The sequence below is a fragment of the Mus musculus genome, chromosome Y (assembly GCF_000001635.26).
Source record: "Mus musculus strain C57BL/6J chromosome Y, GRCm38.p6 C57BL/6J".
NCBI lineage: Eukaryota > Metazoa > Chordata > Mammalia > Rodentia > Muridae > Mus > Mus musculus.
In genome coordinates, this window is record NC_000087.7 from 79,636,761 (window position 1) to 79,708,849 (window position 72,089).

Here is a 72,089-nt window from a genome sequence, read left to right on the forward strand (position 1 = left end):
CTTAGTTCATATTGTTGTTACACCTATAGGGTTGCAGTTCCCTTAGTTCGTGGGATGCTTTCTCTAGTTCCTCCATTGGGGGCCCTGTGATCCATTCAATAGCTGACTGTGAGCATCCAGTTCTGTGATTGCTAGGCGCTGACATAGTCTCACAAGACACAGCTATATCTGGGTCCTTTCAGCAAAATCTTGCTAGTGTATGCCATAGCGTCAGCATTTGGAAGCTGATCAGGGGATGGTTCTCTGGATATGGCAGTCTCTACATGGTCCATCCTTTCATCTCAGCTCCAAACTTTGTCTCTGTAACTCCTTCCATGGGTGTTTTGTTTCCTATTCTGAGAAGGGGCAAAGTGTCCACACTTTGGTCTTCGTTCTCTTGAGTTTAATGTTTTTAGCAAATTATATCTTGTATCGGGTATCCTAAGGTTCTGGGCTAATATCCAATTATCACTGAGTACATATTGTGAGAGATTCTTTGTGTTTGGGTTACCTCACTCAGGATGATGCCCTCAAGGTCCATCCATTTGGTTAGGAATTTCATAAATTCATGCTTTTTAATAGCTGAGTAGTACTCCATTGTGTAAATGTACCACATTTCCTGTATCCGTTCCTCTGTTGAGGGGCATCTGGGTTCTTTCCAGCTTCTGGCTATTATAAATAAGGCTGCTATGAACATAGTGGAGCATGTGTCCTTCTTACCGGTTGGGACATCTTCTGGATATATGCCCAGAAGAGTTATTGCTGAATCTTCTGGTAGTACTATGTCCAATTTTCTAAGGAACCGCCAGACTGATTTCCAGAGTGGTTGTACAAGCTTACAATCCCACCAACAACGGAGGAGTGTTCCTCTTTCTCAACATCTGCGCCAGCATCTGCTGTCACCTGAATTTTTGATCTTAGCTATTCTGACTTGTGTGAGGTGGAAGCTCAGGGATGTTTTGATTTGCATTTCCCTGATGATTAAGATGTTAAACATTTTTTCAGGTGCTTCTCTGCCATTCGGTATTCCTCGGGTGAGAAATCATTGTTCTGTTCTGAGCCCCATTTTTAAATGGGGTTATTTGATTTTATAGGGTGTAATTTATTTGAGTAGTGGCTCTGAGTCACCTAATTTGTGGAAGACTAGCAGATTTCATACTTTGGTTATGAGGCACCTCTTTTAAGTACATTCAACTCAAACTTCCTTTAAACTGATAGATAAAGCAAAGTACTTTTCCCTATTATTTAAATGTGTGTGTGTGTGTGTGTGTGTGTGTGTGTGTGTGTGTGTGTGTGTGTGTGTGTGTGTGTATGTGTTCGTACGTACATATGTATGTAAGGAAATGCACATGCCCACAGTTGCCAGAGGCCTCCTGAACCTCAAGGTAAAGGTGACTGTGAGCTAACCAATGTGAGTCCTGTGTAAGAGCAATACTCACTCCTCATTACTGACCACTCTAAACTCAAAGTGCTTTTATTCCCTGGCAACATAATCATGCCCCTAAAAATAACTCTTAAATTATTTTTGTTTGGGGAAATTCTTTTTATACTTTCTGGTACTGATAGACCTTGTACTTCTGATATTGCTCATGATTCAGTATCCAAAGTAGAGGATTCATAAAGATAAACTACTGGTTCCAGTAATTTCATATTTTCAGACAGGATGTCATATAGCCTAGGCTGGCCCCAACTTAGAATGTAACCAAGGATAGCTTCGAACTTCTAATCCTTCCAATACTAACTTGTTCCATGCAAACCATTCTATATTTGAAAGCACCCATAGAGTAAATATTATTTTTTGTCAAATTTCTATTTATAAAAGGTCAATTCAACTAAAGACTATGTCATTTATATTCGACCTCTTTTGTAATCTTGTAAAGAATTCTTTGACAAACTATATAAATCTGTTCCTGTGACAGTTAGGACCTCTATTCTATATCATGAAAGAAATATCTGTGCAGAGGGGTTTTACTTCACCAAAGTGGACAAATATAAATTTTATTAACTATCTTTTCAGAGTTATTTATTATCAGCTATCTTTGTCTGGGCATCTCTAAGGGATAAAGTTTGATGTCTTGCTTTATCTATATATTATTCAGTAATTATGTTAGGGATATTATATACTTATTATAACTGACATACATTGTTCTGATAAATTAGAATAGAGCCTGGATAGCTATCTCAATATATTTCAAAAGCCCAAGTACACATATTTCAGGGATTCATATCTAGGGGCTAAACAAATTAAGTACAGGACTGAAAAATATTATTTCTGATAATTAAATCAATGGAAAACATATTCTCACAAAAATATACTTACATATTTTTACTATATTTGTTTGTAATCATTGATAGCTAAAAGCAGGTGTTTTATCTGGGAAATGACCAAAGCACTGGTGTGTCTAGTGCATAGATTATTTCTCAGCAAATAAAAAACAATGAGAACTCCCACCTTATCCTCTCTTTCTCCATTTATTGTTCTCCCTCTGATACACAGACGCAAAATTTTCAATTAATAGGAACTCCTCTGTAAGTATCAGGAAAGTGCTACACACTACAAAACAAGCATTGGGAAATTTCCAGGACAATACTCTCATTTTAATTTTGTAGGAAAAAAAAAAAACTCCCTTAGATACCTTAAAGAGGCAGAGACTCACCCCTTCTAAACATAGGTAGAATAATAGGTGACTGTTGATAAATATTCTGGAGCAAAGCAGCAAGTGAGAAATAGGAAGAGAAGGAAGAGGAGAAAGGAGAGAGAAAGAGAGAGAGAGAGAGAGAGAGAGAGAGAGAGAGAGAGAGAGAGAGAGAGAGAGAGAGAGAGAGAGAGAGAGAGAATGTACTCAAAAGAAAGAAACCTTTAAAAGCCAGTGTTCATTAAGAATTTATTTATTTATTTATTTATTTATTTATTTATTTATTTATTTATCTTTTTTGATTTATTTAATCTTTTCTTCATACTCCAGGTGTTATACCCCTCTAGGTCCCCCCTCTGATTGTTCCACATTCCATACCACCGCCCACCAATTCCACAAAATTGTCTTCAACCCCCACCTCACCAGAACTACCCAAGAGACTGTCTGTGGCCTCCAGTCTCTTGAGGGTTTGGTGCATCTTCTCTGACTAAACCTAGACCTGGCAGTCCTCTGCTGTATGTGTGTTTGGGGCATCATGTCAGCTTGTATATTTTGCCTGATTGGTGGCTCAGTGTCAGAGAGGTCTTGGAGATCCAGGTTAAATGAGACTGCTTGTCCTCATACAGGGTTGCCCTCCTCCTCAGCTTCTTCCAGCTTTTCCCTCATTGAACCAGAGGGATCAGCAGCTTCTGTCCATTGGTTGGGTGTAAATATCTGCACCTGACTCTTCCAGTTGCTTTTTGGGTCATTCGGGTACAGTCATAATAGGCCCCCTTTTGTGAGCACTTCATAGCCTCAGTAGTAGTGTAAGGCCTTGGGGCCTTTCCCCAAGCTGGGCCCCACCTTGATCCATTCACTGGACCTCATTTCCATCAGGCTCTTCTCTGTTTTTGTTCTTGAAGTTCTTTTTGACAGGAATAGTTCTGGGTCAGAGCTTTTGATGTGGGATGGCAACCCCATCACTCACTTCATGCCTTCCTTATCTTTCTACTGGATGTGGATTCTACAAGTTCCTGCTTCCCATCTACAAGTTCCTACTCCCCACTGTAGGGCATTTCATCTATTTGAGTCCTGAGAGTCTCTCACCTCCCAGGGCTCTGGTACATTCTGGGAGGTCCCCAACGCCATACTTCCATAGGTTGCCTGTTTTCATTCTTTCTGCTGTACCTCAGGGCTTCAGTTTTTTTTTTTTCTAACCAATACCTGATCATGTTCTTCTCTAGTACTCCTGGTCCCCATCCCCACTTGAGACCCTCCCACCACCCCCACTCGCTCTGTGATTTCTTTTTCTCCCTTCCAAGTGGGATTGAGGTGTCCTCACTTGGGACTTGTGGCTTGATAACTTTTTTAAGTTCTGCGGAATGAATACAGGGTGTTCTGCACTTTTTTGGTTAATATCCACTTATTAATGAGGATATACCATGCATGTCCTTTTGGTTCTGAGTTGCCTTACTCAGAATGATATTTCTGAGTTACATCCATTTGCCTGAAAAACTCAGGATGTCTTCGTTTCTTAATAGCTGAGTAGTATTTCATTGTGTAAATGAGCCACATTTTCTGTATCCATTCTTCTGTTTTGGGACATCTGGGTTATTTGCAGCTTCTAGCTATAATAAACAAGGCTGTTATGAACATAGAAAAACATGTGCCTTGGGGCATGGTGGGACATCTTTTTGGTATATGCCCAAGAGTGGTACATCTGGGTCTTCAGGTAGACCTATTTCCAATGTTCTGAGGAATCTCCACACTGAATTCCAGAGAAGTTGTACCTGCTTCCGTCCCACCAGCAGTGGAGGAGTGTTCCTTTTTCTCCACATTTTCACGAACATGTGCTGTCATCTGAGGTTTTGATCTTAGCCAATTTGATTGGTGTAAAGTACAATCTCAGGGTTGTTTTGATTTGAATTAACCTGAGCACTAAGGACTTTAAACATATCTTTAAGTGTTCCTTAGCCATTTTAGACTCTTCTGTCTTGACATCTCTATTTAGATATATACCCCATATTTGATTGGTTTATTTCGTTTCTTGAGTTCTTTATATATTTTGGATATTAGCCCTTTATCAGATGTGAGGTTAGTTGAGATTTTTTTCTCCAGTCTGTAGGTTGATGATTAGTACCATTGCCTATATGGTTTGCTTACAGAAGCTTTCCAGTTTCATGAGGTCACATTTATGAATTGATGATCTTAGAGCATGAGCCATGGGAGTAGTTTTTAGGACATTTCCCTCTCTGTGTCAATGAGTTTATCTTCTATTAGATTCAGTGGATCTTATTTTATGTTGATAATCTTGATCAACTTGAAACTGAGCTTTGTGCAAGGTGATAAGTATGGATTTATTTTTATTTTTCAACATACAGACTGCAAATTAGAACAGCACCATTTATTGAAAATCCTTTCTTTTTTCCATCATATATATATATATATATATATATATAGCTTCTTTCCAAATATCAAGTGTCTATAAATGTGTGGTTTTCTTTCTGGTTCTTCAGTTCTAGTCCACTGATCCATCTGTCAGTCTCTGTATCAATACCATGTAGGTTTTTTTTTTATCACTACTGCTCTATACTAGAGTTTGAGGTCCAGGATTGCTCTGAGCCAGGATAGCAGTGGAGTCACAGAGTAGGACCCTGGCAATGGCTTTAAAATCGAAATGTCTCAGGGCTTTCTAGCTCTCAAATTGTACTGAAATGTTGATGATAACTTCTAAAAAGTACTTGGTTTTTCTGAGGGTAGGCTGGCTTAGGTGATTAACACCTGTAGCCTAACAGAGGAGGATTAAGCAATGCAGCCTTTTTTCTAGCTCAGCAGGAATTGCTGGGCTCTAACTTTGAGCCAACAAGCCAGGTGTCACTGGAAAAGAAGGAATTTAGAGAAGTGATTATAGAAGTTATTACTAAGTTATAAAAATATTTTTATGAAAGTTATATAAGGGCAAAGCAGAAAGATCCTAAGTGCGGAAAGGGAAAAATTCTTCTAAGTGAGTAAAAGGAAAAAAAAAATAGTCTAAGTGGAGAAAGGCAAAAAAAAAAAAAATTTTCTCTCTCGATTTTCCTTGTCTCTTTGTCCTCAGCACTTATAAATATTTCAGAATACATGACCTCATGTTACAAAGTTCATCAACTGTCTCAGATCAACAGGTTCACTGAAGTTATCAAAACATAACTATGATATTAGTGAAGTTTTGTATAGGTAAACCCAATCAATATTTTATCTTTTACCCTAGAACCTATAATAAATCATTAGTTCCCTTCTGATGACCTTTGGTTAATTGTTATACAACCTCTTGGAATGTGCTCTGAATAGGAGAAAGCCTAGTTACTATCTAATAGCAATTAGCCAGTGACACTAGGAAAACTGGCAGTTCTCATTGCAGTTTTGACTATCAGAAAATGACCTAATAGCCCTTTTAGTTTGGGGAGAATTTTATTGAGTATTTTGCATTGATATGCATAAAAGAAGTTGGTCTGAAGTTGCCTTAATCTGGAATCAATTCACCAATAAAAACAAATAGACTAACAGACTGGCTATATAAACAATACACAACATTTTGCTGCATAAAAGAAACCCACCTCGCCCTTCCCCTCGACTCGAGACTCGAGCCCCGGGATACCTTGCCAGCAGAGTCTTGCCCAACACCCACAAGGGCCCACACGGGACTCCCCACGGGACCCTAAGACCTCTGGTGAGTGGAACACAGCGCCTGCTCCAATCCAATCGCGTGGAACTTGAGACTGCGGTACGTAGGGAAGTAGGCTACCCGGGCTTGATCTGAGGCACAAACCCCTTCCACTCCACTCGAGCCCCGGGCTACCTTGCCAGCTGAGTCGCCTGACACCCGCAAGGGCCCACACAGGATTCCACACGTGATCCTAAGACCTCTAGTGAGTGGAACACAACTTCTGCCAGGAGTCTGGTTCGAACACCAGATATCTGGGTACCTGCCTTGCAAGAAGAGAGCTTGCCTGCAGAGAATACTCTGTCCACTGAAACTAAGGAGAGTGCTACCCTCTAGGTCTGCTCATAGAGGCTAACAGAGTCACCTGAAGAAGAAGCTCTTAACAGTGACAACTAAAACAGCTAGCTTCAGAGATTACCAGATGGCGAAAGGCAAACGTAAGAATCCTACTAACAGAAATCAAGACCACTCACCATCATCAGAACGCAGCACTCCCACCCCACCTAGTCCTGGGCACCCCAACACAACCGAAAATCTAGACCCAGATTTAAAAACATTTCTCATGATGATGATAGAGGACATCAAGAAGGACTTTCATAAGTCACTTAAAGAATTACAGGAGAGCACTGCTAAAGAGTTACAGGCCCTTAAAGAAAAGCAGGAAAACACAGCCAAACAGGTAGAAATCATTAAAGAAAAACAGGAAAACACATCCAAACAGGTGATGGAAATGAACAAAACCATACTAGAACTAAAAGGGGAAGTAGACACAATAAAGAAAACCCAAAGCGAGGCAACGCTGGAGATAGAAACCCTAGGAAAAAGATCTGGAACCATAGAGGCGAGCATCAGCAACAGAATACAAGAAATGGAAGAGAGAATCTCAGGTGCAGAAGATTCCTTAGAGAACATCGACACAACAGTCAAAGAAAATACAAAATGCAAAAGGATCCTAACTCAAAACATCCAGGTAATCCAGGACACAATGAGAAGACCAAACCTACGGATAATAGGAATTGATGAGAATGAAGATTTTCAACGTAAAGGGCCAGCTAATATCTTCAACAAAATAATAGAAGAAAACTTCCCAAACATAAAAAAAGAGATGCCCATGATCATACAAGAAGCCTACAGAACTCCAAATAGACTGGACCAGAAAAGAAATTCCTCCCGACACATAATAATCAGAACAACAAATGCACTAAATAAAGATAGAATATTAAAAGCAGTAAGGGAGAAAGGTCAAGTAACATATAAAGGAAGGCCTATCAGAATTACACCAGACTTTTCACCAGAGACTATGAAAGCCAGAAGAGCCTGGACAGATGTTATACAGACACTAAGAGAACACAAATGCCAGCCCAGGCTACTATACCCGGCCAAACTCTCAATTACCATAGATGGAGAAACCAAAGTATTCCACGACAAAACCAAATTCACACAATATCTTTCCACGAATCCAGCCCTTCAAAGGATAATAACAGAAAAGAAGCAATACAAGGACAGAAATCACGCCCTAGAACAACCAAGAAAGTAATCATTCAACAAACCAAAAAGAAGACAGCCACAAGAACAGAATGCCAACTCTAACAACAAAAATAAAAGGGAGAAACAATTACTTTTCCTTAATATCTCTTAATATCAATGGACTCAATTCCCCAATAAAAAGACATAGACTAACAGACTGGCTACACAAACAGGACCCAACATTCTGCTGCTTACAGGAAACCCATCTCAGGGAAAAAGACAGACACTACCTCAGAGTGAAAGGCTGGAAAACAATTTTCCAAGCAAATGGACTGAAGAAACAAGCTGGAGTAGCCATTTTAATATCGGATAAAATCGACTTCCAACCCAAAGTTATCAAAAAAGACAAGGAGGGACACTTCATACTCATCAAAGGTAAAATCCTCCAAGAGGAACTCTCAATTCTGAATATCTACGGACCAAATGCAAGGGCAGCCACATTCATTAGAGACACTTTAGTAAAGCTCAAAGCATACATTGCACCTCACACAATAATAGTGGGAGACTTCAACACACCACTTTCTTCAAAGGACAGATTGTGGAAACAGAAACTAAACAGGGACACAGTGAAACTAACAGAAGTTATGAAACAAATGGACCTGACAGATATCTACAGAACATTTTATCCTAAAACAAAAGGATATAACTTCTTCTCAGCACCTCACGGGACCTTCTCAAAAATTGACCATATAATTGGTCACAAAACAGGCCTCAATAGATACAAAAATATTGAAATTGTCCCATGTATCCTATCAGACCACCATGGCCTAAGACTGATCTTCAATAACAATATAAATAATGGAAAGCCAACATTCACGTGGAAACTGAATAACACTCTTCTCAATGATACCTTGGTCAAGGAAGGAATAAAGAAAGAAATTAAAGACTTTTTAGAGTTTAATGAAAATGAAGCCACAACGTACCCAAACCTATGGGACACAATGAAAGCATTTCTAAGAGGGAAACTCATAGCTCTGAGTGCCTCCAAGAAGAAACGGGAGAGAGCACATACTAGCAGCTTGACAACACATCTAAAAGCTCTAGAAAAAAAGGAAGCAAATTCACCCAAGAGGAGTAGACGGGAGGAAATAATCAAACTCAGGGGTGAAATCAACCAAGTGGAAACAAGAAGAACTATTCAAAGAATTAACCAAACGAGGAGTTGGTTCTTTGAGAAAATCAACAAGATAGATAAACCCTTAGCTAGACTTACTAAAGGGCACAGGGACAAAATCCTAATTAACAAAATCAGAACTGAAAAGGGAGACATAACAACAGATCCTGAAGAAATCCAAAACACCATCAGATCCTTCTACAAAAGGCTATACTCAACAAAACTGGAAAACCTGGACGAAATGGACAAATTTCTGGACAGATACCAGGTACCAAAGTTGAATCAGGATCAAGTTGACCATCTAAACAGTCCCATATCACCTAAAGAAATAGAAGCAGTTATTAATAGTCTCCCAACCAAAAAAAGCCCAGGACCAGATGGGTTTAGTGCAGAGTTCTATCAGACCTTCAAAGAAGATCTAATTCCAATTCTGCACAAACTATTTCACAAAATAGAAGTAGAAGGTACTCTACCCAACTCATTTTATGAAGCCACTATTACTCTGATACCTAAACCACAGAAAGGTCCAACAAAGATAGAGAACTTCAGACCAATTTCTCTTATGAATATCGATGCAAAAATCCTCAATAAAATTCTCGCTAACCGAATCCAAGAACACATTAAAGCAATCATCCATCCTGACCAAGTAGGTTTTATTCCAGGGATGCAGGGATGGTTTAATATACGAAAATCCATCAATGTAATACATTACATAAACAAACTCAAAGACAAAAACCACATGATCATCTCGTTAGATGCAGAAAAAGCATTTGACAAGATCCAACACCCATTCATGATAAAAGTTCTGGAAAGATCAGGAATTCAAGGCCCATACCTAAACATGATAAAAGCAATCTACAGCAAACCAGTAGCCAACATCAAAGTAAATGGAGAGAAGCTGGAAGCAATCCCACTAAAATCAGGGACTAGACAAGGCTGCCCACTTTCTCCCTACCTTTTCAACATAGTACTTGAAGTATTAGCCAGAGCAATTCGACAACAAAAGGAGATCAAGGGGATACAAATTGGAAAAGAGGAAGTCAAAATATCACTTTTTGCAGATGATATGATAGTATATATAAGTGACCCTAAAAATTCTACCAAAGAACACCTAAACCTGATAAACAGCTTCGGTGAAGTAGCTGGATATAAAATAAACTCAAACAAGTCAATGGCCTTTCTCTATACAAAGAATAAACAGGCTGAGAAAGAAATTAGGGAAACAACACCCTTCTCAATAGTCACAAATAATATAAAATATCTTGGCGTGACTCTAACTAAGGAAGTGAAAGATCTGTATGATAAAAACTTCAAATCTCTGAAGAAAGAAATTAAGGAAGATCTCAGAAGATGGAAAGATCTCCCATGCTCATGGATTGGCAGGATCAACATTGTAAAAATGGCTATCTTGCCAAAAGCAATCTACAGATTCAATGCAATCCCCATCAAAATTCCAACTCAATTCTTCAACGAATTGGAAGGAGCAATTTGCAAATTTGTCTGGAATAACAAAAAACCTAGGATAGCAAAAAGTCTTCTCAAGGATAAAAGAACTTCTGGCAGAATCACCATGCCAGACCTAAAGCTTTACTACAGAGCAATTGTGATAAAAACTGCATGGTACTGGTATAGAGACAGACAAGTAGACCAATGGAATAGAATTGAAGACCCAGAAATGAACCCACACACCTATGGTCACTTGATCTTCGACAAGAGAGCTAAAACCATCCAGTGGAAGAAAGACAGCATTTTCAACAATTGGTGCTGGCACAACTGGTTGTTATCGTGTAGAAGAATACGAATCAATCCATAATTATCTCCTTGTACTAAGGTCAAATCTAAGTGGATCAAGGAACTTCACATAAAACCAGAGACACTGAAACTTATAGAGGAGAAAGTGGGGAAAAGCCTTGAAGATATGGGCACAGGGGGAAAATTCCTGAACAGAACAGCAATGGCTTGTGCTGTAAGATCGAGAATTGACAAATGGGACCTAATGAAACTCCAAAGTTTCTGCAAGGCAAAAGACACCGTCAATAAGACAAAAAGACCACCAACAGATTGGGAAAGGATCTTTACCTATCCTAAATCAGATAGGGGACTAATATCCAACATATATAAAGAACTCAAGAAGGTGGACTTCAGAAAACCAAATAACCCCATTAAAAAATGGGGCTCAGAACTGAACAAAGAATTCTCACCTGAGGAATACCGAATGGCAGAGAAGCACTTGAAAAAATGTTCAACATCCTTAATCATCAGGGAAATGCAAATCAAAACAACCCTGAGATTCCACCTCACACCAGTCAGAATGGCTAAGATCAAAAATTCAGGTGACAGCAGATGCTGGCGTGGATGTGGAGAAAGAGGAACACTCCTCCATTGTTGGTGGGAGTGCAGGCTTGTACAACCACTCTGGAAATCAGTCTGGCGGTTCCTTAGAAAACTGGACATAGTACTACCGGAGGACCCAGCAATACCTCTCCTGGGCATATATCCAGAAGATGCCCCAACTGGTAAGAAGGACACATGCTCCACTATGTTTCATAGCAGCCTTATTTATAATAGCCAGAAGCTGGAAAGAACCTAGATGCCCCTCAACAGAGGAATGGATACAGAAAATGTTTTACATCTACACAATGGAGTATAACTCAGCTATTAAAAAGAATGAATTTATGAAATTCCTAGCCAAATGGATGGACCTGGAGGGCATCATCCTGAGTGAGGTAACACCTTCACAAAGAAACTCACACAATATGTATTCACTGATAAGTGGATATTAGCCCCAAACCTAGGATACCCAAGATATAAGATATAATTTGCTAAACACATGAAACTCAAGAAGAATGAAGACTGAAGTGTGGACACTATGCCCCTCCTTAGTTTTGGGAACAAAACACCCATGGAAGGAGTTACAGAGACAAAGTTTGGAGCTGAGATGAAAGGATGGACCATGTAGAGACTGCCATATCCAGGGATCCACCCCATAATCAGCATCCAAACGCTGACACCATTGCATACACTAGCAAGTTTTTATTGAAAGGACCCAGATGTAGCTGTCTCTTGTGAGACTATGCCGGGGCCTAGCAAACACAGAAGTGGATGCTCACAGTCAGCTAATGGATGGATCATAGGGATCCCAATGGAGGAGCTAGAGAAAGTAGCCAAGGAGCTAAAGGGATCTGCAACCCTATAGGTGGAACAACATTATGAACTAACCAGTACACCGGAGCTCTTGACTCTAGCTGCATATATATCAAAAGATGGCCTAGTCGGCCATCACTGGAAAGAGAGGCCCATTGGACTTGCAAACTTTATATGCCCCAGTACAGGGGAACACCAGGGCCAAAAAGGGGGAGTGGGTGGGCAAGTGAGTGGGGGTGGGTGGATATGGGGGACTTTTGGTATAGCCTTGGAAATGTAAATGAGTTAAATACCTAATAAAAAATGGAAAAAAAAAAGAAAAAAAAAAAAAAAAAAAAAAAAAAAAGAAACCCACCTCAGGGACAAAACCAGACACTACCTCAGAGTAAAAGGCTGGAAAACAATTTTCCTAGCAAATGGTCTGAAGAAATAAGCTGGAGTAGCCATTCTAATATAGAATAAAATCAATTTCCAACCCAAAGTTATCAAAAAAGACAAGAAGGGACAGTTAATGATCATGAAAGGCAAAATCTTCCAAGATGAACCCTCAATTCTGAATATCTATGCTCCAAATGCAATGGCATCCACATTCATTAAAGAAACTTTAGTAAACCTCAAATCATTCATTGCACTGCACACCATAATAGAGGGAGACTTCACAACCCACTCTTATCTATAGAAAGATCGGGGAAATAGAAACTAAACAGAGACACATTGAAGATAAAAGAATTTATGAAACAAATGAATTTAATAGATATCTACAGAACATTTTACCCTAAAACAAAAGCATATAACTTCTTCTCAGCACCTCATGGTACCGTCTCCACAATAGACCATATAATCAGTCACAAAACAGGACTCAACAAAAATATTGAAAGTATCCCATACACTCTATCACATCACCATGGAGGAAGGCTGATCTTCAATAACAACATAAATAATAGAAAGCCAACATTCATGTGAAAGCTGAACAACACTCTACTCAATGATAACTTGGTCAAGGAAGAAATAAAGAAGAAATTAAACACTTTTTAGAGTTTAATGAAAATGAAGGGACAATATACCCAAACTTATGGGACACAATGAATGTAGTCCCACAAAGAAAACCAACAGCTCTGAGTGCCACCAAAAAGAAACAAGAGAGAGCACACACTAAGAGCTTGACAGCACACCTAAAAGCTCTAGAACAAAAGGAGGCAAATTTACAAGGGGGAGTAGATAGCAGAAAATAATCAAACTCAGTGCTGGAATCAACCAAGTGGGCACAAAAAGAACTATTCAAAGTATCAACCAAACCAGGAGCCTGTTCTTTGAAAGTAGTATCAAGATAGATACACCCTTAGCAAGATGAACTTGAGGGCACAGGGATAGTATCCTAATTAACAAAATCATAAATGAAAAGGGAGACATAAGACCAGAACCTGAGGAAATCCTAGGCATCATCACATCCTACTACAAAAGGCTATACTAAAAAAACTGGAAACCTTGGACAAAATGGACAATTTTGTAGACAGAAATCAGGTACCAAAGTTAAATCCAGATAAGAATAAAGATCTAAACAGCCCCATATCCCCTAAAGAAATAGAAGCAGTCACTAATAGTCTCCTAACCAAATAATGCCCAGGACCACCCACACGGGTTTAGTGCAGAGTTCTATCAGACCTTCAAAAAAGAACTAATTCCAACTGTTCTCAAACTATTTCACAAAATAGAAACAGAACGTACCCTATTCAATTCATTCTATAGATACCACAATTACTCTGATAACTAAACCATATAAAGTCCCAACAAAATAGAAGACTTCAGACCAATTTCCCTTATGAATATTGATGCAAAAAATATTCAATAAAGTCCATGCAAACTGAATCTCAGAACATATCACAAAGATCATCAATAATGAACAAGTACGCTTCATCCCAGGGATGCAGGGATGGATTAATATAAGGAAACACATCAACTTAATCCACTATATAAGCAAACTGAAAAACAAAAACCACATGATCATCTCCTTACATGCTGAGAAATCATTTAACGAAATCCAACACCCATTCATGATAAAAGTCATGGAAAGATCAGGAATTCAAGGCCCATACTTGAACATAATAAAAGCAGTATATAGCAAAACAGTAGTCAACATCAAACTAAATGGAGAGAAACTAAACCCAATCCCACTAAAATCAGGGACTAGACAAGGCTGCCACTTTCTTCCTATCTATTCAATATATCACTTGAAATCCTAGCCAGAGCAATTGGACAACAGAAGTAGATCAAGGGAGCACCATGGTCCCTGGACCGGGGGATTCTGTGGACACCCACAAGGACCCACACAGGATCCTCCACGGGATCCTAAGACCTCTGGTGGGTGGAACACAGCGCCTGGTCCAATCAAATTGCCCAGGACCCTAGACTGCACATTATTATTATGCACATCCAATAGGCATTTGTGTGTGTGTGTGTGTGTGTGTGTGTGTGTGTGTGTGTGTGTGTTTGTGTGTGCATATAAGCGTGTAGGTATGTAGCACTTGTGACCAGAGGAATGCAATCATGCAGTGTCTTTATTTCTCTCTGCCATTTTCCTATGATGCAGTGTGTTGATTAGAATATCTTTTGCCCATGGGATGTGGCACTATTACAAGGTGTTGGCTTGTTTGAGGAAGTGTATCATTGTGTAGGCTTGCTTTTATGTAGTGCACAATCTCTGCCCAGTGACAAAAATTGATCCTCTTCCTTGCTAACTGTGGCCACAAGCTTCCACATTGTTGCCTTCAGACTAAGATATAGACCAATTACTTCCTTCCCCAGCACCTCCTCTTCCTGGATGCTGCCATGCTTCCTACCAAGATAATAATGTACTGACCCTCTGAATCTGTAAGACAACCTCAATTAAGTTTTCCCTATAAGAGTTTCCTGTGTCATGATGTCTCTTCACATCAATGAAACCCTGTTGAACATAGGCAGTATGTTAGCCTAATTTTTAATGCTTACAAGATAATTGCAACCAGCATGCAAGCACAAAGTAAAGATGATGAATGAGTTTCTGTATTTTTTGAACTTCTGAATTTTTGAATGAATGAGGGGATTGGGAAAATTAGAAAGTTTTGGGAAGGAGATAGAGAGAGGACCTTTTGGGCTCCTGCCACTTGCTTTTGCATTCAATATATCTATTTTAAAACAACACCAACAACTAAAACAACCAACGACAGGGCATCCATACAACAGATTCACAGAGAAGACACCAAAGGGCAATACATTCTTGTAAATCATTTTTCAGCTAATGTCTGGTGTATTGAGCCTAAGGATTTTACTGTCAAACCCTGATGATTAATCACTAGATTGTATCCCCTAATACAATGATGAATGACACTGTGGTCAATAGGACAGTTAACGTGTATAAATACATCGTTTTTCACACAGTCAGTTTGAATTGTTACTATATTTCCCAGTTTTTTTTTTTTTTTTTTGCATTTTATCTCCATTAGTGTGTTGTTTTCAGCCCTCACTTGCTACATAGAAAACGGAATCTTTTACAATATATTTCATTTAGGGTGCACAATGGAACCTAAAGACTATTTCAGTCCATTTCAAAGTAGAGCTCTCTGTTCTCTTTCCAAAATTGAATTTAAACTGCTTTCAAATATATTTTGCAGTTGTGTGGCTTAGTTTAATTAAGATTGGGGGGGGTTATTTCTCCCACAGTCCCAGTTGTCTAAAACTGGGAAAACTGTCTAGAAATGTTGTGGAACCTTTGTGACTGTGCCCTAGGAGAAGTAGATCCGTGGGGCAAGAAGGAGCGAGCTGGGTGGTTTTGAACTAAATCTTGGATTCTAAATCCAACCAAATGTGAGAAGGGCCCATTCAGGCTCTCAATGCCACAGATGAACTTGTTGTTTCCTCCTATGTTCTCTTTATCATGACAGTCTGTTCCTCGTGAGTGTTTGCCATATACATCTCTTCCTGAACATTGATTGTGTCAGGAGTTTTGACAACTTGACTTAAAAATAAGTATTGTAAGTGTACATCTGTCTCTCCACCTCTTCCTCTTCCCCGTCCCTCCCTCCCTCCCTCCCTCCCTCCCTCCCTCCCTCCCTCCCTCCCTCTCTCTCTTTCTCTCTCTCTCTCTTTCTCTCTCTCTCTCTCTCTCTGTGTGTGGGTGTGTGTAGGTGTGTGTGGGTGGGTGTTGTGTCAAATATATTGCTGTCAATTTTGCCTTCATGTATTTTTTTAATGTGTGTGTGTGGAATGATTTTTCACATTAAAAATTATTCTCACTTTTCATAAATTTCAGTGTAATCTTCAATTTTAGTGAGATAAGCTTCCAAATGGCTTTTTTTCTGGAACTCAAGAAATTGGAATGCTCCATAGTTTTATGACCTGAGTGAGAATTGTCAATAGGTTCCCAGTGATGCTGTGGGGCCATACTTAAGATCTGTGTAGCAGCTAGAGGAGCCTCTGTGTTCTTTGAGCCCTGCATTTGGAGAATAACTACAAATTGTTTGTACAGTTGGCTCTAGCATAGAGACTCTTCTTTAAAATTGTTTTCTCTTTCTCACTAGATGCCATGCATTGGAAAGTCCTTCCACATGGAAACTACGGACCATATTGAATGGTGGAGAAAGGAGATTCACAGTAAATTATAAATGAAGAAAACAAAAGTTACAGCCCTATAACTGATACTTCCACAGCTAAAGCTGTGTGGAAGCATGGAGAATGTTGGAGGACTTGCAAAATTTGTTTGGATCTCATTCCTCCTCATTGCTCACATAATTTAGTACTTAATATCCTCGTGATTTCATAGATATATTTTTCTAAATACTTCTTAAGTTGTGTGAATGTGTGTAACTCTGTGAATGTCTCTGTGCATATCTCTCTTTCTATGTATATTTTTCTCTGTCTCTGTGCCTACTTGTGTGTCTCTGTGTGAATGTTTATGTGCATGTCTCACTCTGTATGTCTAAGTTTCTCTGTCTTTCTGTCTCTGTCTGTCTATCTATGCCTCACATCTAAACTCATTTCTTCTCCTTGCTTACCTTCTTCTTCTATTGTTTTTCCTTCTTTGCCTTATCCTTCTCCTCCTTATTCTTTTCTCCTTCGCCTTCTCCTCCTACTCCTGTTTCTTTCTTTCTTTCTTTCTTCTTCTTCTTCTTCTTCTTCTTCTTCTTCTTCTTCTTCTTCTTCTTCTTCTTCTTCTTCTTCTTCTTCTTCTTCTTCTTCTTCTTCTTCTTCTTCTATGCCTTTGACTTTTCCTTCTCTCATTCTTCTTCTCTCCTTCTCTCCTCCTTATTTAACCTTCTCCTTTTCTACTTCTCCAAGTCCTCCTCCTTCCTTTTGCTCTTCCTCTTCCACTTCTCTTGTTCTTCTTCCTTCTCCTTCTCCTTGTCGTTCTGCTCCACCCATTCCTCTTCCCTTCCTTCTTCTCCTCTTCCTCTCCATATTCTTCTCCTTCTCTTTCTTTTTCTCCTTCTACTTTTTTCTCTATCTCACCCTCCCTCACTCCCTCCTACCCTTACCCTACCCTCCCTGATGCATTCACAGACTCTCCTCCAGTACTACTGGTAATTTGAATTTTGTCTTGCCAAGCTATGAAGACAAGGATGGTCTCCTGAGGCATCCCCTGTTACTGGTCTTTTCCATATGTCTTTTCAATTGTCCTTTCACTGTTTTACAGATTTCTTCTAAGATCATTTTACCCCACCCCACCTCCATGCCTTGATTTCTTCTGGTGGGAGTCTCCAGAGTTTCAAACTCACATCCTCTCTGATGGTGTTCTGCCTGAGAAACCACAAAATCTGGAGGCTAGAGTTAAATTTGATCATTGAGCTTGGGGCATTGTGCTATGTACCAAATGCCTGGTCTCCAGTCATGCTGAAGTCCTTAAACCTGATGAAACCTAATGGGTCATAATTTTCACCTACATGGGAAGGAAGGCATTTCCTCCGTATTTCTGGAACCCTGGCTCCTGGTGAATTTACCATACCCACAAGCACTCCCGCCCTGCAGTGGCTAATGGCTAGCAGTCACATACAAAATGACCAAAGGTTCTGATCTTCAGGTTAGATAACTTCTAGTTACCTAGCAACAGCAAGATAACGAGCCCAATATATGAGAGGCTACTTGGCCCTACATCAGTCTCTCATTCTCTCTCTCTCTCTCTCTCTCTCTCTCTCTCTCTCTCTCTCTCTCTCTCTCTCTCTCTCTCTCTCTCTCTCTCTCTCTCTCTCTAACTTTTACAATCCGTACTCTCTGTAAACTTTTACCTCTTTCTCTAAGCGTTCAACTTTCTTACTCTCTAACTTGCTTTCTGTCTTTCCTTCTATGTCTTTCCCCATCTCTCCTTTTGGCCATGGCAAGTCTAACAATCTTTTTACTCTTTTTTTTCTCCTTGCTGTCTAAAATAAAGCTCTAAAACATTAGACTGTCTATGTTTTTTAGGCCCAATATGGGATGCCAGAGACAAAGAACCTGGTACCATTGTCTTCCCCTCGTTCACCCCCATCCGTGTAGTTTCAGTGGATTTACACAGCCAGATGCACAATCAGGTATGCATGGTAATTATCCTTCACTCCTCCCATGTCAGCCTTCACAGAGCACTGCCGTCCATGTTCTCTCTCACTTCACCAACTTGCCCTACACCCACAGTTTCACACTGGACACTTAACATTACTACAAATTATTAAAATGTAACTGCATTTAAATTTAAAAATCATCTCCTCATTTGAGTTGGTAACAATCCAATGCTTAACAGATATTTGTTAGTAGTGCTTACCTGTTGACATTGATACCATGAACTTCTTATTACTTCTGGTGCTATGTGATTTTTTTTTCAAGCAAGATGAGGACTTGAACAATTTCTGAAATCATGTCTTTGGACTCACAGCACTTACGTGATGTAGATCTAGTTTCCCAGAGACTTCCAGTATCTGTGATGAGCCATGAACTTGGAACATCTGCAGCATGACCCAGAGTTTCATTGGGCTGAGCAGAGAGATCTCAAGATTTGATTGCTTTCTCTGTCCAAAGTATATATATACGATTAAATTACAACTGCATAGTGGTTTTTATTACTCTGTGTTATTATCATTTCAAATCCTCTTATTTCTTGGCTGAGTTGCTAAATGATACCTTGTTCTGTGAACCAGCTGCCATTTTTGTTCTAATGCGATTTGATGGATCTTTTCAGCTTTCCTAGTTCCATTTACTGAGAAAGGTAGCTTCTCTCTGAGGTTATGGTCTCAGAAGTTGTTGGATGTTTCAAACCCTTCCCTGGAATGTCTGGGACTCTGCAAAAAAGGAATTAAGAATTTTGAAACAAAAGTGAGGAACTACTTGGTGTCTTCTTCTTGTCCTGTGAAAATTCTGAGATCCATTCTTACAACTGGAAATATTCAAACACATTAAAATTATTCTACAATGAGAAAATCAACTGCATTATAATCCTGATACTTACTGACACATGAGTTATAAGGATGTTCTTTATTAAAAAATCTTACACTCTTTATTTCGTTCTAGAACACATTTTCCCCCTTTTAACAGCTGAAAAATCTATTTTACTTCAATTTCATTTTTAAAAATCCGTATTATTTTAAAAATTTTAGTGGTAATTGTAATAAGTATCTATAAAGTGTTGCAGATGGATCATGCCCCCTCTTTATGTGGCTAATGGAAGGTTATTTTAAAAAATTCTTCCTAATGAACATCTATTCTTGTTGTTGTTTTTGTTGTTGTTGTTATTGATGTTGTTAGATGTTATTACTTGACTTCAGGAATGTTTAATGCTAATGAGGGTCTTATTGTTCTCCAGATGTCTCCTTTCACCCTCCCAATATATATAATATATATATATATATATATATATATATATATATATATATATATATATATATATGTTTGTAAAAATGTGGTGAGTCTCTGTATGCACATTATCAAATGTTTCTGATTCAACTTGTGCACAAAGCAATCTACATTTTGTCTTTTTACATTTGTGTTCTTTTGCAGGGAAATGAAATACCAAAGCCTATCTGAAAGTAAGGATTTTTCAAAAGTCTCATTTCCTTGGGAATTCTAAATAAAAGTTTATATTCATTATGGAGAATGTATTATGAGCTTGTCAAGAGCATTTGAATATGAATTTCTTTCCTGTTATGTTTATTTTTCTTTGGTGATTTGAAGTGGAAGCTACTCACAGGAAAAAAAAGAGAGGTATCTAAAACTACTTCTCATTATCTCACTTTCTTTAAATTGAGATTTCTGATGTTGAAGAGGAATGAAGTGAGTGTGCAGATTTTGTCCACATAACTCCTAAAAGAAAGAGCAATAGTCATGTTCCACAAACACATGTATTCAACACCCCAATTAAATTGCATGGGTACTGGCTGAATCTAAAGTCCCTGTAAATGAATGTGTGTGTGTGTGTGTGTGTGTGTGTGTGTGTGTGAATGTTTCCATGTGTGTGTGTGTCTGTGACTCAGTATATCTAGGTGTATATGTACATGTGTGTGTTAGGATTATATTGCTGTAAACAGACACACTTATCAATGCATGTTTTATTAGAAAACAATTTAATTGGGGCTGGCTTACAGGTTCAGAAGTTCAGTCCATTATCATCAAGGTAAGAATATGTCAGGATCCAGGCAGGCATGGTTCATTTGGAGCTGAGAGTTCTATAACTTCATCTGATAGCTGCTTGGAAATGAATAGCTTCCAGGCAGTAGGCAGAGGGCCTGAAAAGTCTGTTCCCACAAAACACCAAATGTGTTTTTGAGTGTTTATGTGAGTATTAGTATGGGTTTTATTGCCATGAAGTGTCACCAGGATCATAGTAAATCTTGAACACTTTGTAACTTCTTTTCAGAGGTTTACTCCATTATTGTCATGGCTGGAAACATGGTAGCCTTCAGACAGACAAAGTGCTGGAGAAGGAGATGAGTTTTAGGTCTTGATATACAGGAAGCAGATGGAGACTGTGTCAAACTGGGGATTGCTTAAGGACAGCAGACCTCCAAGCCTACCACCACATTGTTACATTTCTCCCAACAAGATCACACCAACTCAACAAAGACACATCTCCATCAGTGTCCCAACTACTCCACCAATGTCACACCTCATGAAACTATTTCACACTTCCTGAGAGTGCCACACCTATTGGCACTATTTATTTGGGCCCATTAACATTATTCTTAAAACTGTTCAATGGACAAAAGGTAACTTTAATGAAAGAAATAAAGAATGTTTCAAAAAATAAACAGGAGTATGTATGTCTTGGTTACTGTTCTATGCTGTGAGAGACATCATGACCAAACAAACTTATAAGAGGAAACATTTAATTGTGGTCTTAGAGTTCCAGAGGGCAAGTCCAGGATATCATGGTAGACACCATGGCAACACAGAGGCAAAACATGTAGAGCAGTAGTTGAGAGCGAACAACTTATGATGGAGATGGCAGAGAGTAATGAAAGAGGGAGAGAGAGAGAGAGAGAGAGAGAGAGAGAGAGAGAGAGAGAGAGAGAGAGAGAGAGAGAGAGAGAGAGAGAGAAAGAGAGAAAGAGAGAGAGATAGAGAGAGTCTGATGGGTTTTTGATATTTCAAGGCTCTGTGACAAATCTCCTTTAATAATAAAACAACTCCTAATTCATTCTAGACAGCCCATCACCCGGAAAACTAACACATTTGAACGTGTGATCATCTGTGGCACACAATTATTCAAACGAATAAAGGAATGAAAAAGAAAATGATATCAACTAATAAGTGGCCATGACACTTGGTAGTATAGTTTATATCATTACTTTTCATTTCTCTCAGGTTAGGGTTATTTGCATAACATATTTCTGATCAGCAATCATTCTCAAATAATCCAAAGGCATCCTAACCCCACCACACACACACACACACACACACACACACACACACATTTCTACTTGATTAACGATATTGGCATTACTTATTTTTATGGAAACATATCCCTTATTCCTGATTTAGTTCAAATCGTGGGAAATGTTGATGTATAATTAATTCCTATTCATAATGGGATAATACAGAAGTCAACAATATTGAATCCATTGTTCCTTGGAGCTGAAGATTTTCCATCGATTTAGTAAAATATAAATATGATTTTAAAAGAAGGCAACACCCTGAAAAAGTCTTATTTTCATCTTTTCATTATTTACAGACCATTCTGTGGTATAAATAGGAATCTAGAGGAAGAAAGGTGTTTAAAGTCACTGACACACACACTTAACTTAGGTTTCCTTTGCACAGGAAGAAGATATATCAATCCTCTATATATGGAGAGTTTCTCCAGGACCATTAATATATAAAAGTCTTCAGGTCTCTAGGTTAAAACAACATTGCTTTTGCCTATAATTTATGCAAAGTAACCTCTTTTATACAGTTATCATATTGATGTGTGTATGCATACAGAATTATACAGGTAAGTCCAGAGGATAGGGAAGGGTATACTGTTTTCTGCTACTTCACTCCCTAATTTTCCCCTTATGACAGGGTTTCTTGCTGAGCTAGGAGTGAGGCTGACATTCAGGAAGCCACAGTCATTCTTCTGTCTCTGCCACTCCAATTCCTAAGCACTGGTGTTTAGGTGAATGTTTGACCAAACTCTTGGCTTTACCACTGGGCCATCTCCCTAGATTCTTCTTTATTTTAAATAACCTCTGGATGACTTTTGCCCTCAATGTAATGAAACTGCTCTATAAGAATTTGTTATTTAGAAGATGGCAATATAAGTGGTCTGTGTGTGTTCAGTACATGGTATATTAAGAACTACTTTCCTTAATACCTTGAGAATTGCATACAAATATTTTGATGGAATTTACTTTCCAATTATTTTAGTAACTCCTCCCAGAACAAAACCTGTCCCACTCCCACCTAACTCCTCCTGCCAACTTCATATCTCGTCTTCTCCCCTTTGTTACAACCCATTCAAATCATTTGTGTTTCCCATAAACTCTTAGACATCTGGCTTCCAGTAGAGCATGAACAATCTATAACCTTCAAAGTCAATACCTTTGATGAAAACTTACTATTCATCCTTCATCTACTCTCTATACCTTATCAGATAGCGATAAGGGATAGTGAGCCTTCCCATTCAGTGATGGAAGACAGAATGTCCTGATTTTGTGCAGAAAGACACAGTTTTTCTCTTACCTCTGTGCCTTACAAGATTTTCATTCTCTTCCTTGAGGATTTCTAAGTTTCAGCTCCTCTACTTCTTGCCTCTTTCTGTGAGTATTTGTGAATATGCATGTGTGTCTATATTACAGATGTCTCAGTATATATACAACTCAACTCATAGTGGGATTTTGCAATTAACTGCTGGCACTATCTCACACTAGACCATATTCCTTAATGCAGACTTGGTGTGGGTAAGTACCAGAAAGGAACTGGAGATTGCTAGATATCTTCAGAGTTAGTTGTAGTATAGGTGAAGTTTAGACTTCTGACCTTACATTCTGGCTAGCCCCTATGGGATTAAGATGCATGGATAAGGGATCAAGATCCTGAACTTGGATTGCATTTTTCTCCTTTTTGAACAAAACAGAGATATCCTTGAAGAGATAGATGGATCTTATCACTTTGTTTCAAATAAAGAATTCTGTGGTTAAATTGTTTTGAAATGTCAGTCATGGGTCTTAGATGAAGGCTTTGGTCCACAGTACAATGTTCATAGGTAGTACAATATGCACTCTGAAAAGTCATTGGAACATGAGGGCTTTAATCAATGAGTTAATCAATCAATGGATATACAAGGAATGGGTAAGAAACTTGTAAATGAACGCGGTCATTTGGACATGTCTTCAAAGCTGTTTATTGTCTTTGGTCCCTTCTTGTGTTAATGCTGACTAGCTGCCAATAATTTGAACAATTGTGCTGCTTCATGCCCCTTTCATATTCATGTGATCATGGATCCTTCTTTCATTTGTGATAGTAACATGTCAGGTTCAGAGGAAACATTGCTTAATTCTTTAATTTTTTTTTCTAGAAACGGCATGCTAAGTGTAGAACCAATGTTACCTAGTTGTTGTAGTTGGAATATTCAGCCATGGTATCTGTTGTCTTTGAGACTCAAGAACTTTGCTGCTACCCACACCACTGGTCTTTCTTCTGAATTCACTATTGTATTTTAGTAGATTTCAATATCATATGAAGTACCAGAAAATGAGTGAAAAATGACAGTGGTGAAATGTGTTTAGAATCATTAAATTACACACTTAAAAATAAATAAATCAATGGATTTATTTAGTATATAAATCAAACTCCAATAAAACTTCTGAAAAGGCTTAACCAAATGTGATGCTTCTCATGTGAGTTGTTATTTGTCATAGCACCTGTGATTTAGCTGTTAATAGTAGTGGGTTTTATTACTTATGAATCAGACACCAATACATCCATGAAGGGGTTACACTCCATTCCCTCAGGAGAAAGAAATCAATTAAAAGTCATTGGATTTCTTGATGAGAATTTTTCTGGTCAAAGCTGAGTTGGCAGGAAGTTGGACAGACTGGGGTGTCTCCCAGAAAGTGTAACACAAATTAGAATGTAGGTGTTGTGAGGCTATAAGGCATATTCACTACTTGTCACCTATTATTGAGTATTCTTGCTGTTGGAGGTACTTACCCTTCACTTCTGCCATGGAGGGAAGTGGGTCTACACCCAGGCAGAATGAGGAGATTGTGATGAGTAATGTTTGTGTGGGTTATGGAGCAGGATAAACCTTAATGTGCTGGGATTTTATTTATCTCCAACTTGACAATCTAGCGTCACCTTAGGAGAGAGAACAATTGAAGAATTGTCTCTATTCACTTGGTTTTTGGGTAAGTCTATGGGACATTTTCTTCATTGATGGTCGATGTGTGAGGGTAGGCAACTGTGGGTAAGCTCATCAGTAGTCATTTATAAAAGGAAAGCTTTTACTCTGTATTTAAAATAAAATATTCGATCAAGCCACATGATTTTTGGTGGTTTGAATAAGAATATACCCTATAGATTCATATATATGGATATTTACTCACCAGGGATTGGCAGTGTGTTTAAGGATTAGAAGGAATGAGAGAAGATGTGGCTTCATTGGAGGAAGTGGTTGTGTCAATAAGTGTGGTCTTTGAGTTTTCAAGAAACCAATGTAATGGCAGAATATCTGTTTCTGTCTAAGGATCAATAGTTCTCTATTGCTCCAGTGCTGCGGTCACTGACTTGATGTTTGACTAAACTTCTGTAAGTGTAATCAAGCCCCCAGTTAATGCTTTGTTTCATAATAGTTGTTTTATCCATGATGTCTCTTCACAGCAATAGAACAATGACTAAGATAGGGTCAAGCAATAAGCACTCTTTCCTGGTAATGCTTCAAGTTCCTGTTTTGCCTTCCTTGGTAATAGTCTGTAACATGTAAGCTAATAACCCTTATATTCCCAAGTTATGTTTGATGTTAGTATTCTTCAGTGTGAGAAAGAAGCAAACTAGAACAATTGCATGTCATTATATACATGAGAATATCTTACCTTTAAATTAAAATAAAATATCTACACATTATTTATCCTTATAGGATAAGTGACAGTGGTAGTATTAGATATTTTGTTCCTCTAAGAAATTGTCTTACTTAAGGTTTCTATTGTTGTAAGAACATACCATGTCCAAAGAGCTAATTCCATAGCAAAAGTTTTATTCAGCTTATATTCCACATTGCTGTTCATCATCAAAGTAGTTTGGAAAGAAACTGAAACAACACAGGTTCCTGGAGCCAGAAGCTCATGCATAGGCCATGGAGTGGTGATGCTTATTGACATGCTCCTTAAGTCTTGCTTCCATAAGGAGCACAAGACTACCACCACAAGAGTGTCCCCACCCACAATGAACTGGGTCCTCTCCCACCAATTAAGAAAATTCCTAAAAGCTTGATCTTAATGAGGCATTTTCTCAACTGAGGCTCCTCCTCTTGCAAGACTCTAGATCTTTTCAAGTTGCTATGAAACCAGTATGGCACTCTGAATGTAGTTGGCCTATGAGGAGGTGTGGCCTTGTAGGAGTGGGTGTGGCCTTTTTGGAGGAAGCATATCACTGTGAGGCTTTAAAGCTCTGCTCAGTGTGGAAGACAACATCCCTGCATGCAGAAGACTCTAAGCTTCCTCTCCACCACTACATATGCCCAGACACTTGCATGTTCACTTCCTTGATGATAGTGGACTGAACCTCTGAAACTGCAATGAAATGTTGAAAAGCCCTAATGAAATGTCTCTAATGAGTTGTCTTAGTCATAGTGGTTTTTCACAGCATTGAAACCCTAATTAAGACATCCAGCTAGCATAGAAACTCTCCCAGATATCAAAATTAATCAACAATAGAGAGTATTTTCAAGTCATTTGGCATTCAAACTTATTCTAGAGAAAAAACACAAATGATTGAGTCCATGACAAGCCTGACTAAAAACAAAAACAAAAAACAAAACAAAAACAAACAAACAAAAAACAAACAAACAAACAAAACAAAAACAAACAAAAAAACCTACAACAACAATAAAACCAACCAACCAAACAAACAAAAGAAACACTCAGAGTGCATATGGGACCCATTAAGACCCCCATGAAGCACAGGGGCTACTCAGGAGTAGTGACCAACATATTGGGCAACCTCATAGAGTTTGAAACCCATGAGAACTGGCATAGAAAAGAGATCAGCACATATGCATTGAGTACACCTTCACTGTTTTATGAGAAGGAGGTCACACATAAATTTGAGAAAGGAATTTATAGGGAATAGACAGGCTGAAATGGTACATAGGTATGTTGGGAGTCAGATATTTGGAGGAGAGCCAGGGGAACAGGCCAGTGGTGAGCTTTTTGATGGTCATCTGGGGCACTCAACAGAGACCTCCAAAAGATCACAGGATTCATCCCAGGCAAAGATTGCACAGGGAAAGAACTCAGGATCCACGCCCCACCATATATTATCTCACAGTTTATTCATTTTCTCTTTTAAATTACTCTTTGATCTGATCAGCTGGCTATTTGTTAAGAAACCAAAGAACCTAATGTGGATATGCCCAATTTTAACTATTTGCACAAAATTTCTATTCTTCCTGGGTCTCCTGCTTCACATTTTGAGAACTTCATCTTAGAATTCATTTGTCCCTCAGTGTCCTCTAGTCCTTTGTGTGTCCTTTATTGTTTTTAAAGGTCACCATCAATTTAATCTTTCTTAACTTCTACCTGGTCTCTTTTCTGCATGTTAATATTGGATTTCTTAAAAAGATATCTTAATGGGAATAGAGAGATGACCATGTTGTCAAGAGCACTACTGTACCGCAAAAAAAACTGGATTTGTTTTCTTGAATTCATATCCAATGGTTAACAATCAGCTTTAATGCCAGCTCCATGGGATCTGACAACTCATGTCTCTGTGGTCACCTATACTCTCAAGCTCATGCCCTACTCCCACCCATATAAATAAAGATAATAAATCTTAAAATGAGAGACAAGTTTCATTTGGTTTCATTATTCAAATGAAACCTTATTTTGTCTGATTTCTGAATCTCTTTGGATCAGTTTTCTGGGTTGCACTTTGTGTAACAAGGCCACATTCCTTTTATCTATCACTCTTTCCCCAACTTGTTGTTTCTCCCTCAGACTTCATACCAGAGATTCTATCTATGTCCTGTCTTTCTCCGCTTCTTCCTAAAAATCCATTTTTTGCTGCCATCCCTGCTCCTCTAAGTCATATCTCCAATTCCTTGCTCACTATGCAGACCACAGAATCTAAGTCCTGTCCATTTTAGCCTGTGTGATATTAGATGTATGCACTGTTCACAGCCTGCATTGCAACTTTCATCTTCCTTTGATGTTCTTTCTACCATAGTCCATCTCTTCCAACAAAGTGTTCACTAAAAGCATGTCATGTCACACGTATTAATTTTTAGAACAAAACAAATTTTATTGACAAAGATACTGAGGTTGTCAAAGACCCATAGGTACCCAACACAGGAAAACAAACATTTTTTTTCAATCCTATAAGTTTACATTTCTGTACTTTGTGATTTTTTTCAATTTAAGTGATATTTGACACCAGAGTATAGACATAGATATGGAGGTCACCGAGAAATTTGATAAAGTACACAGTAGGATTGGCTAGAACTTTGTAAACAACCTTTCCGAACTTTTTGGATCCATCATCTCTGGTGTACTGCACCCAGGAACCTATTAAGAAGTCATTGTCATCACCTGATCTCACCCCAGCCAGAGGGGTCTCTGGAATGATGTGGAGGTTACCTTCCTTGTAGTCATCCAGGAGCTGATAGACGTAGAGGACCGGATCCTTCTTGTAGGAAATGTAAAAATAGTCCTGTAAGAATGGCACCTGGGCTAGCACCATCCCACTCCAGTTGTCCTCAGAGCCATCTTTCCCCTCAAATTTGTGTTGTACCTCTCTGCCAACCAGTGCGCCTGCGAGGTGGACCTCCCTCACCTGAGGAAAATCTACTTTGTGAGGCAAGACCTTAAGATTTAAAATCCTCTCATCGCTGTGGAGCTCCTGTCCGTAGACACTGTCAATTCCGTCATACTTCACCAAATAAAGAGAAGGGTTTGTTGGCAGTTGACCTAGAATGATGGCCTTCCAATGGGTGACAGGCTCATTACCTTCCTTCCACCCGTGAGAAATTCTGCAGCCAACAATATTCCCCAGGGCCTGGGAAGAATGCTTCCTCCTACTCTTCTTCTTGAGTGATGTCATGCTCAGACTCTTCAGATGTATTGTCTTCTACCTGGCTGTAGACCTGTTGTGGTAGATCACACTGTCTTGTGGCTTCCATTCCCTTCAAATATCATACTTGCTCATTGCCTGGGACTGAAGATCTTGCCCGTTTAAACCAGACACAATGCTGTTGCCTCTGTCATATATATGAATTCCTGATGGGCAATGGTTATGGGTTGAGAGTGAATGCTGGACCAAGACTCTTCTCTAAGAGAACTTCTGAGCAGGTGAAGAAGATTATGCTAAACAGATTTGAGCTCCTAAAATTAATTTTATAAAAATAAGAAGTTAATAAGTCAGCCATGGTGGTACACACATTTAATCCCAGAACTCAGAAGGCAAGGACAGGCAGATTTCTAAATTAGAGACCAGCCTGGTCTACAAAGTGAGTTCCAGGGCAGTCAGTGCTATAGAGAGGAACCCTGTCTCAACAACAACAACAACAACAACATCAAGTAAAAGAAAACAAACGAAAATCAAACGAAAAACAAACAAAAGAGAAATTCAAACAAAAAATAACAAAACAAACAATCAAATGGAGAAGTTAATAGGAAGTGGTAGTGACCCATAACTTTAATCATAGTACTCAAGAGGCAGAGTGAGGCAGACCTTAGTGAGAGAAAGACTAGTCTGGTCTACACAGTGAGTTTCCTGACAGCCAAATCTAAACATACAGAAACTCAAATAAAATTAACCAAGCAAGCAAACAAACAAACAAAGAAACAAAGAAACAAGGGAAACAAGGAAATAAAAATAGTGTAATTAACAAGTAATTCTCTAGAGCTCAGAATAACATACTCAGATCAACATTTATTTCTTCAGACCTGAGTAAATTTGTCTCTGATGAGGATCCTCTCCTTGAATTTCTATGTCAATTTAGGTGGTGCTATGACAATTACCCCCAATGATCAAGAAGAAGAGAAAAAAAAAAAAAAAAAGGCCAGAGTGGTCACCATGATTCTCTTGTACGCGTAAGCTCTGAGCTAAGTTCTTGCATTCACAAATATCTTCCCAGGGACACAGCACACCACTGTCCTTCTTTATTGTTTCTCCTGACCCAGCTTCAGAATTATTCGATGAAGCCATTGCATCACTGAACTCAAGAACAACTCAAAAAGTCGAGGCAATATCAGCCTTTTAGAACTAATAACTTCTAACATGCACATGGACAAACAGGAGCTTTGGCATTTTAGTGGAATTGTGATCTAGATATGGTTAGCAAGGATAATAAATTCAGGAGATAAACTAACCTAGACCATTCATCTACCTTGCTAATAAACATGGGGAAAGTAGAATGTACAGTAACTCACTGTAGGAGAGAAAATTTTTAGCTTTCTGTAGCTATGAGGGTCCCAATTACTTCATAAATGTACTTACCCATAGAAAAATATCCTAGTCGTCAAGATCTCCTGATACAGACCAGGCACCAAAAGCCTGTGGGAAAAAATGACCTGGCTTTGACACACCACTGTGAAGATAGTGAACTCACCTTGAATGGATTCTAGCGCCTCCAAGTGGAATAGATGCGCAACCTCCAGCCAGTGCTCTGTGACATCACCCTAGTTCAGCTTACATCATAGAACCCCTCTCAGGCTGGTTCCTTCCCTAGTTACACTCAGAAACATTCAGCATCTCGAATTTACCTTTTCATATGGCCTCCTAGAAATAATAAATGAAATCCCAACTGAAAGGCCTGATGATCTGAGTAATATTCTGCCAAAGAATTACACCCTTGCATGGTTTTTATTGTTTGGTTGTTGAATTTTTATTTATTTGTTTGGTTTGTGTTTTGTTTTGTTTCATTTTTGTTTTTATTTTTGTTCTGAGAAAGTCTTCGGTTTCTGCCTTGACAACATCCATGGTGGTTATTTTTCATGTTCCAACCTTTCCCTTGGTTATCTTTAAGCTGTGCTTCTTATCATAAATATTGCCAGATTCTTTGAGGCAGCACACTGGATAGCACACCAATTTTCACTTTATGAAAACCCACAGTTAGAGGAGGACTATTTTTATGCAAACAAACCTGGAATTTGACAGGGTTAAATGACATGTATTGAAACCAATGGCAATCATGAATTATGGATTCTTTGGAAAGTAAGAGGACAACATAGATCTTGGGCATGCTTACAAAGTTGTGATAAAATTAAAAAAAAAAAACCTGATATCTCCCAGTCATATTTTAAAGGTTTTTAAAATTTACCAGCACTTCTGATTATAAGTAATTTCATAGATTAAATGCAGTAAAACAGGATGAAATAGATGAGGTAATTTTACTTTTGAAATATGTGTAGACAGAATACTGGACACAGGTATGTATAAAATTTACTTACAAATTAGAGGACACTTTAATTGTTCATGGCACATAGATCTTCAGTTCTTCAAAAAAAATCCTTTTCAGTACCTTCCACGGTCCCCACCGTACCCTGTACATCATCTTCATAGGATATGACACTATCCATAGAGAGCTAGATCCTTCAACAACAGTCATCAAAAAAAAAAAATCATTCCTTAAGGTGTGGCCACAGGCCAATGTGATGGAGGATCTTTATCTGAGATTCTATCTTCCCAGGTTGATTTAAGTTCACAAAAAAAAAAAAAAAATCTAAGAAGGACCACTACATATCCATATCATCAATATTGATTGCCTCACTGTATGAAACATACATGCTATGGAGTGATTTAAGATGTCAACTACTGGATGAATGCCTTAAAAATGAGAGACAGAAGGAGAGAGAGAGAGAGAGAGAGAGAGAGAGAGAGAGAGAGAGAGAGAGAGAGAGAGCGAGAGAGAGAGAGAAATATATTTCTCATCTATGTGTATTAGTGCAGCGCTTTGTTTTCAAAAAAATGGATGGAATGATTAAATACTATATATTAGGTTAGACAAGTAAAACTCAAAATGACTATTGTAAAAATATAAATTTAATAAGGGACATTAAAAAATAGGAGGTATTTTGGAAGAGTAAGCGCAGCAGGAGGGGGGAGATCTGATAGCAATGGAGGATAGTGGGGAGGATGAAGATGGTAAAAGGACACTGTAAACCTGTGCAAAGGGTCACAGAAAAGGCCTGCGACTTGTACACTTAAAAAAAACACTGGTATAAAGTAACAGAGTCCAAATAATATTTTGATTAATTTGGGGATTATAGCTTCAAGACACTAAAAAATATATTTGTATTTTTCAACTCACTTGTGGTTCTTGCTATGTTGAACATGATATGGGTGACAGGATATGGTAAGGTGCTTCAAAGTTTGTGTATCATTTATCATCAAATGCACATGTCACTCAGTGAGCTGCAAGGCTATCACAGGGAAGGAGGTATCTAAAGATCTTAAGTGTACATGACGTAGGGAGAATAATGCCCCCACACTACTATAGATGTTGAAATAATCATATGTTTTTCCCAAAAATAATTTTCTGAAGATTAATCCCCAGGTGTGAATTTTAAATAACTGCCCTAAAGTCTGGATTTAAGATTCCTTGAGAATCTTCCAAAACAAAAGGAAATGAAGAATCTTGGTGCTGTAATTGGAGAAACAAGAGAAAAGCAAACAAGAATTCATCACATAAAAACAGACAGAAGAAGTAGGAATAAAGACATATTTAGGCAAGATGAATAGTGAAGTAGAGATTAGAGCAAGCAGAAAGGACTGAGGAGATAGCTCACTGCTTAGGCCCACTGATTGCTTTTGCACAGGACCAGGGTTCAATTTCTAACACCCACATGGTTGTTCACAACCACCTGCAATTCTAGTTCTAGACGATCTGATGACCTCTTTGGACAACACACACACACACAGACACACACACATGCACACACACATATACTCACCCACAGAGAAAAAAAAATATTTTAGAAAACAATTATACAAACAAAAAGGAGTCAAGTATAGTTTTATTCCCCTTTAATACCAGCACTCAGAAGCAGGCTAAACTTTGTAAGTTGAATGACTGCCTAGCTAATAGGTGTGTTTTCAGAATTTTATTTTTCTCTTCTTTTTCTTTTTTTTCTTTTTTTTTGTATTTTAGGACTATTTCAGTATTTGTTTAAAGATTCTAGATTTTTTTTTCTTTTGATTTACTTTTTCTAAGGTTTTAGGCTTTTTTCGGGCTTTTTAGTATTTTACAGTTTTCAGGTTTTTTTTTTTTTAGAGGGGGGGTGTGCGGGAGGGTAAAGCCCTTTGTGTTATTTAGAGTTTTAGGGTTTTAATGGTTTTTAATTTGGTAGGTTTTTTGTCCTTATAAGTTTTTTGTTTGTTTGTTTGTTTGTTTGTTTTGGGTAGGGTTGAGGTTTATTTTTATTTTATTTATTTATTTATTTATTTATTTATTTATTTATTTATTTATTTATTTATTTAAGGTATTTCAGGGTTTTAGGGCTTTTTAGTGTTTATAAATAATTTTAGGATAATTGTAGTTTTTTGTGTGATTTTGTTCTTCTTGTTGTGTTTTGTTTTGTTTTTGTTTCTTTTTATACTTTTAGTGTTTTATAGGGTTTTAGGATTTTGTAAGGGTTTTTTGTTTTCTTGTGTGTGTGTTTGCTTTTTTTTATAGGCTTAGGATTATTTTTTTGTCTTAGGATTTTAGTTAATGTTTCAGGGTTTTGTAGGTATTTTGGGGGAGGGTAGGATTGATTTTATAGTCTCAGGATTTTACTTAGGGTTTCAGGGTATTGTAGGTTTTTTTTTGTTGTTGTTTGTTTGTTTGTATGTTTGTTTTTTTGTTTTGCTTTTTTAAGCGGGTTTTCAAGGATTTTATTTTGAGTTTCAGAGTTTTGATGTGTTTTTAGAACTTTTTAAAGGAACTTTTTTTAGGGTTTTACAGTTCTTGTGGGTCTTTTTACTGTTGTTGAGTGAGTTGCCAGGTCACTGCATTGCAATGTAAGCCTGGTCCCAGCAACTTTTCTCATAACACTTGTACAGTACTGCTTTTCAACTTGGCTTTGTTACAAGGTTTAATGAGTGTCTTGGTCTGAATAAGACAACCTCACTTAGGCTTATATGCTTGACTGCTTGATTCCCTGGTTAATGGAAGTGTTTGGGAAGGATTAGGAGGTGTGGCCTTGTTGGAGCAGGTGTGATCACTCCTAGTAAGGAGTGATCTTTAAGGTTTCAAAGTCCATACCAGGACTTTGAAACTATGTCTCTGTCTCTGTCTCTGTCTCTGTCTCTGTTTCTCTCTGTCTCTCTCTCTCTCTGTCTCTGTCTCTCTCTCTGTCTCTCTCTCTCTCTCTCTGTATCTCTCTCTCTCTCTCTCTCTCTCTCTCTCTCTCTCTCGCTCTCTCTCTCTCTCTGTCTGTCTCTCTCTCTCTCTCTGTCTCTCTCTGTCTCTCCCCCTCACTCTCTCTCCTGGCTGCTTTCAGATCAGGATTCGAAGCTCTCAGCTACCTCTCTGCCACCATGCCTGTCTGCTTCCCACCATGATGATAATGGACTAACCCTTTCAAACTGTGTGCAAGCCCCCAAATAAATGTTTTCTTTTATAAGAAAAAAAAAAGAATTTTAGGGTATTTCTTTATTTTTTAGTTTTGTTTTGTTTTTTAATTTAATTAAGGAATTTTTAAAAATTGTTTTAAGCATTTTTTTAATAAGGTTTGGAAAATGATTTTCTTTTCCAGTGTTTTTGGCGATTTTTTAAGGCAGAAGAATTTGTAGTTGTTGGGGTGGTGGTTTTGTATCTTTTCATTTTCTTTTTTTTTTTTTAATTGCTTTTTATTGTCTCATTAGGGATCTAGACTTGTAGAGTTTTTGGATTTTTTTTTTTAGGGTTTTATAATTTTTTTAGGGTCTTTTTAGAGTTCTTGTGTTTTCTTATTTATAGAATTTTAGGGTTTTAAAAATGTTAATTAAGAATTTAAAAAATAGCTTTTTTGGGTCATTTAGTGTTTGTTTAATAATTTTAGGGTTTTTTAGGGTTTTAGGTTTTGCTTTATTGTTTTAGGGCTTTTTTTTACGGTTTTTAAATGATTTTAGGGTTGTTCTCAGTGTATTTGGCAAGATTTTTTTTTTAAAGGCTTAGTGTGGCTATTGTTCTTTCCTTGTTTGTTTGTTTGTGGTAATTATTTTATGTTTTTTTGGGTCTTTGTAGAGATCTAGAATTTTTTTGTTGATTTTGTTTGTTTGTTTGTTTTTCTTTAGGGTTTTAGGTTCTTTTAGTTTTATTTTTTCAAAAATTTTATGTTTTTGTTTGTTTGTTTGTTTGTTTGTTTTAGGGTTTTTATTGTTTATTTAAAGCTTCAAGTTTATTTACTTTTCTCTTCTTTTTTCTTTTTTCTTTTTTAGAGTTTTTAGGGTCTTTAAGGTTATGTCTCTAAGAACATAGAAACTGAACCTATTGCTTTTAGATTATTTATAAAATGTATTCCATTCTGAAAACAAGAAACACTATAAAGTCATTTTTGTTCATTTGCGTGTATGTCCCCAGGAGCTATAGATTATGTGTGCCTAATGCAGAGCTCTAAATATGTCTTGATCATACAGATTTAATTGTCACATCATGAAAGTTCAAGAACTATACTATAAAGCTATATCTATGTATCCTAGTTTATTCATCTTTCAAACAAATATAGTAGATATGTCACAGAGGGCAGAATTTATTGATCATGATTTCGAAAAAGGACCTCAAAAGTCATTAAATCAAGTATCTTATACTAGCCAAACTCTACCCATCTATCCAGTTCACTCCTGTAAGAATAATTGCACCTGGGTTTTGGTTCATTCTTATTAAATTCTCCAGTTAAAAAGGGTCTTTATTAGCCCCCTTCCAGCTTAGTGAAAAACTCCATTCACTCTCCTTCTGAAAGCAAAAGCATTTTTCTTTCACAGACTATGTTAATTTTACAACATTTGCCCCTGGATGGTTTCCATTTCCACAGTTGTGTTTGCCATGACTCAATATTTCATCTCTATTCAGACAACTCCTCTCATATACCACAGGATAATACACAAAGGCTCATTTGTGAGTCATGCCAAGAAAGCAGAATGAACTTGGGGGATACAGAAGAGGGAAAGACACAAGAGCAACAGAAGTATCATTAAGCTGGATACTACTCTAGAATACTGCATGCTATTCATGTATCCTGGGGATCCAGAAATTCATCTAGACTGGACCCTATTTATCCATTGGTAGGATGTAGTCTGAAGCTTAGCCTATTAACTGGCAGCTCCCAAAGCTTTGAACTGATCCAAAGATTGTTATCTTCCACACAATACCCAGTAGTATCCAAGCTACATTCCCTGTCACAGGCAAAAGCCCGGAAAAAGAAAAGAAAGCACTGTACTGTGTGCTAGGGTAGTGCTCATAGTGTCAATCTGCACGGAATCTATTACCACAAATGCAAAGGTATATGGCACAGGCAATCCAAGGATCACCATGCTTCCCATTTTATCTCTCCAGTCTATATATCCTCTCCCAACTCTACACACTATGCTCCTATTCCTAGGGATCATTTAGAGGTCTCATAAATACCACCATGTATAACCCCGGAAGATGAGAGATGTTTGAAGCACATCAATAGATTTTAAGTCTGACAATTGTTGATGTCATCAAAACAATTTTCTGAGGTGTGCTGTGCTTTTGTCAAACGATGGGGCTAGAATGGCCCTGCCAAGATCTAAAGCAGAAATACTAGTTTTTTGTTTGTTTGTTTTTCTATTATTATATTGGAACATGTCATCATCAATTGCACTTCCTCAGTCTAAAATAACAGGTGATACTTACAGTTATTTGCTGCCATCTCTAAAGTCTGGGCAAGGCAACTCCTGTGATTCTCCAAGCCTTGCTTCTTACCAGTTCTGGGCTATATGCTGTCAGGATAATGTTCTAAACAGGGAACTCTATGGATATCCAGATTTCAATAGTTTTCCCTTCAAAAGTATAGTAAAAAAATTCCAATTGTACTTTTATTTTAGTATTTCTGGTCAACAATTTCCTACTGAAGTGACAGCAATATTTACTATTTTTATATCTTTATACTAACATTATATTTCTGTTTGATTTGTAGGGGACAGGTTTATTTGAGACAGTCCTACATTACTCATGCTGACCTCAAACTTGCTATATAGCTATGGACAGTCAAAGGCCTTGATCCTCTTGCATTCAACTGCCAAGTGCTGGGATTACAGATTACAGTATCATAGCTATTAAAAGATTTTCTATGACTGATAAAAGAGGTGAGGATTTGACTTTAGGATTTCAGTATTTTTCTAATTGTAGTCATAGTTTACATTGAATAGAGTCATTATGTGAAAGGCAACAGAGATTCTGGTCTTTCAGATTTCTACTCATTAGTAGATCAGTTAATACATTTAAATATCTGCTAAAAATGTCATGGCCTACAGGAGAACAGTAGTTTAAGATCTTGCCTAGCGAGGTTTCTGATTTTTAAGAGATTCAGAAAATAGGAGTAGATTTATGAGTTTAACATGAATGAGCATGTCTTATCTAATTTGCCAATGTTATACATAATAATACAAAACATGCATTTTAAGTTTTTAGAATTATTTTCCTAAAAACATATATATTTATGACCAAATGAGCTAGAATTACTCATAACAAATATTTAATATTATAAAAAGCCTAAATTTTTTTGAAATAAAATGAAACTGATTCTCTTGAATTTATTGTAGTCTGTTATTTTGATAAGTTTTTCTGAGGTTTTTAGAGATCTAAAGACAAAATATTCAGTGTATGTTTTTATGATAATTTTCAAGTAAGTTAGTATACTGAGACTAGGATGGTAAGCCCAATGCCAACACTACAAAGAGGTTCTAGCTTTTGGTCTGTAAATGACTACAGTGTTTTTTGCCATGCTATGAAAGGTTTAAAAATTGCCTTCATTTGGAGTATTTATTTATTTTTTATCTTTAGTCCCTATCTGTTTCCTGAACTGACTCAAAATGGCAGCTCCCTCCACGTTGTTCTCATGCAGGAAATGATCTCCTGTTTATTTCAAATTGAATACCCTCCAAACAATTAACCAACCAAAAAAAAAATGGTTAATATGGTAATTGCCTCAGATCTTACTTGGAAACCATTTGATGACTACAATGATTGTTACATTAACGGGGAGACGATCTAAAATAGTTTGGTGATATTATTACACAGGATTATTTTGCCATGGTTGTTAGGAAAGTTGTTTCCATACACTTTTTTTTTTTTTTTTTTTTTTTTTTACTAAATAGGGACTAAGTTTAGGATTTTAAAACTACTTTGCTAGTTTGATTTGGTTTTCTAAAATTAACGACAGAGTCCAGATGACAACAGTAAGTAATCTTTCTCTATCTTTCAACTATACCTGAGGCTGACATATTGTAAAAACTGGTAATCCTCTCTTCATCTCTCAGCAAATGTCTGTCTCTTGGAAATTTATGATCTCGTCTCCATTAAAATTCTTAGTGGTTTTCATTGGTATAGTATGTGACCATACCTCTCTGATTTACAATTCAGTAGGACTTGAACAGAACCAAGGATAGTTAGATAATGAGACTTAATTTAGTTTCAAGTGTCGAACACAAGGCTAGTTTCTCCATTCCTAATTGATACATAGGTATACGAGGTTAATTATAAAGTTACTTACTATACCAACCACTTGTTTTTCTTGTTCTTTATCGAATTTCTCTACACCCACATACAACTTCTGAAACATATTTTTATACTGCTCATATAATTTGTTGTTGATCATGACCCTGTAAAGCAAAGTAATGAAAGCAGTCAAATTTATACAAATAGGAAAGGAACGCTCAAAAAAATTAAATTATTCTTTTCATACTATAAAAAGAAAAATAGCAGTAAAAAATCATCTAATGGGAAGTAATTGCAGATTTTTTTTCTAAGAGATTATCAGAGAAGTTTTATTTTATGTTTTAGATTTTCAAAATTAAAGTTTACAGACAGACAGATAGATAGATAGATAGATAGATGATAGATAGATAGAAAATAGAGAGGTAGATAGATGATAGATAGATAGATAGATAGATAGATAGATAGATAGATAGATAGATAGATAGATAGATAGATAGATAGATAGGTAATCTTTTTTAGTAAATTAATTGTATTTCAAAGTAGGGTTTTATTCTGTTCTACCAAATAGAAAGTCTAATTTTTTTTTCCTATATTGACTCAGTTAAGACTTAGTGTAAAACATAATTCAATTAAAATATACAAATTGCCTGATTATGTAACTGATTTTTTCTATACTGTTAAACATAATAAACTATAAAGTACATTTCTAAAACTTTGTGCAATACTTCCATATTTCCACAACAAATGTAAATCAAAATTTAAAGTCTCATTAACATTTACTTAAAGTAGAAAATACTTTTCTGTTACTCGCACCAAGCAAGTGAAAGATCTGTGTGTCAAGAACTTCAAGTCTCTGAAGAAAGAAATTGAAAATCTCAGAAAATGGAAAGACCTACCATGCTCATAGATTGGCACGATTAATTCAGTAAAAATGGTGATCTTGCCAAAAGCAATCTATAAATTCAGTGAAATCACAATCAAAATTCAAGCTCAATTATTCATAAAGATAGAAAGAACAATTTACAAAATCATCTGAAATAAAAAAAAAATCCAGGATATTGAAAAACTATTCTCAACAATAAAAGAAGTACAGGGGGAAACATCCTCGACCTCAAGCTGTAGAATAGAGCAATAGAGATAAAAATATATGCAAATGATACAAAGACAATGACTTTATTAAATACACAGGCAAATGGAAGGATATAAAATATATCATCCTGTGTGAGGTAACCCAATCCCAAAATTACAAACATGGTACACACTCACTGATAAAGGGATATTATTCTAAAAATTCAGAATATCCAAAATGTAATTCACAGACCACATGAAGCTCAAGCAGAAGGAAGATGAGAGTGTGGGTGTTTCAATCCCTCTTAGAATGGGGAACAAAATACTCCTTGGAAAAAAATATGGAGACAAAGTGCAGAGCAGAGACTGAAGGAATAACTATCCATTGTTTGCCCAACCTGTGGATCCATCCCATATACAGACACCAAACCCAGTCACTATTGTGGATACCAACACTTGCTTGCTGACAGGAGCCAAATATGGCTATCTCCTGAGAAGCTCAGCCATTTCTTGGCAAGAAAAGAGGCTGATGCTCACAGACAAATATCAGACTGATCATGGGGTTCCCAGTAGACAAGATACAGGAAGAACTGAAGGAGCTGAATGGGTTTGCAACCTTATAGGAATAACAACAATATGAACCAACCAGACTGTCCAGAGCACCCAGGGACTAAGCACCAACCCATGGTTCCAGCTGCATATATAGCAGAGTATGACCTTGTCAGACATCTGTGGGAGGAGAGGTTCTTGGTCCTGTGAAGGCTTGATTCCCCAGTGTAGGCATGTACCAGGGTGGGGAGGGTAAAATTGAAAGATGGAGGAGACCCTCATAAAAACACAGAGAGGGTAAATGGAATAGGGATTATCTGGGGTGAAACAAAGAAATGACTAATATTTGAAATGTAAAGAAACATAATATCTAGTAAAAATAAATAAATAAATAGATAGATAGATAAATAAATAAAAATAAAAATAGTTACAAAATACTACATATAAAAAGAATAATTCACTATGATGTCATACAGTATATTAACTAATATTTCCTAATATAGAAATTATGCTAATACTATATAGTTTAAAAAATTATATATCCAAAAATGTACCTTCAAATTTTCCCTGAAGATTTTGTACTGGAAATCTATAAAGAAATTAATGTTTTAAAAAGTACAGATGCAGATCTTAGAGTTTGATGGCTCAGCTTTTGACATACAGGCATGACAATGAGAGTTTGACCCACAACACTATACCCTCCAAGAAAACCATTAAAATTAAAGATTAATCATACAGAATTATTGTTTGGAATATACATCATATACAAAATGTTAACATAGATTACTTGCTATACAATCAATTATACTTTCATTGAAATACTTACACTAAGAAGGAAATAATAAGTTTGAACATAATACACTGTATCTCCAATTACTTCTTCAGAATTTGCATTTTAATTATCATTAGTTACTGAAGATTCTGTTCTTGTTTGGTAATACAACAAGATATATAAACAATTATTATTATTATTATTTTTTTGCAAATATTAATGAAATACTTTTCGCCTGACTGGACTTATATTTTAATGCTACACAAAGAAGCTCTGGATTCAATCTTCAACAATGAAAAAATAAATAAATAAAAAATAAAATTTAAGTATAAAAAATATAGAAGACATGTTTCCTTAGGCCCCAGTAAATTTGTAAGGCTGAGTACTTCATTTTCAAGGCCAGTCCAAACTGCACATGTGCTAAGATAATACTGAGATACAGAGTTAGAGCTTACCTTCCTATACCAAAACAACACATACATAAACACAGCCTTCCCTGAATCATGTCTGAAGTACCAGCTCTTCTGAGGTTGAGAGGAGCCTCTGGATTTGGAAGCACTTTGGCGCCTATATACGCAAATTTTGGAAATCTGGCCTTTCAAAACCAGGTAAAGGAAAATGAAGACTGGTCTTCAGTTTGTTTTTTGAATTCCTGGTGGGCAGCAGCAGTACAGAAAAGGATCTAGTCTGTTTCCACCAGTAACTGACCGCCAGTTTACTCACAACTCACATCCCCAGGCCCCAAGAATACTTTTAGGGTCTCCAATTCCCTAGCCTTCCTGGTTTCAGCTAGGTGATAATTTGTTCAATCTCCTGCCCATAGCGAAAAAGTTCTCTGTTTTTCTTGGGTAAAGTGGATTGTGAACCCAGAAGCATTAACCACAGGAGTCCAATGAGGGTCACCTACTGTCCTTTTTCCTTTAGTAACACCTCCATCCCTCCACCATCATCCCACTGGGACCCCCAGCTGAACCAGGATTAACCATCTTTCAACAGTTCACTGACTCCCTCCACAGAGACTTCTGCCTACCATGCTTCCTCCAGAACTTTACTTCCTCAGGAACTCAGCTTCCTGGCCACCACAAAGCATACTGAGTAACAGGGTTTGGACAGCAGGAAAACAATCTTAGCCAAACCCATTGCTGATTGTTCCTGTTTACACATTCCTACAAAGAGTGAGAGAGGATTTATCAGTCATCTGTCATCACAGTAGCAAAAAGGTGGTAGTATTTTAGCTTCCACTTCTACTCTGAGTTTTTCCATTTTTCAAGTTTGCAATAAAGTTACTATTTTTCTGAGATGAATGCTTTTGCAAAAAACATCACATCCAATGAAACTGAATTCTATCATCAACTAACGTCTGTGACACTCTCGAAGCAGAACAATTCTTCATTGAAACTGTTGATCAATGACATCATGAATAGACCATCTTAATAAACACCCATTCCTTAAGTGAATGTACCCTGTTACCTGTGGCCTGAGAATGACAACAATCACTCAAATCAAATAGCTTTGTACATAGCAGGAAATTAGTATCCAAAAATAATGCCTACAGTTCATTCCTTGCTGCAGCAGATATGTCAACTCTTCCCTTAGCTACTATGGAGGTAAAATACTTTGGTGATGTGAGGGACATTCAAGTACAGCCTTATTACAATGAAATCCAGTGTCCATAAACTGTTCTTCTTTTTTTCTTTTTTTTTTGTATCACAGTAGGCCAAGATTTTATATTAATTTTATATTTATTAGATACTTTCTTCATTTACATTCCAAAAGTCCCCTCCCGCCTCCCCTCTCCCCCTCCTTGATCCCCAAAATACCTATTCCCACCTCCAGGCCCTAGTAGTACCTTGAGCTGAGGCATATAACCTTCACAAAACCATAGGCCTCTCCCCCCACACATGGCCTACCAGGCCATCCCCTGCTACACATTCAACTAGAGACATGAGCTCTGGAGGTACTGGTTAGTTAATATTGTTGTTCTTATTTAGGGTTTCAAACCACCTCAGTTCCTAGGGTACTTTCTCTAGCTCCTCCATTGGGGGACCTGTGTTCCATCCAATAGATGATTGTGAGCATCCACTTCTGTATTTGCCAGTCACTGGACTATCCTCACACAAGACAACTTCAGGGTCCTGTTAGCATAATCTGTAAGTCAAGAATTTTAAGATCTCCTAAAAACAAAACAAACAAACAACAAACAAACCAAAAGACTATTTATGTTCACCAAAAAAACTAATAGTGATATATTATTTTAATATATCATACAGTTAATATATTTGGAGTTATTTAAAATTTATGAGAGAAATGTATTTTCAGTATTGCTGCAGACAAACATATCAATAAGACTATTCAATTGATTGTTGTTTTATATCAAACAACTTTTTTAATATTCATTTTTATTGTTAAATATTTTATAAATATTAAGGAACATGATAAAAATGAAAGGTTTGATAGGTTTTGAGTGGGCATCAGCTGGAGGAGTTGGGGTACAAAATAAAAAGAAGAATGTGATGTAAGTCTGTTTACTCAAAATATGTTTTTAGTTGTTAACAAATTCAGATAAATTGAAATTATGTATATTTTCTTATCATAATGCAATAAAAATTAAATCAAAACATATTTCTAGAACTGGTGGGATTGCTTAGCAGTTATGAGAAGGGGCTGTTATTTTACAGTTGCTGATTTCAATTCCCAGCAATAACATGGTGGCTTACTACCATATATAAAGTGATCTGATGTCCCCTTCTTTCATGAAGGTGAACCCATAAACAGAGCACTCATACATTTTAAAAATGATAGACTTAAAGACATTAAAATGTTTATATTATTATTATTATTATTATTATTATTATTATTATTATTATTATTATTATTATTATTAAAGTGCCTAACTACTTCCTTTCATTTCTTTTCACTAAACCAGCCTTGAAAATCTAATGCACAAGTAGGAAAACACTGCAAGTAAATGGGCGGAATGCTCTAGGATACATGAAACACACACTAGACTAGTTGAAAAAATGGAAAAACTAGCTGTTAAGAGCAACTGTTGGTTGGGCAGTGGTGGTTCATGCCTTCAATCACAGCACTTGGGAAGCAGAGGACAAGGATTTTTGAGTTCAAAGCCAGCCTGGTGTAAGTTCCAGGAAAGACAGTGCTACACTGAGAATCCCTGTCTTGAAATTTAATAATAATAATAATAATAACAATAATAACAATAATAATAATAATAATAATAATAATAATAACAACAATAATAATAACAACAACAACAATAATAATAATAATAATAATAATAATAATAATAATAATAATAATAATAATAATAATAATAAAAACAAAAAAGAGAAGAAAAGCACCTGTTCTATGTAGAGGACCAGGCACAAAGCACTCACATTGTGGCTCATAACATATGCACAATCACAGTTTCAGAGAATCAGTGCTCTCTTGCGGCATAAGTGAGAGAGAGGGGCTTCTCAGCCTAGCACATAAGTGAGAGAGGTGACCTGGGCAGCTAGCACATAAGTGAGAGAGAGGCCCTGACCAGCCTAGCACATAAGTGAGAAAGAGGGCCTGCAAGGACTAACATCTAAGTGAGAGAGAGGTCCTGGGAAGCCTAGCATATAAGAGAGAGAGGGGCCCTGGGCAGTCTAGCACATAAGAGAGAGAGAGAGGACATGTGCAGCCTAGCACTTAAGTGAGAGAGAGTGAGAGAGAGAGAGAGAGAGAGAGAGAGAGAGAGAGAGAGAGAGAGAGACAGAGACAGAGACAGAGACAGAGACAGAGACAGAGACAGAGACAGAGACAGAGACAGAGAGACAAAGAGACAAAGAGACAAAGAGAGAGACAGAGAGAGAGACAGAGAGAGACAGAGAGAGAGAGAGACAGAGAGTGCCTGCCCAGCCTAATGCCTAAGTGAGAGAGTGGGCCTGAGTGGCCAAGCACATAAGTGAGAGAGAGAGGGCCTGCACTGCATAGCACACTCTTCTAATCAAGCTGAGGACTAGGAAAGTAGAGACAGGAGAGTACCAGGGGTTGAAGGAAATGTGCATGCTCCCTTCTGAACTCTTAGGGCAGCATAGACTCTTCTGGTGTGCGTGTGTACATGCAGAAGTCCACATTATTAAATGTTTATGCACATAAATAAATAAAAAACCAAAAATGCGTACAAGAGCCTCTACAGCTGAAATTAAGTAGAGCCATTTGCTGTATTTCATATGTTTCATATTTGTTCTGGATTTTCAAGTTTGTAAGCACTTATCAACCAACAAACTGGAAATCATTTGCCTTAAAGCCAGTGGCTTATTCCCACCTTCTAAAATCTCCCTTCAAAGTGTTGGTACTTGGTATTCCATGAACGCATGTGCAGGGGGTATTTAGCCAATCAGCACAGTCCTTTGGTGAGACCTGTTTGCTCCAGCTGGCATCACAAAGGATCCTCTGAGGCTTCTGTCCGGGTCTGGCTCCTGACAACTTTTTTTTTTTTTTTTTTTTGCCATTGAGGAGCTAAGCACAGAAGGGTGCAGTTGTGAAGGTGTTCTCCTCATACATGACCTGTAAGTGATAATCTGCCCTGATCAGGGTTGTTGTACAGTTAATCGAGGTGTGACAGGGTGGGGAATCTCAGGCCCAGGAGGCCACTAAGTGAGGAAAAGCCTCCTGATCGCCATTTCCTGTGGAATCTGAGGGTGAATGGAAGGTGGAGGACCATATTCATGGAAGAGGATTGAACAGGTCAGGGCCATAGAGAATTCGGAACCCTTGGAAGAGAAAAGCTTTGGGCCTGGGGATAGGATCAGAGAACCAGCTGCAGGACTGTGGGTCAGGGAACAGGGAGCCATGGATGAGATGCCTTGGCGCTTGTCCTGTGTGCTGTACAGGATCCCTTAGAAACACACTGAGGATTCGTCCCTCCTCATTGTCTTCTCTATGGTGTGTTCCTTTGGTATAGACTGTATGAACATTGCAGACAGTAGAATGACATAGGAAGATGAATGAAAAGAAGAAGAGGAGATATTGTAAGAGATTCATAAGTCATTGGGGATGGATTCTGACCACAGATCCTTCTGTCCCAATCTCCCATGTATTGGGCTTAAAGACTTGCACCACCAAGTTCAGCTTTTTCTCTCAGTTTAGGTTCTGTAGGATGGGATCTATCTTTGTAGTTTCAGCTGGCCCAGCTTGGTCTGGCCTTTAACTTACAATCTTCAGATGTTTGAAATCCTCGGCTTCCCCAAATCCCTAATTTCTCCAATATAAGGTCTTTCTGTGTGGGTGGTGGTGGTAGTTCATGTTTTTTTGTAGACTTAGTGGTGGATCTTTTTGATATGAATATACAGTTACCATGTTCTTTATCTTTCTGGATAGAACTGTGAGTATACCTTAGACTGAGATAAACTGTTAAACAGAATTGCTGATGTTTTGTTTAAAAAGAATCTGTGGGAGATAGGACCAAAATTCAGATGCCTCAAAGGTTAAAGGATGTTGCTCATTGTTTATTGGGAGGAGGGGAGGACTCACATGTTGAAGGTTGGCCAGTTTTTGTTTTGTTTTTTTTTTTTTTAAACTGAGAAATGGCAGATTGATAACTTTGGTTCTAAAGGAGGTTTTTAAAGAAGTGAGTTAAAGAAGTTTTTAAAACAAGTTGTGAGGGAGAGGGACATGATAAATGGGATACATGGAGAAAATGGTACGGGTAAGTATATATATATGCATCACCATATTGAATATGTATACAGAACTCTCTGAAAAAGGCAATTGATTAAAAATATACATGTTAAGTAACAAAAGAAATTATCTTTCATTGAGCTAAAATAATTATTTGATGTTTTGTTATTTTTAATTATTTAAATGATAATTTTTAGTCAGGTAACTAAGTTCTTCTTTTTCCTTTTTATTTTTATTGTTTGTTTTTTAACTAAGACTACTGAGTTCTTAAGAGAAGAATGACACTTAAGAAATTGATGGTGATACCAAAGGAAGGTTACTTATTACACTTGGACTTTGATGATGAGCACGATGACATAAAAGTTTCAGAGGAGGCTCTTTTGGAAGGTATAGCATTTCCAGTGTCAGGTATTAATTGTGTCCTGCAGTTCATTAGATTTTACCTAGTCACCTGAAATGGAGGAGGTCTTGTTAAGTTTACATATACTTCATTTCTAATTTTACCTATATTTATCTATTCTTATATACAAGGTTTAGCAGCACATATACCTACTCTTGGAACTATATCACCATATTTTGAGAAAGAAGAACTTTCTTGATTTTGCCTCAACAAAAGACCTGAACATTGTTCATATAATATGTTTGCCAAACATGAATTTATCTCATAAAACCTTCAAATAAATTATTTCCTTTCTTTTTCTATTGTATATTTTCCTTATTTACATTTCAAATATTATCCCCGTTTCTAGTTTACACTCCAAAAATCTCCTGTCCTCTCCCTTCTCCCCCATCTCCCCAACACACCATCTAACAATTCCAGCCCAGGTATTCCCCCATACTGGGGCATAGGATCTTTACAGGAAAAAGTGTCTCTCCTCTCATTGATGCCTGACTAGTCCATCCTCTTCTACATAGAAAGCTGGAATCATATGTCCCATTGTTTGTTTTCATTGGTTGGTGGTTTAGTCCCAGGGAATTGTGGGGTACTTATCCACACTTTGGTCTTTCTTCTTCAGTTTCATGGGTTTTGCATATTTTACCTTGGTTATTCTGAGCTTCAGGGATAATATCCACTCACCAATGAGTGAATATCATGTGTGATTTTTGTGATTGGGTTATCTCACTTAGAAAGATATCATACAGATCCATCCATTTGTATAAAAATTTCATGAATTCATTGTTTTTAATAGCTGTGTAGTAATTCATTAAATAAATGTACCATATTTTCTATATACATTCCTCTAAAGAGAGTCATCTGGGTTCATTTCAGCTTCTTGTTATTATACATAAGGACATAGTGAAGCATGTATCCTTATTACAAGTTTGAACTTCTGGGTATAATCTTATCAATTTTATGAGGTCCCATTTGTCCATTTTTAATCTTATAGCACAAGATATTGCTGGTATTTTTTTTCAAGAATATTCCCCCTTTGCCCATGTATTCCAGGCTATTCCCCACTTTCTCTTCTATAAGTTTCAGTGTCTCTGGTTTTATGTGCAGTTCCTTGATCGACTTAGACTTGAGCATTGTACAGGGGATGAGAATAGATCTATTTACATTCTACTACATGCTAAAAGCCAATTAAGCCAGCACCATTTGTTGAAAATGCTGTCTTCTTTCCACTAGATGGTTTTAGCTCCTTTGTCAAAGATCAAGTGACTATAGGTGTGTGGGTTTATTTTTCTGACTTCAGTTCTATTTCATTTATATACCTGCCTACCACTAAACCTGTACCATGTAGTTTTTATCACAATTGCTTTGTAGTGCAGCTTGAGTTCAGGCATGGTGATTCCACAAGAGGTTCTTTTATTGTTGGGAATAGTTTTTCTTATACTAGGTTTTTTTTGTTGTTGTTGTTGTTGGGTTTTTTTTTTTTAATTCCAGGTGAATTTGTAAATTGCCTTTTCTAACTCAGTAAAGAATTGAGTTGGAATTTTGATGGGGATTGCATTGAATCTTTAAACTACTTTTGGCAGAACACACATTTTTACTATATTAATCCTTCCAATCCATGATCATGGGAGATCTTTCCATGTTCTGAGATCTTGTTTCATTTCTTTCTTCAGAGACTTGAAGTTTTTATCATATGTATCTTTCACTTTCTAAGTTAGAATCACACCAAGCTTTTTTATATTATTTGTGAGTATTGTGAAGGGTGTTTTTTCCCTAATTTCTTTCTCATCCTCCTTTTCCTTTGTGTAGGGAAAGCCCACTGATATGTTTGAGTTAATTTTATATTCACCTACTGCACTGAAGTCGTATATAAGGTTTATGATTTCTCTTTTTTGCATTTTTGGGTCACTGAAACATACTATCATATATTCTGGAAATAGTGATATTTTGACTTCTTCCTTTCCAATTTGTATTCATTTGTTTTCCTTTTGTTGTCTAATTGCTCTGGTTAGGACTTCAACTACTATATTCAATAGGTATGAAGAAAGTGGGCAGTCTTGTCTCGTCCCTGATTTTAATGCGATTGTTTCATTTAGTTTAATGTTTCCTACTGGTTTGCTGACTTTTTTTTTTTTAATATTAGGTATGGGCCTTGAATTCCTGACCTTTCCTGGACTTTTATTATGAATGGGTGTTGTATTTTGTCAACTGCTTTCTCAGCATCTAATGAGGTGATCATGTTGTTTTCGTCTTTGAGTTTGTTTCTATAGTGGATTAAGTTGACAAATTTCCATATATTAAACCATCCCTGCATCACAGGGATGAAGCCTACTTGACCATGATGGATGATCGTTTTGATGTATTCTTTTATTTGGTTTGCAGTGATTTTATTGAGTATTTTTGCTTCGATATTCATAAGGGAAAATGATCTGAAGTTTCCTTTCTTCATTGAGTTTTTGTATGGTTTGAATATAATTGTAATCTGGCTTCATAGAACAAATTCAATAGTGTTCCTTCTCTTTTGATTTTGCATAATAGTTTGAAGAATTTTGGTCTTAGGTCTCCATGTGTAAGACCCTGAAGATGGACCTCCTCTCAAGTCCATTAAAGTCCTCAGATGAGATGGCCAGCACCCAAATGACTTGAGAGAAATCCACACCTGATGCAAACTGTAAGAGTTTTTATTATCAGCTAGCTAAGGACAAACTCCTTCCACTGTGCAGGGCAGGGGCGTATGACTCTGAGATGTGACAGAAGAGGGTTTTTATTAGCTACCTGAGGAATTGAGATGAGTTGGGAGGAGAGTTTGGAGAGTTGGGAAGAGTCGGGAGGAGTGTTCTTCTCTGCCCAGATGTCCTTGGCAAAACTCCAATTTTCGAATCTCTAGCTGTAAGGCTCAGAAACCAAAATGCTTTTTGGTGGCTGTAGAGAACATAGAGCTTCTTTCTGGCTGTATTTTTAGAGCTCAGGGAATACAAGCTTGGAGAATGTCCAGGGGCTTCACCTTCCAGGGAGAAATGCTCTAAGTTGGGGTCTCACATTTCCCACTCCTTCTAGTACATAGTTCTAATTTTATAAGTTAGAAAATTAAACCTCTGGCCCAGCTGCCAAATAAAGCCAACCTGAGGTCACAGCTTTAGGATTTGTAAGATTGAGAACCTCAGAAGCCCCTTGAATGAGACGAAAGAGACTCTTGCCAGTGGGAGGAGGGAAGAAGGGGGGATCCTGTGCAGTGCCCACTGTGTGTGAGCAGTGCCAGGCCAGTGGGCCATGGCAGGCCAGAAGCGGTTACATGCTGGAGGTGCGGCAGCAGGGCTTGTCAGAAGCACCAGGGAGCATCCTTTTGATCTGAGTTCAAGTTTGCCAGAATGGTGGCACCGGACCCGGACAGGATCTTCTGTTTGAAATTTATGTGGCACGAAGATGGTTCCTGGTTAGTATGTTTTTTTGTTTTTTTGTTTTTGTTTTTGTTTTTTATTGTGTTTCAGCATTTCCAAGGCATCTTTTCTGACCAATTGTAGAGCCTTCAAGTGAGCTAGAGGGGGTTCTGAAAAAGAAACATCAAGTTCAAACATTGCACCTGCTTCTGTTAAAGGGAGGGGCGTCCCAAGTTGAGGAGTTTGAATGGTGTAAGTTTAAATTTCCCTGTGGTGTTCCATACTCAGAACAAGGCAAAGGGAAAAAGAGCTGCATAATCTTTTCTGTAGGTCTCTAAAACCAATTTAGTCAAGGTTTCTTTTAATGCTCTATTCATCCACTCTACCTGTCCTGAAGTCTGGAATCTGTAAGAACAATGTATCTTCCAATGAATCCCCCATTGTCTGGCTAACCCTTGGCTTACCTGGACAATGAAGGAGGGGCCATTGTCTGATGAAAGTACCTTAGAGATGCCAAATCTTGAGAAATTTTCCTCTAATATCTTCTTTCCCATGGCATGGGTGTTCTTGTTATTAGTGGGGAAGGCTTCGACCAAGCCTGAAAAGGTGTTTACAAAAAAACAAATAGATATTTATTACTGTACTTGGCTGGTTTAACTTCAGTAAAGTCTACTTTTCAGTATGCTCATGGCCAGTCAACTCTTATCCACCTTCTGGGGGGGGTGTTCTTGTGGTGCCCAGCAATGGTGAGGGCACATGCTTGGCATTCATTAACAATCCCCTGGGCAACATCTGGCAATCTTATAACATTGCAGTTTGAGCTCTCAACATTTTCTTTGACCTTCTCAATTTCCAAGTGCATGAGGTGGTTTAGATTGGAGACATATTGTTACCTTTCTATTGTGGGCAGGACAGAGCAACCATCTTGGTCCTAGAGACTCCCCGGGTAGTACACCCACATATATCAGGTATTTTGCCTGTTAATTTCTGATCTTCTGGAGTATAGTCAAAGCCTGCATCTTTGAGTTTATAATGGTCTTCACGTTCTTTATTTTATTCATTTATTTTTTTTTAGGCCAGTCAGTTCAGGCATCAGATTTCCCTTCACTATGGCCTCATGGACTTTGTGGTGACAATGGCAATGTATGATGTCCAGTTTTTTGCAAAGTGTATGGCTTCTAATAGTCTCAAGGTTTCCTTTTTATTTTTAATATCTTCCCCAGTAGAAGTGAGTAGCATCCTTTTTCTACAGATACTACCATGCATGTGGCAAAGGCATACATGCTGTCTGTTTAGATATTGATGTTCTTTTCTATGGCCAGCTGCAAGGCTTGGGTATGTGTGATTAGCTCTTCTCTCTGGACTGTCATTTCTTCAGTAAAGCTGCTTACACGGATGGTTTCTTTTCCGTTGACCACTGCTGGCACCACTTTTCTTTTACCTTCAATCAAAAAGCTGATACCATCTGTGTACCAATTGGGGCAACCTGACCATGGCTGGTCAATGACTTCTTTCTTAGTTTTGGTTTCTTCTGCCAGGATGTCTATACACCTTCACTGGTAGGGAGTTGTCAGCTTCAGGCAGCAAGGTGGAAGGATTCAGGATAGCAGGGGTGCAAATTACACTCTCTCTACACTCTCTCAGTCAGAAAGAGGCTCTGATAATGGGTCCTGTGAGCATTAGTCATCCAGCAATCTGGCAGCTGCCTAACAATGCTTTCTGAGGCATGGGGGCAGAGGGGGGCTACTACTATAGTTCCTTGACCTAGAGTCAGTTTGTCAGCATCTTTGAGAAGTATTGATATCTTTTAAGAAAGACGGCCATCCACTGGGCATTGGGTCTATTTTTTTTTTTTTACAAGTAGGCCACAAGTCTTTTCTATGTCCCCAGAGCTTAGTTAAGGACCTATCTCACTATTTCTGCTCTTTTATCTAAATAGAGAGTGAATGGCTCGGTCACATCTGTCAGGACTAGGGCTGAGGCACTAAGCACGATTTTTTAATCTTTTTAAAGGCCTCCCCATATATTGGGTCCATGAGAAAGTCCCAGTCTCTTTAGTAAGGGGGGATTATTAGGGAGTGCCAGGTGGCAAAGCCTTGCTTTTTAACTGGTAGCAACAGAGTATTCCAGGAAGACTGACAAAGGACCAAACACGCCTAGTTCTAAGAGCCTTTGAAGGTGAGGTCTGATGCCCTCACTGGCCTCTTTGCTCATGGTGTATTGTTGTACCCCGAAAGGAATCTCACCAGTTTTCAATGTCACAATGATGGGGGGGGACACCATTTTTGTCTCAATTATACCACCAGTCTCTGCCCAGGCTGTTGGATATCTCTCTAAATAGGTCCATTCTAGTACTTTTCTTGACGGGGCTTGAGACTCATGTAATCTATATTCTTCTTCTAATTTTAAAGTTAAATTTATAGGGACAGGCTTGCCAAGGGATTGAAGTTCCTTCCAAAGAGCAGCTTATTTGGGATTTTAAATATGCTAGTATGTCTCTCCACAACAATGTGGTGGGGCTTGAGGAATGATGAGGGAGGAATGAGTTACTTGGCTTATTCATAGATTAACTTTCTTATCAGTGGTCTAAGAGTATGGTTTCTGACCAGTAGCCCCGAATACTAAGGATTTCTGGGTCCTCAATTTCTCCAGTGGCTCTGTCAGGACTAAAAACTCTGCTCTGATATCATGAAGGGAAGCCATAAGGGTCTCTTCCACAGCTGGGGTTACCCTAGTGTCACGTAGGGTGTCTGTTCCCCATATCATGTAGTCATCATCCTCTGAGAAAAGGACTTAGGTGGTCTGGTATCTGTCTCTTTCTTGGGGCAGTCTCTTGCTCAGTGTCTCTTTTCTTTACAGTACCCACATTGCAAATAAGTCCTACCCTCCCCAACTTGTGCTTGGGTTATAGTTTTTGGTGACAGCAATAGAAACATTAAGACATTCAACATTACATATGTGATGGCCTGTCTACAATCTGTAGATCCAGTGAAGTTAGGTATAGAGGAAGGACTTGGGTGCATACATGGATGCCCATGGTATGGAGAAATAGAATGGATTTATTAGTGTACAAAGGTGGACAAGAAGGAGAAGATCAGGTGGCATGGTGGAGGGAGATGGGGTTGAATAAGGAAATGCAGGAAGAGATATTTGAAAGAGAAATATTTGATGAATGATGACCGAAAGGGGGAGGAACTGGAGAGGATGGGAGGTAGTAAAAGAACCGTGGGGAGTAAAATTTGGAGGGACTGTAAGCAGGGTCTATTAAATGAGAAATTAATATTATTTTTAATTTTATTAGAATATTAAGCATGGCAGAGGGGCTCCCCAGAATGTACATTTTACCTCCAAAATACAGGGCTTTGATGGATTCTTGGTGAGGTGAACCACTTAAAAGCTCTTACCACTCTTAAACACTTAAAAGCTGGTACCACTCTGTTACCACTCATGCTGTTGTAGAGTTTCTCCCTACTTGCTGCCCTCACATCACATTCCTCATAATCTATGGATTGTATGAAAATTTAAGGGGGGTTCCAGCCCCTCACTGGGCAATATCATTGCCACCCACAGTGTTATTTAGATCGAACTTTCTCAAGGATTGCAGCTGATGCGATTAATACTTCAACCACAATCTTGAAAAGAATTACTACAAAAAACATGCCTTTTTTTTTTCAAAGTCAGGCTGGTGTTCAGATGATTATTATTTCCTTGTACCTATTTCCTCATTCTGATTCCTGATATGATTTAAGAAAAACATGGTTAATGAACAGATGTGCACCCTGAGGATTCAAAGTAGAAAGGGATGATAGGTTTTTATATAAAAGTTTAGTTTTGTGATTCTTTTAAGATTTTTGAAGGATTAATTTTTGAGATAGATAAAAACTAATCCTTTCTGTATAACGGCAAATTTCAGTCTACCAGTAAGAGAAACTGGCTGAAATAAAAATTACCCTACTTGCTTACAACTTGTTAATCTATAACAAGTTTTTTAGTTAAAAATGCGTGTTGGTTCTTGGGAATAATATTGGATATTTATAAACATAATTTATAAATAGCTCATCATAAAAGTATAGTGAGAAGATGCTTCTCCTTATACATACTCATAATTATTCACTAGAAGAAAATAGAAAGTAACCAGTATAAATTTTATACTAATTGAAAGATTGTGCAGAGATTTATAAGCAGTGTGAGAAAAATAAAGTTGGTGCTTTGTTCCATCCACCAAATGTGAGTATATATTTAAAGTGGTTGAAGCTTTGCACTGTCCAACAAATGTGTGTGTGTGTGTGTGTGTGTGTGTGTGTGATTGTTTGTGCTTCTTAAAGCTTGCTTCTTCTACCATGTATGTAAAGGTGTCTTGCCTGCTTTATATGCCATCTAACCAACATCCCCTCCTTGAATCACTGAACACTCTATCACAGCTACTCTTGGAAAGACAGAGAGACAGCAAACACACAGAGCCCTACTGTGCATAACTAACTTGAACATGTGTGAGACCACCCACCTCCTCCAGTGACACCCTTCCTCCAACAAGGAAACACCTAGTCCAACAAGGTTAATCATCCTAATACAGCCTATGGGCCGATGGGAAACAATTACATTAAAAATACCACACCTACCTAGCTACATGCATGCATATATTCATGCATAAGAGATAAACAGAGAAAGAGGGTGAGAGAAATAGAAAGAGAGAGAGATAGGTAGATGATAGAGAAATAGTTGCATACATATCTATATAAATACATTCAATCATTACTTCATACATACATACATACATACATACATACATACATACATAGATGACAGATAGACAGATATGTGAAATTAATCTAAACACTAAAGACATGGTGCCCTTTAATTCACATGCACACACTCTGAGCACTGTTTACAATCATCAATTAAGACATAAAGGTTGGACATTCGAACTACAAAGACATATACAAACAAACCCACAAAACCCACAATGTTCATTTGGTGTGCATAGATTTGATTAATATCTAGGATTTCCTTTTTTTCTGTATATTATGAGAGATTTCACCCTAAAATCTTTCTCAAATTGTCCATTATTTTAGTTACTACTGTGTACAACCTGATACTTATAATCCACTAGATAGTAATGTTATAGAAGGTGTTTATTGTGCTGAAGATATTCAGCCATACCCCTCAGCTCCAAAATATATCTTTTAAAGACACATAGTAAGGAACGATGTTTCAAATGACCTCAAATGAAACTGTCATCTGGTGAAAAATAACACAGCACAGGAAGAATTTTACACATAAAATTTATATTCATGTGAATATTGGTCAAAATGTTTACAATTGTAAAGTTGAATTACATAGTGGTATGTCTTTGAAACAATAGGAAAAAATGATGCGCATACGTTGTGTTTTCCAAAAAGAGTAGGAAATGTAAAACATTTATACAGTGGGATGTTGGTTTCTAATGCCAGGAGATGACTAACATAGCAACAGACTAATAAAGTATCCTCTTCAAAAGTTAAAAGAAAACAGCAACAACAAGAAGAGAACAACAATCACAAGGAACCATGTCATCTGTGGCATCTTCAGGAGGATGTGCAGCAATCTGAACATGGTTCCAAGGACGTTAGTAGATGTCTAGTTCTTTATCAGCCTGACAGGTTTGTGTTCAACCATCCATGTCTGTATACTAAGGTTGCAAACAACCCATCGATGCTGAGTGACCTAAAGATCAGAGTTCTACTCCCCACTCTCTTTGCTGCTCTGGAGACTTCAAACCTGAGGGGAGGAATGTTATATTAATGAGTATGAGAATGCTCAATGCATCTTTGTCTACATTGTGTAAATTTGGCATCTCTTTAAGTGAAGTATAAGATCTGCTTAGGCCAGAAGGTACAACTAGAGGCCTGATGAACAAAGATGCTACTGTAGAGACCCCATGTAATGAGAAAAGTCTTTCAGAAGTACACTTGGACAATGGTGGAATTTAAGATCCAATTATTCAGAAATGGCATGTAGGCACTATTGTTGGCCTTAGTGTCATACCGAGAACACCCCCAACACTAATCAGAGATGTATGGCTAGTGGTCAGAAGTGAGCCAGTAATGGACATTGGGAAGAAATGAGACCCTATGAGCCATGAAAAATAGATAGGAACTCAATGGTAAGAGGGGTATCTTTGTGAGAAATTGGAAATCTAAATCCCCTTTGTACAGGTAAACTAGTATGTTTGGTTGGGTAGAGTTCAAATTTGCATGTTCTTTCCTTGACGTGAGATCAAAGACACAGCCTACCTCATGCAGTGGAGCCCATTCCAGGTTCTTCCTAACAGCTAGCAACTCCTCATCAGAGACTAGAGCATCTGTCCACTATAGTAAATGTGGTGCTGGATCAGGAAGCAGTCTGAGCACTCATCAAAAACCTGGCTGACAGTTCCACACTAGTTCTTCTTCTCAGGCATATGTTCATCTCCTGGGTCTAGGTATGAATGGTGAGGAGAACATCATTTTAGTTTCTGCCTTGAGGAAATGAGCTTTTGTTCTGGGCTGTACTTCTTAATGTTCGGCTCAGGTAATTTAAGCTTGGGTGGTCTGGAGGTCCATTTGGGAGTTAAAATTGGAGGGGGGGTGTCTAAGTGTCTGCATCAGAGGAGAACGTTGAAAGGTCATTATTGGTCAGAAAGGGACATCTGATGACCACTTGGGGAAAATGAGATCTGAGGCCCCTGGTAACTCAGAGTCAGCAGATTGAAATCCTTTTGGTCAAAGCAGAAGGATCTGAGGCCCAATTAAATAGACTTAGTAAGTTTACTCCCACAGGGGCATATTTAGAATGTCTGAGAACCCTTTGGATAGTGGTGGACTGTAGCTCTCTATTAGAACAGGGAGGGCTGGTAGATCCTTTGGTGAAAAGTGGAATATTTCAGGTATAGTCTAAAAGCCAATTCAGTAAAAGACAGTAAGTTGAATACTTTGGGTAAGGGGAGACATATGCAGTACTCCTATGTGCAGGAGAAGAATTGTTTCTGCCTGTCTCAGGATTAGTGATAGATCTAAGATTCTCTAAAATAGGAGGATGGTGATAGGAGCTTCATAGGATTGTATAGAATAGTTTTATCCTGTTATTCCTATGTCTGCAGCACTATTGAGCAGAAATTGAACACTGATTGATACCTTGAGAATTCTAGGACATTCCAGGTACTTTCTCCTTCATCAGCTCCAAACATGAAATCACAATCAAGAATACACATCATCTGAATGTCTGTGGTAGGCATGACAACAATCTTAGAAGTCTTTTAAGAGGGTGTAATGTGGTATTTTCTGGTTTAGTGTCTTCCTTAAATATATGTCCATCCACACATTCCTCTGCATGGAGGCCATGATGTCTCTGTCTAAGGTAACAAAACAAAGATAGTAATCTGATTTACCCTTACCTTGATACTCTTCTGTTTGGGATTTCAGTCCAGAGTGTTCAGAAATCTCTTAGATCAGAACAGTGCTTCCCAGACCATGGAAATTAGAAGTTATAGGTAGGACATACACTGGGAAGATGGTGAATCTGGGGGATTTCCTCAAACACACTGTGCTCAACACAGGTTGGAGTACTCTCTGTTGTGAATGTCTAAATCTTCCTAAAGTAAGATAGGGGAGGAGCTTGGGCAATTTTGCACAGAAGTAGGATGGTTGTGCCCTTCATCAAGGAGGTAATGTGACAAACTTCATGAGAATAAGGAAGTTTAAGCACTCTGGTCATAAGCAGCATTTCTGTGACACTTTGCAAATGTGAAATTGAATGTGAAGGATTGGCTAGAATTTGGTAAACAACCTTTCTGAACTATTTGGAACCACCTTTTCTGGTGTACTGCACCCAGTTACCTATCAACACATCACTGTCATCTCCTGATCTTTCCTCAGCCAGAGGAGTGTCTGGAATGATGTGGAGGTTCCCTTTCTTGTAGTCATCCAGGAGCTGATAGAAGTAGAGAGCTGGATTCTTCTTGTAGTACTGTAAAACAAATCCTTCATGATTGGCACCTGGGCTAGCATAACCCTCCTCCAGTTGTCCTCAGAGCCATCTTTACCCTTAAATTTGTGTTGTACCGCTCTGCCAACCAGGGCTCTGGCGAGGTGGGCATCCCTTACCTGAGGAAATCTTACTTTGGGAGGCAAAACCTTAAGGTTTAAAATCCTGTCATCATTGTAGAGCACCTGTCCATAGACGCTGTCATTTCCATCATACTTCACCAAATAAAGAGAAGGGTTTGTTGGCAGTTGACCTAGAACTATGGTCTTCCATTGAGTGACAGGCTCATTACCTTCCTTCCAACCTTGAGAAATTCTGCAGCCAACAATATTCCTCAAGACGTTGGAAGAAGACATCCTCCTCTTCTTCTTCATGAGGGATGTCATGCTAAGACTCTTCAGAGGTATTGTCTTCTACATGGCTGTAGCCCTGGTGTGGTAGACCACACCAACCCTGGGCAGATGTCTTGTGGGTATCATTCTGTGTTCAAATATCATACTTGCCCATTGCCTTGGATTGAGGGTATTGCCTGTTTACACCAGACACAATGCTGTTGCTATATATGAGTTACTGAAAGGCAATGAGTGTAGGATGGGAGAGAATGCTGGAGAAATGCTCTTCTCTAATGGAATTTTTGAGTAGGTCAAGAAGGCTATGCTAAACATGTTTGGGCTTCTAAACTTAATTTGATCCAAATAAGAAGTTCATAATCCAGCTATGGTGGCACAAGCATTTAAACTCAGCATTCAGAAGGCAGGATAAGGCAGATTTCTGACTTAGAGACCAGCCTGGTCTACAAAGTGAGTTCCAGGGCAGCCAGTGGTAGACAAAGGAACCATGTCTCCAAATCAGCAACAACATTAACAACTTAAACAAAAAAACAACAACAACAAAAAACAAACAAACAAACAAACAAAACAAAACAAAAAAAACAAAAATGAAAAACAAACAAAAAACAAAACAAACAATCAAATCAGAAGTTAATAGGAGGTGTTAGTGACCCAAGTCTTAAATCCTAGTACTCAAGAGGCAGAGGGAGGCAAACCTTAGTGAGATAAAGGCTAGTCTATTCTACAGAGTGATTTTCCTAACAGCCAAAGCTACACAAAAACACACTCAAATTAAAATTAATCACCCATCCAAAGAAAAAATGAACAAACAAAACAAAAAATAAAAAAATAAAAAAATAAATAAATAAATAAATAAATAAATAAATAAATAAATAAATAAGGGAAACAAGGAAATTATCGAAGGGAAATTAACAAGTAATTCTCAAGAGCTCAGAATAACATACTCAGATGAATATGTCTTCAGCCCTGAGCTAATTTGCCTCTGCTGAGGAACATCTCCTTGCATGTCTATGTCAATGTGGAAGTTGGTATGCCTTTTACAAAATGATCAAGGATTAAAGAATAAAGAAAATGAGTCAGAGTTGTCACCTACCCTCTCTTGTACCTGCAAGCTCTGAATTAGGTGGCAATATTCACAAATATCCCAGGGACACAGCACACCACTGGCCTTCTGTATTATGTCACCTGACCCAGCCTCAGGATTATTTGGTGATTATTTGCCACTGCAACTCTGGCCTCAACAAGTCCAGGCAATATCAGCCATTTAGAACTAACATTTTCTAAAATACATACGGACAAAGAAGAGCTTTGACATTTTAATGGAATTGTGAAGGAGATATTGTTAGCAAGGATAATAAATTCAGGAGATCAACTAAACTATATCAACCATGCCCCTGGCCCCAAACATGGGAGAATTTAGAATGTACAGTTACTCAGTGTGGGAGGGAAAACTTTCAGCTTTCTATAGCTGAGGGTCCCATTCACTTCATAAATGTACTTACCCAAAGAAAATGTCTTAGTCATCAAGATTCTGTCTTTTGATACAGACCAGGCAAAAAAAACTTGAGGAACAACGTTGGGGTTCAGGAGCTGGCCTGCCTTTCATACACCACTGGGAAAATAGTGGACACACCTTCTAGGGATTCTAGTGCCTCCAAGTGGAATAGATGTGCAATCTATGGCCAGTGCTCTGTGACATCACCTAGTTCAGCTTGCATCATAGAACATCACTCATGCTGGTTCCTTCCCTAATTACACCAGAGACATTAACCATCTAGGCTTTACCTTTTCATATGGCCTTCTCGAAATACAAAATATAATCCCTACTGAAATGTCCTGATGACTTAGTCACATTCTGCCCAAGTAATTCACTCCTGTATTGTTTTTATCATTTTGGTGGTTGGGTTTCTGTTTATTCATTTGTTGATTGTTTGTTTTGTTTTTGTTTTTATTTTCCTCCTGTGAAAGCCTTCAGTTTCTGACTCACCAACATCCTTGGTGGTTATTTTCCCTGTTCCAACCTTTCCCTGGTTATCTTTAAACTGTTCTTAGTGTCAGAAATTGTGCCAGACTCTTTGAGGCAGCACATTGGATAGCACATCAAAATTCTGTTTATGAAAACCCAAAGTTAGAGCAATAAATATTTTATTCAAACAAAGCAGGAATTTTACAGGGTTAAGTACCTTGTATTGAAGCTATTTGCAACCGTGAATCATGGATTCTTTGGAAAATGAGAAGGCAATCTAGCTCTTGTTCCTGCTTACAAAGTTGTGATGAAGTTAAACACAATATCAACCAGTCATGTTTTAAAGGCCTTTAAAATTTATTAGTATTTCTGGTTACAAGTAATTTAATAGATTAAATGCAGTAAAACAGGGTGAAATAGATTTGATAATTTTACTTTTGAAATATGGGTAGGCAAAATATTGAATGCTGGTAAGTATGGAATTTACTTACAAATTATCAGGCACTTTAATTTTTCATGCCATATAGATCTTTAGTTCTTCCAGAAAAATTAATTTCAGGCCCTTACACGATAACCACCACACCTTGTATATTTTTTTCATAGATGTTGTCATTACCCATAGTGGGCTAGACCCTTCAACATCAGCCATCCAAAAAAGATCATTCCTTACAGGTGTGGCAACTGACCAATGTGATGGAGGCAGTTCTTTATCTGCAGTTCTATATTCCCAGGTTGAGTTAACTAAAAAAAAAAAAATGCAAGAAGGACCATTTCACATCCATATCATAAATGTTGATTGCCTTACTGTGTGCAATAAACATGCGATGGATTAGTACTAGATGTCAACCACTGGATGGATGGCTTAAAACATGAGAGAGAGAGAGAGTGACAGAGAGAGAGAGAGAGAGAGAAAGAAAGAAAGAATGAGAGAGAGTTTTTGATATGCCAAAGGGTGTTTGATATTTCAAGCCCAGTGCCAAATCACTTTTAATGAAAACACAAATCCTAATTCTTTCTAAACATCCCACCACCTAGAAAACTAACTCCTTTGAATATTTGATCTTCTGTGAGCCACAATTATTCAAACTAATAAAGTATGTAAAAGAAATTGAAATCAAGTAATAATTGTCCATGCCACTTCTTGGAATATTCTATATCATTACTTTTCTTTTCTTAGAGGTTAGGGTTATTTGCATAACAAGAGACTAATCAGTCATCATTGTCACATCAGCCAAAGGCATCCTAACCCTGCCACATTTCTACTTGATTAATCAGATTGGCATTACTTATTTGTATGGAAACATATCCCTTCATCCTGATTTAGTTAAAACTGTGGGAATTGTCAATGTGCAATTAATTTTGTTCATAATGGGACAAAACAGAAGCCTACAGGATTGTTCCTGGGAGCTGAAGATTTCCCTTCCATTTAGTAAAATGTTATAAATATTATTTTAACACAAGCCTAAATTCATGAAAAAGCTTTGTTTTCATATTTTAATTATTTACAGGTCGTTCTGTGCCATATAAAGAAAGGTAGAGAAGAAAAGCTGTTTTGGAGTCACTGACATACATTTAACTGAGGTCTCTTTGCATAGTACAAGATATACCCATCGCTATATCTGGGGAGTTTGCTTCAGGAACTCTAATGATATAAAGTCCTCAGGATTCTAGGCTAAGATAACAGAACACTGCTTATAAGCTATGAAAGATAAGCTCTTGTATATTTTATTTATATTCATGTGTGTCTGCACACAGATCTGTACAGGTAAGTTCAAAGGTAGCGAAGGGTATAGTGTGATTTGCTCCTTCACTCCCTAATTTATCCCCTTTCTACAGGGTTTCTTGCTGAGCTAATGTTGAGGCTGGCTTTCAGGAAGCTACAGTCATCTTCCTGTCTCTGCAGCTCCCAAAATCCTAAGCACTGGTGTTGTAAGTAAATAAACACAGGCATGAATTTGCCCCTGGGCCATAACCTCTGATCCTTCTTTATTTTAAATAATCTCTGGATTACTTTTGCCCTTAATATAATGAAACTGCTACACAAGGGTTTGTTATTTAGGAAATGGAAATATAAGTCGTCTGTATATGTTCAGTACAGACATTATATATTAAGAACTACATTCATTAATTCCTTGAGAAATTCATACAATGTATTTTGATGGAATTTATTTTCCAGATCTCTTAATAACTCCTCCCGGACCAAAACCAGATCCATTCCCACCTTAATCCTCCTTCCAACTTCATGTCTCCTTTTCTCCCTTTTGATAAAACCCATTCAAATCAATTGTGTTGCCCATAAACTCTTGGACATGGAGCTACCAGTAGTGCCTGGCCAAACTATAACCTTCAAAGGGCATACCTTTGATGAAAACTGACTCTCCATCTTTCATTAACTGTCCATACATTCTCAGATGGGGATGATTGATAGTGAGAACCTACCACTTATTGATGGAAGGCAGACTGGCCTGATTTTGTGCAGATAGAGACATACAGTTTCTCAATGACCTCTCTACCTTACAAGATTTCCACTATCTCTTCATTGAGGGATCCTAAGACTCAGCTCCTCTACTTCTTGCCTCTTTCTGTGAGTATGTGTGTGTGTACAAGTGTGTCTATATTATAGATGTCTCATTTTACATCCAAGTCAACGCATAGTGGGGTTTGCAATCAACTGCTGGCACTATTTCACACTAGGCAATATACTGTGATGCAGATGGTGGGACTAAATACCACACTGAAACTGGAGATGGCTAGAAATCATCACAGTTGGTTGTAGTATAGGTGAAATTTACACTTATGACCTAAACTTCTGGGTCCACCCTATGGCTTTAAAATAGAGGGATGTGGGATCAAGAACCTTAACTTTCATTGCACTTTCCTTCTTCTTGAACTCATATTTTAAAATACCTCATGGAGGTGATGATTCTGTTGGCCTGGACGTTTTGCTTTTGTAACTGCTATACAGACATATCCTCAAAGAGACAGATAGATCCTATCACTTTTTGTAACATAAAGAATTGTGTGGTGAAATGGGTTTGCAATGTCAGTCGTGGTTCTTTGATGAAGGTTTTGGCCCCAAATACAATGTTCAAAGATAGAACACTATACACAATCTGAAAAGTGATTGGACCCTGAGGGCTTTAATCAATGAGTTAATTGATTGATGGGTGTGCATTGAAGGGGTGAGACACTTGTAAAGGAACTTGGATATTGGGAACATGTCTTGGAAGTTATTTATTGTCTTTGGTCACTTCCTGTGTTGATGCTTACTGGGTAATAATAAGTTGGACAACTGTTCTGCTTCATGCCCCTTTCATACTCTTGTGACTATGGACCTGTTTTCCTTGTTGCTAGGCATATCGGAACAGTGATGAAAATTATTTACATGAGTGTGTCTCACTAGTGATACTGACTTTTCTGGTCCATTGTAACCATGCCTTAATTCTTTAAGCTTTTTTCTAGAAGAATCATGCTAACATTAGACCGAAAGTTACCAAATAGTTGTACCTGGAAGATTCTGCCAGTGTATCTGTTGTCTTTGTAATAAAGAACTTTGATTCTTCCCACACTGTTTTTTCCACTGTATTCACTACTGTATTTTAATAGATTGCAATATCATATGAAGTAGCAGAAAATGAGGGGAAATGGAAGGAGATGAAAATGTGTTAGAATCATTAAATTACACACTTAAAAATAAAGAAATCAATGTATTTTTTATTATAGAAAGGATACTACAAAAAAAGCTGCTGAAAAGGTTTGGCCAACTCATGGGAGATGGTATTTGTCATACCTCCTGTGATGTAGCTGTAAATAGTAGTGGGTTTATTACAGATGAATCAAACACCAATATAAGCATGAAGGGATAATACTCAGTTGCCTCAGGAGAAAGAAATCAGGTAAAATTCATTAGATTTCTTGATGAGGAGTCTTTTTGTCATAGCTTTGGTGGCATAAAATTGGACAGATTGGCAAGTCCCCCAGTAAGTGTAATACACAGTAGAATTTCGGGGTTGTGAGGCTATAGGAAATATTCAGCTCATGTCACCTATTATTGAGTATTCTTGCTGATGGAGGTAGTCAACCTTCACTTATGCCATACATGGAAGTGTGTCTATGCAGGGGCAGAATGCAATAGATGGTTTTGAGTAATGTTTTTGTAGGTTATGGTGTAAGTTAAACATTACTGTGATGGTATATTATTTTTTTTTCCAATTTTGACAATCCACAGTTACCTAAGAAGAGAGAACAATTGAAGATCAGTCTCTATTCACTTACTTGTTCATTAGGTAAGTCTATGGGATATTCTCTTCGCTAATGATTGATGTGGGAGGGCCCATCACTGTGGCTAAGCTCATCAGTAGTCCTTAGTAAATGGGAGCCTTTTAGGCTGTATTTTAAAAAAAATAGCTGAAAGAGCCATGGGAAAAGTGGTGGTTTGAATAATAAAGTCACCTATAGACACATATATATGAATATTTAGTCACCAGGAAGTGGCAGTGAGTTTAAATTTAGAAGGAATAAGAGAAGGTGTGGCTTCATTGGAGAAAGTGGGCGTATCAACAAGGATGGGTTTGAGTTTTCAAGAAGCCAATGCAATGGCAGAATCTATCTCTTTGCCTAAGGATCAATAGTTCTCTATTGCTCCAGTGATGGGGTCCCTCTCGTGATGATTGTACAATCTTCTGAAAATGTAAGCAAGCCTCCAGTTAAATGCCGTGTTTTCTTCTTTTTCTTTTTTTTTTCCCATTTTTTATTAGGTATTTAGCTCATTTACATTTCAAATGCTATACCAAAAGTCCCCCATACCCACCCACCCCTACTCCCCTAACCACCCACTCCCCCTTTTTGGCCCTGGCATTCCCCTGTACTGGGGCATATAAAGTTTGCGTGTCCAATGGGCCTCTCTTTCCAGTGATGGCTGACTAGGCCATCTTTTGATACATATGCAGCTAGAGTCAAGAGCTCGGGGGTACTGGTTAGTTCATAATGTTGTTCCACCTATAGGGTTGCAGATCCCTTTAGCTCCCTGGGTACTTTATCTAACTCCTCCATTGGGAGCTCTGTGATCCATCCATTAGCTGACTGTGAGCATCCACATCTGTGTTTGCTAGGCCCCGCATAGTCTCACAAGAGACAGCTACATCTGGGTCCTTTCGATAAAATCTTGCTAGTGTATGCAATGGTGTCAGCTTTTGGATGCTGATTATGGGGTGAATCCCTGGATATTGCAGTCTCTACATGGTCCATCCTTTCATCTCAGCTCCAAACTTTGTAACTCCTTCCATGGGAGTTTTGTTCCCACTTCTAAGGAGAGGAATAGTGTCCACACTTCAGTCTTCATTTTTCTTGAGTTTCATGTGTTTAGGAAATTGTATCTTATATCTTGGTTATCCTAGGTTTTGGGCTAATATCCACTTATCAGTGAGTACATATTGTGTGAATTCCTTTGTGAATGTGTTACCTCACTCAGGATGATGCCCTCCAGGTCCATCCATTTGGCTAGGAATTTCATAAATTCATTCTTTTTAATAGCTGAGTAGTACTCCATTGTGTAGATGTACCACATTTTCTGTATCCATTCCTCTGTTGAGGGGCATCTGAGTTCTTTCCAGCTTCTGACTATTATAAATAAGGTGGCGATGAACATAGTGGAGCATGTGTCCTTCTTACCAGTTGGGGCATCTTCTGGATATATGCCCTGGAGAGGTATTGCTGGATCCTCCGGTAGTACTATGACCAATTTTCTGAGGAACCGCCAGACTGATTTCCAGAGTGGTTGTACAAGCCTGCAATCCCACCAACAATGGAGGAGTGTTCCTCTTTCTCCACATCCACGCCAGCATCTGCTGTCACCTGAATTTTTGATCTTAGCCATTCTGACTGGTGTGAGGTGGAATCTCAGGGTTGTTTTGATTTGCATTTCCCTGATGATTAAAGATGTTGAACATTTTTTCAGGTGCTTCTCTGCCATTCGGTATTCCTCAGGTGAGAAATCTTTGTTCAGTTCTGAGCCCCATTTTTTAATGGGGTTATTTGATTTTCTGAAGTCCACCTTCTTGAGTTCTTTATATATGTTGGATATTAGTCCCCTATCTGATTTAGGATAGGTAAAGATCCTTTCCCAATCTGTTGGTGGTCTTTTTGTCTTATTGACGGTGCCTTTTGCCTTGCAGAAAATTTGGAGTTTCATTAGGTCCCGTTTGTCAATTTTCGATCTTACAGCACAAGCCATTGCTGTTCCGTTCAGGAATTTTTCCCCTGTGCCCATATCTTCAAGGCTTTTCCCCACTTTCTCCTCTATAAGTTTCAGTGTCTCTGGTTTTATGTGAAGTTCCTTGATCCACTTAGATTTGACCTTACTACAAGGAGATATGTATGGATCGATTCGCATTCTTCTACATGATAACAACCAGTTGTGCCAGCACCAATTGTTGAAAATGCTGTCTTTCTTCCACTGGATGGTTTTAGCTCTCTTGTCGAAGATCAAGTGACCATAGGTGTGTGGGTTCATTTCTGGATCTACAATTCTGTTCCATTGGTGTACTTGTCTGTCTCTATACCAGTATCATGCAGTTTTTATCACAATTGCTCTGTAGTAAAGCTTTAGATCAGGCATGGTGATTCCACCAGAGGTTCTTTTATCCTTGAGATGAGTTTTTGCTATCCTAGGTTTTTTGTTATTCCAGATGAATTTGCAAATTGCTCCTTCTAATTCGTTGAAGAATTGAGTTGGAATTTTGATGGGGATTGCATTGAAACTGTAGATTGCTTTTGGCAAGATAGCCATTTTTACAATGTTGATCCTGCCAATCCATGAGCATGGGAGATCTTTCCATCTTCTGAGATCTTCTTTAATTTCTTTCTTCAGAGACTTGAAGTTTTTATCACACAGATCTTTCACTTCTTTAGTTAGAGTCACGCCGAGATATTTTTTATTATTTGTGAGTATTGAGAAGGGTGTTGTTTCCCTAATTTCTTTCTCATCCTGTTTATTATATAGTACTTGAAGAATGAGCCAGAGCAATTTGACAACAAAAGGAGATCAAGTGGATATAAATTGGAAAAGAGGAAGTAAAAATATCACTTTTTGCAGATGATATGATAGTATATATAAGTGACCCTAAAAATTCCACCAGAGAACACCAAAACCTGATAAACAGTTTCGGTGAAGTAGCTGGATATAAAATTAACTCAAACAAGTCAATGGCCTTTCTCTACACAAAGAATGCCTTGTTTTCTAATAGTTGCCGTCACCAAATGTGTCTCTTCATAGCAATAGAACAGTGGCTAAGACAGTGGCAAGCCAATAAGCAGTGTTTGCTGTTACTGACTCAACTTTCTGTTTTGTCTTCCTCAGTGACAATCTGTATTCTTTTTATTTCCAAGTTATTTTTTATTGTAGTATTCTACATGGTGAGAAAGAAGAAAACTAGAACAATTACATCTCAGGTAGGTACATGAGTATACCTTATCTCTAAGTAAAAATAAAATGTCTACACATTATTATTTGTGGTTATAAGACAAGTGACATTGGCACTGTTAGACATTTTTTCCCTAAGAATACCTTACTGTTTTTTATTGTTGTAAGGATTCACCATGTCCAAACAGCAAATTCCATAGCAAAGGTTTTATTCAGCTTATACTTCCACATTGCTGTTTATCACCAAATAAGTTGGGACAGAAACTGAAACAACACAGGATCCTGGAATCAGAGGCTCATTCATAGGCTATGGATTGGTGATGCTTATTGTCTTGCTCCTCTAATCTTGCTTAGCTTGCTTTCTTAAAGAACCCAGGACTACCACCACAAGGATGTCAACACCCACAATGGAGTGGGTGCTCTCCCTTCAATTAAGAAAAATCCTAACAGCTGGATCTTATGGAGGCATCTTCTCAACTGAGTCTCCTTCTCTTTGAAGACTCTAGATCTTGTCAAGTTGCTATGAAACCAGTGTGGCATTCTAAATATAGTTGGCCTATGAGGATGTGTGGCTTTGTAGTAGTAGGTCTGGCCTTGCTGGAGGAAGCATATCACTCTGGGGCTTTAAAGCTCTACCAGTGTGGAAGAGACCCTCCCTGTTTGCAAAATACATAGTTTTTCCTCGAAGCATTTGGATGAAGGTGCATAATCGAAACTTCCTCTCCACCACCATGTCTGCCTAGACAGTGCCATATTTTCTGCCTTGATGATCATGGAGTGAACCTCTGAACGTGTAATGAAATGTAGAAAAGCCCTAATGAAATGAGTCTCTTATGAGTGGCCTCGGTCATGATGTCTTTTCACAGCAACTAATCACTAACTAATAGAATCAGTTACTGCAGAAACTCACAGATATTAAAATAAATCAACAATCGAGATTATTATCAAGTGCTAAAGCATGCAAACTTATTCTAGAGAGAAAAACTGTTATGAATGAGTCCATGGCATGCCTGTCTCAAAAAAGCAAAAGAAAAAAATAAGTAAGAAGGACCATTTCACAGTCATATCATCAATATTGATTGCCTCACTGTGTGAAATAGACAAGAAATGGATTAACATTAGATGCCAACCACTGGATGAATGGCTTAAAACGAGAGAGAGAGAGAGAGAGAGAGAGAGAGAGAGAGAGAGAGAGAGAGAGAGAGAGAGAGAGAGAGAGAGAGAGAGAGAGAGAGAGAAAGAGAGAGAAAGAGAGAGAGAAAGAGAGAGAGAATGAGCAGAGAGAAAAAATGAGAGAGAGTGAAAGAATGAGAAAGAGAGAGAAAGAATGAGAGAGAGATAGCCTGATGGGTTTTTGATACTTCAAGCCTCAGTGGCCAATATCCTCAGAAAATTACAAGCTGATAAGGAATTAGTTGAAGAACAATACCTTTTGGGTCATTTTCAACCTTCTGTATCTCCATGGAATACCCCATTTTTTTTATCAGAAAGATGCATTTTCAATTAAAAGTACCTTCCTTGAAATTTTGATCTTATTTTTGGTACAAAGGACTCATAATCTAATTTTTTAAAAGAATCATATTTCCAAGTGGTGGTGGCAAACACCTTTAACCCCAGCACTCGAAAAGCAGAGACAGGTGAATTTCTAAGTTCGAGGCCAACCTGGTCTACAGGGTGATTTCCAGAACAACATGGCTACACAGAGAAACACTGTCTTGAAAACTCAAAGAGAGAGAGAGAGAGAGAGAGAGAGAGAGAGAGAGAGAGAGAGAGAGAGAGAGAGAGAGAGAGAGAGAGAGAGAGAGAGAGAGTTTCTATACAGAGAACAAATATGAAAGGTTTTCAAACTGACTTTCATTTTCCAAGTATTGGAAGAACCCTAGAGTTAGTATGAAAGAACACAGAACACAACACATAGCAGACAAAAGTACAAAGCACACTCAAATAGAAAGAAAGGCATCAAAATAGTGAATGTGAGTACCTTTTTAATGGAGCACAAACACTCTCCCATTCTCCATGAGAACCCAATAAAATCCCTGTTGTCTCCAAAGACTTTGAGTAGGAATTCATCCAGTATCCTTTCTCTTCTATTTGGTTAGAGCTGACTCAAACCTGCAAGGTCCAGGACAGAAAAAATAGACTCCCTCATCCAATTTGGTATGTGTGTTTCCAGGTAGTGTTACAGATCCTAACATGCTTAGACCACTAAAATAGAGCACATCTATTCTACCACAGTTACGGAAGGCAACATTGTAAAAATCAAGGGGCTGGCTAGTTTTCCTAGTTGCTGGCACTGTGGTTGGCAACCTGTAGGTTGCTAGTCCTTGTGACAAATTTCACAGGAGTTGTCTAAGACTATCTGTATGTCAGAAATGTATGTTACAATTCATATCAGTAGGACATTTCAGTTATGAAGCAGCAAAAAATATTTTTACGGTTGGGGCACCACACAGCATAAGGAAGTATATATATGAAGGAACCGCAGTAATAAAAAGGTGGAGAACCACTCTATTGAACTTTGAAAACCGAAGCATGGTGTGCCTCCCAGACTGTCTTTGACATGAGTCTGAGATATACTTCTGACTCTGATCTTCTTGTTACCTTTTGTTTCTTGTGATCATATGGGGTTAACCTAAAAAGTATATTCAAATGCACTATGTGAGAGCATGTTCAGAATTCATTTTGTGAAGCAATGTGCTCTAGTATATTTAGGACAGAGCTGTCTTTGGGACCAGTCCTCTTCTGTATGCCTGTGTGTCATTCATTTTCTCTTTATTTGTTTATTGTTTTTTGTTTTTTCGAGGCAGGGATTCTCTGTTTAGCCTTGGTTGTCATGGAATTCAATCTGGAGATCAGGCTGGCCTTGAACTCATAAATTTGCCTGCCCCTGCCTCTGCCTACCAAGAGCAGGGATAAAAGGTATGCACCACTACACTGTCTTATTTATTATTCTGCTATTAACTTATTGTGTCTAGGTGGTTGTTTTCAATCTATTTTATTTTATTTTATTTTATTTTATGAGGCATTTTCTTTATTTTCATTTCAAATCTTATCCCCTTCCCTGGTTTCCCCTCTGAAAACCCACTATGCCATCCCTCCTCTCAGTAATCAACAAAATACCCACTCCTACTTCCTAGTCCTGACATTCCCTTACACTGGGGTATAGAGCCTTCTCTTGAACAGGAGCTTCACCTCTCACTGGTGTCCAAATAGGCCATTCTCTGCTACATATGAAGCTGCAGCCATGGGCCCCACCCTATGTACTCTTTGGTTGGTCTTTTTTTAATTGTATATTTTCTTTATATACATTTCAAATGATGTCCGTTTTCAGTTTCCCACCCTTCCAGAAACCCTCTATCCCATCCCCTCCCCACTGTTTCATGAGGGTCTTCCTCCAACTGGATACCCATTCCCACATCGCATTGTGGTGGCTAGCAAGGTTACCTCTCTGTCTCCTCATCATTCTACAGCACATTGGTGATCCTGTGGATGATGGGGAAAAGAACACTGGATTCTGACCATTGCAGAGTACCATCCAGTACATCAATCTCAAGCCACACGTGGGTACATCTTCCTCAAAAGTATCTTGTCCTGTTTATAGCAGCTAGTTGGCTATTTGTGTACCTGGGCCAAGATTGAGGTGTCTGCTACCTGCACAAGCACTTCCCAATACACTTTGGGGATCATCTGTGCCAGGAAGTCAGGGTTGAACTCCACAGGGTTTTTGAGGATTTAAGTGGCCTGCAGGCTCAGACAGAACACTTGCATGCCCACACCCCGCACATGTGAGTTTAGCAGGTTGTAGATTAGCAGTTTCACACTGTCACATTGGAGTTCTTGACAGGACTTATTTTTTTCATCATTAATTTAGTTATCTATTTACAATTTAAATGATAACTTCCTTCACAGTTTCCCATCAACAAATCCCCATTCCAATCCCCCTCTCCTCCCTTCTCTTTTGAAAAAGATTAGTTTGTGTTATTCTTCCACATCACACTCCATCACTGAGTGAAATCAGGGCAGGAACCCATGTAGGATTATAGGCAGGGTACATGGAGCAAGGCTGCTTATTGGCTTGTTTCTCAACACAGTTTTCTCAGCTTTTCTACTTACAAAATTTAAAAATGCCTTTTAACTTTTATTTTAATAACATATATGTATATATAAAAAT

The 72,089-nt window shown here is 38.0% G+C and overlaps 1 protein-coding gene across 1 annotated transcript; it reads right to left on the minus strand.

The window, feature by feature from the left end:
• Positions 1 to 27,987: 27,987 nt before the first annotated feature.
• Gm21242 (predicted gene, 21242) lies at positions 27,988 to 30,319 on the minus strand. Its single transcript, NM_001373884.1, has 2 exons — positions 30,209 to 30,319; positions 27,988 to 29,091 (listed from the first exon to the last, which is right to left on the minus strand). Exon 2 carries the CDS (start codon positions 28,808 to 28,810, stop codon positions 28,127 to 28,129), a length of 684 nt encoding a protein of 227 aa, NP_001360813.1. The 5' UTR covers positions 28,811 to 29,091; positions 30,209 to 30,319; the 3' UTR covers positions 27,988 to 28,126.
• Positions 30,320 to 72,089: the final 41,770 nt, after the last annotated feature.

Coding starts and splice junctions, on each gene's coding strand:
- Gm21242 (NM_001373884.1), bottom strand. CDS start 28,810: ATGACATCACTCAAGAAGAAGAGTAGGAGGAAGCATTCTTCCCAGGCC.